We start from the raw sequence: 72,089 nt of genomic DNA, 5'->3' as shown, positions 1-72,089 counted from the left end.
AGCATACAACCATATTAGGCACTAATTCCAACAAGCATGAAATAGTTTCCCTATCACTTGCACTCAATCATCAAGTTAGTCTCATATCAATACATCATGTCATTAGTCTTAGATGAGCTCATCAATTCAATATTTCCATTTCTATTTCTCCTATTAATCCCGCTGAATTTCTTGGAAATCTCGATGGATAGCCCAATTACCGTCAAGTTATACAAGTGATCATCTCTAGTACGCACACCCGTGAACCTTATATCTTACAGCGGGATTACCAGTCCAGGCTAAATCCCCTGTAGTATTAACTCATAGAGCAATGTCGGGATTACCAGTCCAGGCTAAATCCCTTTCTACGGCAATTGCTCTCATAAGCTCGAATCTGAATTGCTAGTCCAGGCTAAATTCAGTCCTCAATCGGATCCTTAATGCACCCATATTCGACGGGAGGCTCGATCACTCAAGGAACACCCGTTCGGGCTAGATCCTTTCTATTTTGAGATCATCAAATTACCCGTCCAGGCTAAATCCTTTTCTGCAACACATGCAGGATCTCATGCCAGGTAAGCCATAATTTATCCGTCGGATTTCCCTTTCTATTTCAACCGGGACATTTAACATCTTTCATTCACACAAGCACATTCATAAATTACCATGCAATAAATATCTAAATTTGCATACATTCAAGAACACGCATGTTTAAGTGTATTAAGAGTTTACTTCGGGTTATACGAACTTACCTGGTAATTACTTCAGTTTCGTATTTCGGTTATTCTGAAACGCTTCGTTTTCCATGGTCGACCTCTGGAATTGGTTCCTCAGGGTTTATATCAATAAAATTTGATTTTTAATACATCACATTTTTCATTTTAGGATTTAAAACTCACCCGTGGGCAAAACAACCAATTTGCCCCTAACCTTTTACACTTTTACAATTTAGTCCTAAGGCTCGTATAATGAAATGCATGAAATTTCTAAGTTACCCAAGCCTAGCCAAATATTTTTCTTGAACAGCCCACATTTTCTTTCATTTCACATTTTTCTACCCATTTTCACAGCTTTTACAAAATGGTCCCTTAAGCCATTTCCATGAAAAACTACTTAGTAAAAGTTGTTTACTATCCTTTAAACTCTCATATTCCTCTATAAATAATCAAAATACAAATATCTCATGCATGGGTAAATTTTTTAACATGAACCCTAGCTTGAAATGTAGGTAGAAATAGAGAGAGTATGTTACGAGGATCTCAAAAATACGAAGAGCGTTAAAAACGGGGCTAGAAAGCACTTACTATTAAACTAAAAATGTTGAAAACCTAGCTATGGAGACCCTAGAATTTCGGTAGCATGGAGAAGAAAATGAGCTAATTTTAGCTTGATTTTTCCCTTTTTATTTAGTTTACTACCAAATGACCAAAATGCCCTTCCTTACTAACCTTCCAAAATTTTCCATGCTTGCCCATTTTTGTCCAAAAACTTAGAAATTGGGTAAATTACTCTTTAAGGACCTCTAATTAATAATCCATAGTAATTTCATACTAATTTCTTCTAGAACTCAAGTTTTGCAATTCATTCAATTTGGTCCTTAATTACCAATTGGACACCTTACACATAGAATTTCTTCATGAAACTTTAACACATGCTTATTTTCATATCCTAGACCTCATAATGATCATAAAATAATTATTTTAATATTGAATTTGTGGTCCTAAAATCACTATTCTGACTAGGCCCTAATTTAGGATGTTACACCTGTTCATACCAAAAATTTTCTAAGTTCTGTAAAAATTTCCTAAGTGCTCAATTTAGTCCCAAACCACTTTCAAAACATGTTTTAGGCCTCGTAGGCTCGTATTAGGGACTTTATGATTGAATGCGAATGGTTTTAATTTGGATGAAAATTTATGACCCAGAATTGTATGTTTGCTCGCTTTGTAAGTTTGATAATGCCTCGTATCCTGTTTCGGCATTGAATATGAGTAAAGGGTGTTACATTTAGTGGTATCAGAGCTATGGTTTAGTCAATTCTTAGACTAACATAGCGTGTGTAAGAGTGTAGCTATACATGCTATACATGCAAAGGTTGGGCTTGAGAACTCTATCAGGGTATTTGATGAGCTCTCTTGCACACTAGATGAGTGCTTCAAATGTGCTATATCACTTTTGAGAGGCACAGCATATCAGTGGTGGAATATTCTTGTATCCGTGGTGTCGAGGGAAAGAGTTACATGGAAATTCTTTCAAGATGAGTTCAGAAAGAAATATATCAGTCAGCGGTTCATTTATCAGAAATGCAAAGAGTTCTTAAAACTGAAACAGGGCCATATGTCTGTGACTAAATATGAGCGAGAGTTTGTTAGGCTTAGTAAGTATTCTCGGGAATGTGTTTCTACTGAGGCTATCATGTGCAAGAGATTTGAAGATGGGATGAATGTGGATATCAGACTGTTAGTTGGGATTTTAAAGTTGAAGGAATTTGCCGTGCTGGTTGATCGAGCTTGCAAAGCCGAAGAGTTGAGTAAAGAAAAGAAAAAGGCTGAGTTTGAGGCTAGAGACTTAAGAAAAAGACCGATAACTAAGTCATTTCAATCTCTGTCAAAGAATTCAAGGGATTTATATACTCGTTCTAATGCTTTAGTTGGGCATCCCAACAGAGATCGTAGGAAGTAATATTTGGGTTCCAAGGCTCAAACTATGTCAATAACGAGCGTTGGTAATGCTAGGTTTAATAGACCTGAATGTCAACACTGTGGTAGACAAAATCCCGGTGAATGTAGGATGAATAACCGGGCTTGCTTTAAATATGGCTCCCAAGATCACTTTATTCAAGATTGTCCTGAAATAACTGAGAAAGATAATTTTTAGAATGCAAGACCGAGCAACACTGCCACTAAAAAGGAGCCCATTGAGAAATACTGGGAGTGGGAACAATAGTAGAGGTGTGACGACAGAGTTAACTGCAAGATCAGAGGTCAGAGCACCTACTAGAACTTACACTATTTGTGCTCGTGAAGATGCGTCATCCCCTGGTGTTATACTAGTACATTTTCTCTCTATGATACTAATGTAGTTGCATTAATTGATCCTGGATCGACTCATTCTTATATTTGCATGAATTTGGTATCTAATAAGAATTTTTTTGTTGAGTCTACTGAGTATGTGATTAAAGAGCTGAACCCTTTAGGAAAATATGTTCTAGTTGATAAAGTTTGCGAGAGTTATCCTTTAATGATTCGAGGTCACTATTTTTAGATTGACTTAATGCTTTGACCATTTGATGAATTTGATGTAATTCTTGGAATGGATTGGTTGGCTCTACATGATATCATAGTGAATTGTAGACGAAAGATTATTGAATTGAAACGTTAAAATAATGAAATTCTTTGGATGGAATTGAAGGAGTCGGGTGAGTTGCCTATTGTAATTTTGTCAATGTCGGCTCAAATGTGTGTAAGAAAAGGTTGTGAAGCTTATCTTACGATGTACTGAATACGAAAGAGTCTTAATTGAAGATTGAATTTGTGCCAGTAGTTTGTGAATATTCGAATGTGTTCCCAGAGGAGTTGCCTAGATTACCACCGATTAGAGAAATTGAGTTTACTATTGATTTGGTACCTGGAACTTCACCTATATCGATAGCTCCGTATAGATTGGCTCCAACTGAATTGAAAGAATTAAAATCTCAGTTGCAAGAGTTGATAGATAAGGGTTTTGTTAGACCTAGTTTTTCGCCATGAGGTGCACCTGTGTTATTCGTCAAGAAGAAAGACGGATCCATGAGACTTTGTATTGATTATCGTCAACTTAATAAGGTTATGATAAAGAATAAGTGTCCCCTACCGAGAATTGATAATTTTCTTAACCAGTTGAATTCTTGAAGATAGATTTGAGATCTGGCTATTATCAGCTAAGAGTTAAAGACTCGAATGTGTCGAAAATCGCGTTTAGAACAAGGTATGGGCATTATGAATTTCTTGTTATGCCTTTTGGATTAACTAATGCTCCTACCATTTTTATGGATTTGATGAATCAGATCTTCAGATCATATTTGGACTATTTTGTAGTCGTGTTTATTGATGACATCCCACAAGATAAGTCTGAGCATGCCGAACATTTAAGAATTGTATTGTAGACTTTGAGAGATAATAAATTATTTGCTAAATTCAGGAAAAGTGAGTTTTGGCTCTGAGAGGTCGGCTTTTTGGGACACATTGTTTCAGCGGAAGGTATATGGGTTGATCAGAGTAAGATTTTGGCAATTATCAATTGGAAACCTCCATGAAGTGTATCCGAAGTTAGAAGTTTTTTGGGTTTGGCTAGTTCTTATTGACATTTTGTTAACGAATTTTTTATTATTGTTGCACCTATTATTAGATTGTTACAAAAAGATATAAAATTCGAGTGGTTTGAGAAATGTCAAAAGAGTTTTGATCAGTTGAAAGTGTTGTTGACTGAGGCACCAGTGTTAGTGCAACCTGAGTTGGGAAAAGAGTTTGTGATTTTCAGTGTCGCCTCATTGAATGGTCTTAGTTGTGTGTTGATGCAAGAGGGTAAAGTGATAGCTTATGCCTCGAGACAGTTGAAATCGTACAAAAGGAATTATCCAATGTACAACTTGGAATTGGCTGCGATTGTGTTTGCTTTAAAAATTTAGCGACACCATTTATTCGGTGAGAAGTGTCACATCTTTACTGATCACAAGAGTTTAAAGTATTTGATAAATCAGAAAGATTTGAATCTATAACAATGAATATGGCTCGAGTTGTTGAAAGACTATGAGTTGGTAATCGATTATCATCCTGGGAAGGCAAATGTAGTCGCCGATGCTTTGAGTAGGAAATCTTTGTTTGCTTTGAGAGAAATAAAAATGTGACTGACTTTGTCTGATGATGGATCGATTATAGTCGAGTTAAAAGCTAGACTGATATTTCTTCAGCAAATTTGCGAAGCTCAAAAATGTGACAGTGAATTGCAAGCTAAGAGAGTTCAATGCGAACCAAATAGAGATTCAGACTTTCAGATTGGGGCCGATAATTGTTTGATGTTCCAAGGTAGGACTTGTGTACCGAAAGATACTGAGTTGATTGAGAAAATTCTTAATGAGGCACACAGTGGTTGCCTATCTGTTCATTTAGGAAGTACGAAGATGTATAATTATTTAAAGAAATTGTATTGGTGGTCGGGTATGAAAAGTGATATTTTTGAATTCGTATCAAGATGTTTGATTTGTCAACAAGTAAAGGCTGAACATCAAGTACCTTCAGGTTTACTTTAGCCTATGATGATTCTCGAGTGGAAATGGGACAAAATCACGATGGTTTTCGTAGCTAGATTACCTCTGACTCCGAAGAAGAAAGATATTGTTTGGGTCCTTCTTAATATATTGATGAAATCGGCTCATTTTATTCCAGTATGTATTGATTATTCATTTGATAAACTGGCTGAATTGTACATTGCTAAGATTGTTAGATTACACGGGGTGCCTGCTTCTATTATTTTGGATAGAAATCCGAGGTTTACGTTGCGATTTTGGAAGAAATTGCAAGAACCGTTGGGTACAAAGTTGAATTTTAGTACTGCATTCCATCCGCAAATAGACCGTCAATCTCAGAGAGTGATTCAAATTCTTGAAGATATGCTTGGCTATTGTGTTTTGGAGTTCGAAGGTAGTTGGGGGAAATACCTACCGTTGGTCGAATTTGCTTATAACAACAGTTATCAGTCGAGTATAAGGATGGCACCATTTGAAGCATTGTATGGTTGCAAATGTTGAACACCATTGTACTGGATCGAGCTTAATGAGAAACAGATTCACAGGGTTCAATTGGTCAGAGAAACCGAAGAAAAGGTGAAAGTAATTTGTGATTATTTGCTCAATTGATAGCTGTTGTTATACACAAATTCAACCAACGGCAAATATTTTTTCCAGTTACCTTCAAACTCTAAAACACAACATCTGAGCATATCTTCAAGAACCTGAATTACTAGTTCAAACTGTCCATCAGTTTGCGAATGAAAAACTGTACTAAAATTCAACTTCGTACCTAGAGCTTCTTACAAATTCTTCCAAAATCGTGACGTAAACCTCAGATCTCTATCCAAAATAATCGAAACTGGTACCTCGTGCAATCTAACAATCTCAAGAATGTACAACTCAGCCAATTTATCAAGCGAATAGTCAGTACGTACAGGGATAAAATATGCTGATTTCATTACTCGATCAACGACAACCCAAATAGTATCTTTCTTGTTCGGAGACAAAGGCAATCCTGAGATGAAATCCATCGTAACTCTGTCCCATTTCCACTCTGGTATCATCACAGGCTGAAGTAAACTTGAAGGCACTTGATGTTAAACTTTAACTTGCTGACACACTAAACATCTCGCTACAAATTTAGAAATGTCTCGTTTCATACCTGACCACCAATATAGTTGTTTCAAATCATTGTGCATTTTAGTACTTCCAGGATGAACGGATAAACAACCACTATGTGCCTCATGTAAAATTTTTTGAATCAACTCTGGATTTTTCGGTACGTAGATTCTATCTCGAAACATTAAGCAATCATCAAATCTAATTTGGTACTTTGAATCACTAGTCAACTTGCATTGCACTCTTTTAGCTTGCAATTTACTATCACATTTCTGAGCTTTGCAAATTTGCTGAAGAAATATTGGTTTAGCTTGTAACTAAGCTAAAATCGAACCATCATCAGATGTGTATTCATTGCTCTCAAGACAAACAACGATTTTCTACTCAAAGCATCCGCGACTACATTCGCTTTCCCCGGGTAATAATATCAATCACTAACTCATAATCTTTCAATATCTCGAGCAATCTTCATTGTCATAAATTCAAATCCTTTTGAGTCATTATATACTTTCAGTTTTTATGATCAGTAAAGATGTGGCATTTTTCACTGTACAAATGATGATGCCAAATTTTCAATGCAAAAACTATAGTGGCCAACTCTAAATCGTCGTCGGATAGTTCTTTTCATGCAGCTTCAACTGTCTGGAAGCATAAGCTATCACTTTTCCCTCTTGCATCAACACGTAACCCAAACTGTTCAACAACTCGTCATCGTAAATCAAAAATTCTTTACCCGACTCAGGTTGAACCAAAACTGGAGCTTCAGTTAGCAATGCTTTCAACTGGTCGAAACTCTGTTGACATTTCATGGACCACTCGAATTTCACATCTTTCTATAATAGTCTAGTCATCGGTGTAGCAATCATCGAGAATCCTTTGACAAATCGTCTATAATAACCAGCTAACCCTAGAAAACTTCTGACTTTGGATACATTTCTCGGTGGTTTCCAATCAACTACCGAAATCTTACTTGGATCAACTCTTATACCTTTTACTGAAACAATATGTCCCAAAAATCTGACTTCTCGAAGCCAAAACTCACATTTACTGAATTTAACATATAGTTTCTTATCTCTCAAGGACTGCAACATAATTCTCAAATGCTCAGCATGCTCAAACTCATCACGTGAATAGATCAGAATGTCATCAATGAACACAACAACAAATCTGTCTAAATATGGTCTAAATATCCGATTCATCAAATCGGTAAAAATTGTAGGAGCATTAGTTAATCCAAAAGGCATAACAAAGAATTCATAATGTTCATACCTCGTTCTAATTGCATTTTCAGCACATCTAAGTCTTTAACCCTCAATTGATAATAACTCGATCTCAAATCAATCTTTGAAAACACTGTTGCCCCTTTTAACAGATCAAACAAATCATTAATTCTCGGTAAAGGATATTTGTTCTTTATCGTAACCTTATTGAGCTATTGATAGTCAATACACACATTCTTATTGACCTGTCTTTCTTCTTTACAAACAATACTGGCGTACCCTAGGGTGAAAAACTAGGTCGTGAAAAATCCCTATCTGTTAGCTCTTCTAACTGAGATTTCAACTCTTTCAATTCTATCGGGGTCATTCTGTATGGAGCTGTAGATATCAGCGGTGTTCTCGGTACCAATTTAATAGCAAACTCAATCTCCCTAACCAGTGGCAACCCTATTAGTTCTTCTAAAAAACATCCGAAAACTCACATACTATCGACACTAATTCAATCTTTGATTCAGACACTTTTGTATCCAGTATATAAGCAAGATAAGTTTCACAACCTTTTCTCACATATCTCTGAGCAGGCATAGATGAAATCACAGCAAATAATCCACTCGACTCATCAGATTCAATTCGAAGGATTTCACCATTCTGACATATCAATTCAATAGTCTTTCATCTATAATTTACAAAGGCATCATGCAAAGTCAACCAATCCATACCCAGAATCACATCGAACTCATCAAATGGTAAAAGCATCATGTCAGTCGAAAAATAGTAACCCCGAATCATCAAAGAATAATCCTTGCAAACTTTATCAACTAAAACTTACTTGCCTAAGGTGTAACACCCCGAACCCGAGACCATCGCCGGTGTCGGACACGAGGGGTTAACAAACCAAGTTCACTTGTTTTGCCCACCAATTTGACATTTCCAGTCAGGCTGGAAAACTGCGTCACCGTCGCCTTAAAAATCATATCTCGAGTTTCAAAACTCGGAAACTGGTTTTGTAAATTTTCCCTGAATTTAGACTCATGTATCCATCCATGGATTTATTTCTAGAATTTTTGGTCGGGCCAATTGGTACAGTTTATTAGTTAAAGTCACCCATGTTACAGGGATTGACTGCTCTGACCTTCGCGCGTTACAACTTGAATATCTCACTGTACAGAACTTTAATACTGCTGCCGTTTGATTCTAATGAAACTAGACTCAAAATGGAATCTGTACATATAAGGCATGACTCCTAATTCTTTCTGGATAATTTATAGAAAATTTTTAAAGTTGCGACAGGGGACCCAGAAACTGTTCTGGCCCTGTCTCACAATAGCTTTAATATCTCTTAACATGTAACTCCTATGACCATTTCGTTTCTTCCATATGAAAATAGACTCACCAAGGTTCATTTACATAGCTTATTCACTATTTAATACCATTCCTACAAATTTTGGTGATTTTTCACATTCACGTCACTGCAGCTGGCAGCATCTGTTTTTAAGGTAGGTCTTACCTATTTGGTAGTTTCCATGAACCAACTAGTCTTGCCATACATAGGTTCATATATGATCATTTTAACCATGCCAATGGCTGATCATGTGACCAACATTCCCATTTCCAATCCATGGTCACATCATGACACCAAATATATACATATACAAACCGCAAATAGTCTAAGTCGATACTTCACTTTTACGAGCCATTTTCGCATGGCCGTACACAAATACACAAATACATCACAAAAATTTATACCAAAATAGAGACGTTGATAGTGTGGATGACTTCGACTTTATTGATCCCGAATCCGATTGCTATCGAGCGAAATCTATAAAACAGAGAGCCAAAGCAACGGGGTAAGCATTTTTATGCTTAGTAAGTCTCAAGGAATATAATCAACTCTAATTACAGCAATACATTCACATAGCCAAATGCATCATTTCATTAATACACATTCTTACTTCACACTTCATCATTATATACTTTCACAAAGTATCAATCAATTCAATAACTGAAATTCATTAGTCGATTGAGCGAATGTTGCTCAAACATGTCGACTTTCCAATGCACATATAAACGTACCTTATTCTTTGGGCTTCTCGAGTGTACTAATTAAATTTATTACAGCAACCAACACTCACCTCCAGCCCAAGATTCTTGAATATAACCGGATATAACCACGCACAAATGCCTTGGTCTTAGCCCGGATAGAATGTCTCGCACGAATGCCTTGGTCTTAGCCGGATGTAGCCACTAGCACAATTGCCTTGGTCTTAACCGGATATAATTTCAGCATAATTGTCTTGGGGCTTAGCCGGATATCATTCAATTTCTCATGCACACATACATCAATAATCATTGGACATACATATTTCATTTTCGTTACTAAGGCTCAAACACAATTATAATCACTAGCATAATCGCCTTGGGACTTAGCCCGGTATTATTCAATACTCATACACATATACATCAATAATCAATACATCCATATTTCATTCCACATAATTCAAGTAAGGTCACTTCTTGAGGACTTACCTCGGATGTTGTCGAACGGCTTTTACGGCTATTCGATCACTTTTTCCTTCCCTTGTCCAATTGTGGCCCTCTTAGCTCTTGAGCTAATTCAAACAAATTCAATTTATTAAAACCTCATTGTGCTAGCTTATGGCCGAATATGACAAGGAGTTTAAATGGTCATATGGCCACTCTTTAGCTTGAATACACAATGGTCATGCACATTTTATACTACATCAAGCAATTCAATACAATTTATTCGAGCATCAAGGAAAAGCTAAGGCCTTCAATAGGCTACCCAAGGCCGAATATTCATGTACATGTTGAGGCCAATTATGCACTTAATACCTCACAAAACAGCATGCATTTTACTAGTTAATGCTTTGCATATTGTAGCTCAAAACTTATAATATAGCATCAAGCACTCATATGTGTGCTAGCCGAATGTGCTTGCAATTTCACAATCATTCTTCAACATCTTCTTCTTTAAACAACCATATTCATCACTTAGTTCATAACCAAAACATCATGTGCAAACATATATATACATATATGAGCATGGCGAATTTCAAGGTGTCCATAGCCATCCAAAACACAAATTTTAACTAACATGCAAGAAGCATGAACCATGCTCATGAATGCATCATGGACTGAATATGACAATCATGCCCTTTTCAACTTCAATCATGATTAAACAAAAGAAAACTCAAAATCTTACTCAAAAGTAGACAATCCATCATTGCATGCATCATCATCGAGCTTCACACTTAGCATGCAATGGCTTTATCACCATAACAACTTTGGCCAAATACCATTTCCATGGCATAACAAAGATTTGAGCCATGGCTAACATGCACATCAAGTTAGCAACCAAAACATGCATGAAACTCCTAACACAACCTCATACCTTAATCTTGATGCAAACTTAGCCAAATCTCCTTCTAGATCTCTTCCAAACCAAGTATGAAGCAAAAATCCTCCTTCTTCCTTAGTTTTGGCTCAAAGAAAGGATGAACAAAATTTTTCTTTCTTTCTACAACTCACGGCAATAGGGGGGAATACCACACTCACACACATTTTTTTTTCATTCTTTTCTTACCCATACACCTTTGTTTATTATTTCTCCCTAATGCACCAACAAAACATGTTTCATGACATGTTTTGCCCATCCTCTCTTGCCATGGCCGGCCACTTCATGTTGGGGGAAATTTGACATGCAAATCCTTATTTTTGCATGCATGAGCAACTAGTCATCACACATTTCCCATCATACTTTCAAAGTTCACTACTAGGTCCTTTCTAGTGAAATTCGCATTTATAACACTAAATCGAAACATCAAAATGTCACACACAAATTAACACATATCATAGGCATCAAAATAAATTTTAAATTATTTTTATGCCTCGGTTTTGTGGTCCCGAAACCACATCCCGACTAGGGTCAATTTTGGCTGTCACAACTCTCCCCACTTAAGAAATTTTCGTCCCGAAAATCTTACCAAGAATAGGTTTGGATATCGCTCTTTCATAGAGTTCTCGGTCTCCCAAGTAGCTTCTTCTATCCCGTGCTTGAGCCATAACACTTTCACCAATGGAACCCGCTTGTTTCGCAACTCTTTCACTTCTCGTGATAGGATACGAATCGGTTCTTCCTCATAACTCATATTAGCTTGAATTTCAATTTCGATGGACTAATCACGTGCGATGGATCGGATCTATAGCGTCAAGCATCAAACGTGAAAGACATCGTGAACCTTTTGAGTTCAGGGGCAAAATCAAACGATATGCCACTGGACCGACTCGCTCAGATATCTCATATGGCCCAATGAACCTCGGGCTCAGCTTGCCCTTACTAGAATCGAGTATCTTTTTCCAAGGCGATACCTTGAGAAACACTTTATCACCCACGATACTCGATATCCTTACGCTTCAGATCCGCGTGACGACTTTCGACGATCGGAGGCTATCTTGAGACTTTGACGGATTACTTTCACTTTCGCTCAGCATCTCTAATCAAATCCACCCGAAAATCTTGCTTTCACCGAGCTCAGTCCAAAACAATGGTGTACGGCATTTACGACCGTACAAGGCCTCGTAGGGTGCCATCTTAATACTTGATTGAAAGCTGTTGTTGTAAGCGAATTCAATCAACGGCAAATACCGTTCCCATGAACCACTAAACTCGAGGACGCAACATCTTAACATATCCTCAAGTATCTGAATTATCCGCTTGGATTGACCATTGGTTTGGGGGTGAAAGGCGGTGCTGAAATGTAACTTGGTACCCAAAGCTTCTTGCAACTTTTTCCAAAATCGTGAGGTAAATCTCGGATCTCTATCTGACACGATGGAAATAGGCACCCCGTGTAATCTCACAATCTAAGAAACGTACAATTCGACTAATTTGTCCATTGAAAAATTCGTACGTACGGGGACAAAGTGGGCCGACTTAGTCAATCTATCTACCACGACCCAAACCGCATCCTTCTTACTTGCTGACAATGGCAGTCCGGATACAAGGTCCATTGTGACTCGATCCCATTTCCACTCGGGTATCGTGATTGGCTGAAGTAATCCTGAAGGCACTTGATGTTCTGCTTTCACTTGTTGACATATTAAACATCTCGAAACAAAGTCGGAGATGTCTCGCTTCATACCATGCCACCAAAACCGACGTTTTAAATCATTGTACATCTTCGCACTCCGGGTGGATTGCCATTCGCTACAATGGGCTTCATTCGAATTATCGAAATGAGTTCAATTCTTTGGAACACACAGACGACTTTTGAACCTCAAACAATCGTCATCGTCGATTTGAAATTCGAGTCCTTGTTCGAACACACTCAAACCCGCTTTTGCACCAACTCGTCGTCGACTTTTCGAGCTTCTCGAATTTGATGTATCAATAGTGGTTTGGCTTTCAATTCAGCTACTAACACACTATCGGATCGAATGACAAGTGCACGCTCATCGTCAGAAGCGAATAATGATTTACGACTCAAGGCATTCGCAACCACATTCGCCTTTCCGGGTGATAGTCAATGACCAGCTCATAATCCTTTAACAACTCGAGCCAACGTCTTTGTCGCAGATTTAAGTCTCTTTGGGTCATCAAATATTTGAGACTTTTGTGATCCGAGTACACATGGCACCTTTCACCAAATAAGTAATGTCGCCAAATCTTTAAGGCGAATACGATGGCGGCCAATTCAAGATCATGGGTCGGATAATTTTTCTCGTGTGGCTTTAATTGCCTCAACGATAGGCCACAACTCGACCTTCTTGCATCAATACACAACCTAACCCAAGTAGGGAGGCGCCGCTATAGATGACAAACTCTTTGCGGACTCGGGTTGCACTAGAATTGGGGCTTCAGTCAAATAAGTTTTCATTGATCGAAACTTTTTGGCATTTCTCATCCATTCGAACTTAACATCCTTTTGGAGAAGCCGTCATCGGCGTGGCTATCGTTGAGAAGCCTTTACAAATCGTCGGTAATAATCGGCAAGCCCCAAAAGCTCGAACCTCAAGAATATTTCTGAGGCTTCCAATTAAGTATGGCTGAAATTTTATTCGGTCGACTCGAATACCCGATGCGATACCACATGACCCAAGAAGCTAACCTCTCTTAACCGTAACTCACACTTGTGAACTTAGCATATAATTGCTTATCCCGTAAGATTTGCAAAGACTAACCGTAGGTGTTCAAAGATGTTCGGTCTCATTTCTTGAATAGACCAAGATGTCATCAATGAACACGACTACGAATCGATCCAAATATGGTCCAAGATCCGATTCATTAAATCCATAAATACCGCGAGGGCATTAGTGAGCCCAAACGGCATCACTAGGAACTCATAGTGACCATATCTCGCTCAAGGCGGTCTTGGGTACGTCCAATCTCGGATTCGCAATTGATAATAGTCCGATCTCAAATCTATTTTGAGAACACCGAGGCTCCTTCAGTTGATCGAACAAGTCATCGATACGTGGTAACGGATATTTGTTCTTTATTGTCGCTTTATTAAGTCGACGATAGTCGATGCACGTACCGCATGGTTCCATCCTTCTTTTCACAAACAACACCGGCGCACCTAAGGCGAACAACTCGGGCGAGCAAAACCTCTATCCACCAATTCTTGCAACCGAGCTTTCAACTCCTTTAATTCGTTGGTGCCATACGATACGGAGCTATCGAAATTGGAGTGGTACCGGTACCAATTCGATGCCAAATTCTATTTCCGAACAGTGGTAAACCCGCAATTCTTCGTGGAAAACATCCGGTATTCACAAACCAACGACATGATTCGGGTTTCTTTTCCGATTCCTTGTCATCGAGCACGTATGCAAGGTACGCCGCACCCTTTTCTTACATATTTTTGGGCCAACATCGCGATATTACAAATGGCAACCCTTTAAGTCCGTAGACTCAACTGAATTATTTCATTATTCGCGCACCTCAAATCGATAGTCTTGCTCTTGCAATTTACAACCGCATCGTGCATGGTCAACCAATCCAAACCAAGAATAACGTCGAACTCATCGAACGGCAAAAGCATCAAGTCCGCCGGAAAACAAGAACCTCGGAACACTAGGGACTTTTCTTGCACACTTTGTTGACAAGCACGTAATGACCCAAGGGTTTGACACCCAATTACAAACTCGAGAGACTCAATAGGCAAAGTCTTACTAGATGCTAAGGTTTCACATATATATGAATGAGTAGAACCGTGGTCAATCAAAGCAATCACATTTGTATTGAAAAGAGTGAAAGTACGGTAATGACATCCGGAGAGGCAAGATCCTCACGCGCAGATGGCATAAGTCCTTGCAGAGCACGAGCCTCAGATCTGATGGTAGCATCTCTAGATCCTCTCTGACCGCCACTGACATTGCCCATATTTCTAGGTGGCCTACCTCGAGCAGTGGTAGCACCCGGGTTTCCACTCTGACTTACATTCTGTTCATGCATCCTCGGGCAATCCTTCATAAAGTGGTCGGCCGACCCACACTTATAGCAGGAGCGATCACGAAACCAACAGCTCCCCGAATGCCATTTGCCACAATGTGGACACTCCGCCCTCTCTCGGCGATCATTTCCACCACTGGCGATCGAAGTGACTCGTGTGGTCACAGGGGGTCGATCGCGTCCTCGTCTAGAAAAGCCCGAAATGCCTCTAGACCGGCTCGCATCATCTCGAAATCTCTTCGATGCTTGTTGAAGAGACTTTCTCGAGGACCTCTTTCGGAATTCTCCAGTTCCCACATCAGCTTTTTGTTTCTCCTTTCTAAGCTCTTTGGCTTTACAAGCTCGCTCAACAAGTACTACGAACTCTCGTATCTCGAGAATGCCAACGAACATCCTTATATCATCATTCAGCCCATCCTCAAGCGTTTATACATAATGGCTTGGACGAAATGCATTCTCGCGTCTCGCTAAGCCTCACAAATTTTCGTTCAGAGTCAGAATCGACATAGAACCTTGCTTAAGGTCAAGGAATTCCCTTCGATTTTGGTCGATGAATCTCGATCGATATACTTTTTCGAACTCGGTTTGAAAGAATTCCCAAGTCACTTGCTCTCTAGGTACCACAAGTCGAGTACTCCACCAATAGTAGGCGGACTCACGTAGCAAGGAGATGGTACACTTTAAGCACTCATCGGTGTACTGGATAGCTCATCGAGCACCGGATAGTGTTATCCAACCAAAATTCAGCTCGATCGGCATCATCATCATCCGTAGCCTTAAATTCAAGTGGCCCCATGTTTTGAATCTCGTCGATCTGGGGCTTACTTGACCTTATTTGGTCACCACCGGAGGTATTGTAGGTCTTGGGGTTGCATTTGTCGGGAATGGAGGTTGTGGAATGTAGTGTTAGTTCGAATGTATTGATTAAACCATTCGCTCATCACACTATAAAAGGCTTGCCTAGCCTCGTCATTCGGATTGTTGGCCATAGGTTGAGAGTCCGGCGCTGTCCCCTTGCGCGGAGCAGCGCCACACTCTCCACATCATCAGCTATCGCTCGGTTGGGATCGGGATCCATTGCTATAAACAAACACAAAGTCAAATTGTCGTAAATCACCACACTATCGAGTCATCATTTAATGGCATGTATAGCTAGACCCCAAACACATCACGGTAGTCCTAGAATTGACTAAACCGTGGCTCGATACCAATAAAATTGTAACACCCGAACCCGAGACCATCGCCGTGTTGGGACACGAGGGGTTAACAAACCAAGTTCACTTGTTTTGCCCACCAATTTGACATTTCGGTCAGTCGGAAAACCGCATCACCGTCGCTTAAAATCATATCTCGAGTTTCAAAACTCGGAAACTGGTTTCAGTAAATTTTCCTTGAATTTAACTCATGTATCCATCCATGGATTTATTTCTAGAATTTTGGTCGGGCCAATTGGTACAGTTTATTAGTTAAAGTCACCCATGTTACGTGGATCGATTGCTCGACCTTTGCGCGTTACAACTTGAATATCTCACTGTACAGAACTTTAATACTGGTGCCGTTTGATTCTAATGAAACTAGACTCAAAATGGAATCTGTACATATAAGGAATGACTCCTAATTCTTTCTGGATAATTTATAGAAAATTTTTAAAGTTGCGAAAGGGGACCCAGAAACCGTTCTGGCCCTGTCTCACAATAGCTTTAATATCTCTTAACATGTAACTCCTATGACCATTTCGTTTCTTCCATATGAAAATAGACTCACCAAGGTTCATTTACATACTTATTCACTATTTAATACCATTCCTACAAATTTTGGTGATTTTTCACATTCACGTCACTGCAGCTGGCAGCATCTGTTTTAAGGTAGGTCTTACCTATTTGGTAGTCTCCATGAACCAACTAGTCTTGCCATACATAGGTTCATATATGATCATTTTAACCATGCCAATGGCTGATCATGTGACCAACATTCCCATTTCCAATCCATGGTCACATCATGACACCAAATATATACATATACAAACCGCAAATAGTCTAAGTCGATACTTCACTTTTACGAGCCATTTTCGCATGGCCGTACACAAATACATCACAACATATTTAACCAACAAGGGGTAGTCCTATACATGCCATTTCAAAGTTCAACCAAAAATTTATACCAAAATAGAGACGTTGATAGTGTGGATGACTTTGACTTTATTGATCCCGAATCCGATTGCTATCGAGCGAAATCTATAAAACAGAGAGCCAAAGCAACGGGGTAAGCATTTTTATGCTTAGTAAGTCTCAAGGAATATAATCAACTCTAATTACAGCAATACATTCACATAGCCAAATGCATCATTTCATTAATACACATTCTTACCTCACACTTCATCATTATATACTTTCACAAAGTATCAATCAATTCAATAACTGAAATTCATTAGTCGATTGAGCGAATGTTGCTCAAACATGTCGACTTTCCAATGCACATATAAACGTACCTTATTCTTTGGGCTTCTCGAGTGTACTAATTAAATTTATTACAGCAACCAACACTCACCTCCAGCCCAAGATTCTTCGGAATATAACCGGATATAACCACGTGCACAAATGCCTTCGGGTCTTAGCCCGGATAGAATGTCTCGCACGAATGCCTTCGGGTCTTAGCCCGGATGTAGCCACTAGCACAATTGCCTTCGGGTCTTAACCCGGATATAATTTCCAGCATAATTGTCTTCGGGGCTTAGCCCGGATATCATTCAATTTCTCATGCACACATACATCAATAATCATTGGACATACATATTTCATTTTCGTTACTAAGGCTCAAACACAATTATAATCACTAGCATAATCGCCTTGGGACTTAGCCCGGTATTATTCGAATACTCATACACACATACATCAATAATCAATACATCCATATTTCATTCCACATAATTCAAGTAAGGTCACTTCTTGAGGACTTACCTCGGATGTTGTCGAACGGCTTTTACGGCTATTCGATCACTTTTTCCTTCCCTTGTCCAATTGTGGCCCTCTTAGCTCTTGAGCTAATTCAAACAAATTCAATTTATTAAAACCTCATTGTGCTAGCTTATGGCCGAATATGACAAGGAGTTTAAATGGTCATATGGCCACTCTTTAGCTTGAATACACAATGGTCATGCACATTTTATACTACATCAAGCAATTCAATACAATTTATTCGAGCATCAAGGAAAAGCTAAGGCCTTCAATAGGCTACCCAAGGCCGAATATTCATGTACATGTTGAGGCCAATTATGCACTTAATACCTCACAAAAACAGCATGCATTTTACTAGTTAATGCTTTGCATATTGTAGCTCAAAACTTATAATATAGCATCAAGCACTCATATGTGTGCTAGGCGAATGTGCTTGCAATTTCACAATCATTCTTCAACATCTTCTTCTTTAAACAACCATATTCATCACTTAGTTCATAACCAAAACATCATGTGCAAACATATATATACATATATGAGCATGGCGAATTTCAAGGTGTCCATAGCCATCCAAAACACAAATTTTAACTAACATGCAAGAAGAATGAACCATGCTCATGAATGCATCATGGCGAATATGACAATCATGCCCTTTTCAACTTCAATCATGATTAAACAAAAGAAAACTCAAAATCTTACTCAAAAGTAGACAATCCATCATTGCATGCATCATCATCGAGCTTCACACTTAGCATGCAATGGCTTTATCACCATAACAACTTTGGCCAAATACCATTTCCATGGCATAACAAAGATTTGAGCCATGGCTAACATGCACATCAAGTTAGCAACCAAAACATGCATGAAACTCCTAACACAACCTCATACATACCTTAATCTTGATGCAAACTTAGCCAAATCTCCTTCTAGATCTCTTCCAAACCAAGCATGAAGCAAAAATCCTCCTTCTTCCTTAGTTTTGGCTCAAAGAAAGGATGAACAAAATTTTTCTTTCTTTCTCTACAACTCACGGCAATAGGGGGAATACCACACTCACACACATTTTTTTTCATTCTTTTCTTACCCATACACCTTTGTTTATTATTTCTCCCTAATGCACCAACAAAACATGTTTCATGACATGTTTTGCCCATCCTCTTGCCATGGCGGCCACTTCATGTTGGGGGAAATTTGACATGCAAATCCTTATTTTTGCATGCATGAGCAACTAGTCATCACACATTTCCCCATCATACTTTCAAAGTTCACTACTAAGTCCTTTCTAGTGAAATTCGCATTTATAACACTAAATCGAAACATCAAAAATGTCACACACAAATTAACACATATCATAGGCATCAAAATAAATTTTAAATTATTTTTATGCCTCGGTTTTGTGGTCCCGAAACCACATCCCGACTAGGGTCAATTTTGGGTTGTCACATAAGGGGTTCAATACTTTAATTACAAAATCTGTAGACTCAATAGGAAAATTTTTACTAGACACTAAATTCACACAGATATACGAATGAGTCAATCCAGGATCAATTAATGCAATCACATTAGTGTCATAAAGAGAAAATGTACCGATGATAACATCAGGTGATGACACTTCTTCGTGAGTGCGAATAGCGTAAGCTCTAGCTGGTACTCTAGCGTCAAATCTTATAGCTAAATCCCTAGTCACACCTTTGCCACTAGACATATTCCCCGTATTTCGAAGTGGTCTCTCTCTCACAGTCGTATTGCTCGATCTTGGATTCTAAAATTTATCTTTCTCATATAACTCTGGGCAATCTCGAATAAAATGATCTGGCGAACCACATTTGAAACAAGCTTTATTACTCTTATTCCAGCACTCTCCAAAATGTTGTCTCCCACACTGTTGACACTCGAGTTTATTGTTTCTCACACTGCCAACGCTTGATACAGAAGTTGCCTATGCTTTAGGATTCAAAAGTTGATTTCCACGATCTCTAGTTTGGTATCCCATTGATGCATTTGATCGACTATACGAATCTTGGGATTTCTTTGATGAAGAATGATAAGGTTTATTCATTGGTCTTTTCCTCGAATCTCTAGCCTCTGAATCAACTTTCCTCTTTTCTCGGCTAAAGTCTTCGGCTTTACAAGCCCTGTCAACTAATACAACAAATTCTTTCAAATCTAAAATTCCAAATAAAAGTTTAATGTCTTCATTCAAACCATTAACAAACCGCTTGCACATGATCTCTTCAGTAGAAACATACTCTCAAGCATATTTACTCAACCGCACAAATTTTGTCTCGTACTCGGTTACAGTCATACGACCCTATTTCAATTCTAAAAACTCTTTGTGCTTTTGATCCAAAAACCATTCGCTTATATATTTCTTCCTAAACTTGATTTGAAAGAATTCCCAGGTGACCCGTTCTCTAGGTACAACAGATACTAGAGTATTCCACCATTGATATGCGGAGTCCCTTAGAAGTGATATAGCACATTTTAAACACTTCACTGGTGTGCAAGAAAGCTCATCAAATACTCTTATAGTGTTTTCAAGCCAAAACTAGGCTCACTTAGGTCAACATTAGCTCTGAACTGTTCATCCCCGTGTTTATGGATCTTATCAACTGGAGGCTTATTTAGTCTTAAAAGTTCTACACCTTGAGGAATTATGGGAACCAGTTGTGGATTAGGAGGGGGTGAAGGTTGTTGAGCAGCCAGATTTGTCTGGACATACTGCGTGAACCATTCGTTCATCATTTGGAAGAAGGCTTCTCTAACCTCTCCTCCCTAGCTACTCGATACGGGTCTAGATTTAGAAGGCACTGTCCCTTGAGTGGGAGCTGGCGTATTACTTTCAACTTCATCAGCTGCAACTCGATTGGGGATCCATTTACTATATGAAAACACATTTTAAAATGTCAAGAGTCATCACACTATCACAGTTTATATATGACATGTATAGCTAAACTTTCACATACGTTATGTTAGTTCTAGAATCAACTAAATTGTAGCTCTGATACCAATAAATGTAACACCCCTTACCCGTATTCGATGCCAGAATAGGGTTACAAAGCATTACCGGATTTACAACACATTTATACATACATTTCACATACATTTAGTCAATTCATACAATCATTATTCAATCTCAATCAATTTGTCCCTAATACGAGCCTACAAGGCCCTAAACATACATTGGGAGTGGTTCAGGACTAAACTGATAACTTTGGAAACATTTGGAACACTTATAAAATTTTTCTCAAAATAGGGGATACACGCCCGTGTGGCCAGACACACGGCCACCAAACACGCCCATGTCACAGGCCATGTGGACATTCGAAACGGGAGCACATGGTCGTGTCCTACCCCGTGTCCAAACAAGTGAGCATGCTGACTTGGGTCACACGGCCAACCACATGCCCGTGTGTCTAGCTCGTGTGCCCTTCAAAGTGGCCACACACATCCGTGTGCTAGGCCGTGTGCTAGGCCGTGCCAAACTGTAGGCTATACTGACTTATGCCACATGGCCAAGTCACACGCCCATGTGTGAGGTTGTGTGGAGCATACTGACTTGATTTTAATTTCAACACCAGAGGACACACGGCCATGTAACATGACCGTGTGTCACACACGGCTGAGACACATGCCCATGTCTCTTCCTATGTGGACAAAAATAGGCTATTTACCAAGCCATTTTGCCACCCAAAATTCACATCACTTCACCTATACATATGGCACCCAAACAAAGCATAACTAAGCAATTAATATCTACTCAAAACAAGCTCAATTCATATCATTTATTGCCAACTAATACAACCACAACCAAGACTAAAATATATACCATATTTTACCTACTCAAATCATGCCAATTCATATCTCCAAGCATTCAATTGTACCATTTCAACTAAGCATTTCTTAACCTATAAAACCACAAGCACAACCATTCTCAATTCATCAACCATTCTCAAGAAATCATGAACCATATCACTAAGAGGCATTAATGCATATATATGAACATCACATAATTGCCAAAATAAGCCAATTTACATGGCTAACACAAAACCAATCACTAAATATTTACAAGCCAACACAAATGGCCAAAATCATGCTACAAATACCAAAATGACTCAAAGTCTGTAACACCCCGTACCCGAGACCGTTGCCGGAGTCGGACACGAGGGGTTAACGGGCTTAATCCACTTATTTTCACAGTCCATTTGAAAATTTTCCAGACAAGCTGGTTACTGCATCACTGTCGCCTTAAAAATCATATCTTGAGTTTCAAAACTCGAAAACCAGTTTCGTAAATTTTTCCTGAAACTAGACTCATATGTTCATCTACAATTTGTTTTCTAGAATTTTTGGTCGATCTAATTAGTAGAGTTTATTAGTTAAAGTCTCCCCTATTTCAGGGTTCGACTACACTGACCTTTGCGCATTACAACTTGGATATCTCCCTGTACAGGGTTTCAATACTGATACCGTTTGTTTCTATAGAAACTAGACTCGAAAAGGAATCTATACATATATGGAATGACTTCTAATTATCTCTGGTTAATTTATAATGAATTTCCAAAGTCGGAACAGGGAATCCAGAAACCGTTCTGGCCCTGTCTCACGAAAACTTAAATATCTCATAATATACTGTTCATATGATAGTTCTGTTACTTTCCTATGAAAATAGATTCATCAAGGTTCGATTACATAATTTATTCACTATTTAATTCCATTCCTAATATTTTTAGTGATTTTTCACATTCACATCACTGCTGCTATCAGCATCTATTTTTAAGGTAGACTTTACCTATTACATAGTTTCCATGATTCAACTAGCCCTTTTGCATAAATAGCACAAAATATGATCATGATTAACCATTCCAATGGCTAATCATTCCCAAACATTTCCATACCTCTTAATGAACATCATACAAGACGATTATAATACTAAGCTCAAAGTGTATATAAGCCATTTTCGCATGGCTATCCAAATTTATACAAAACCAAAGGGTCCATGACCAACAACAAAACGGGTAGTCCTATACATGCCATTTCAAAGTTCAACCAAAAGTCTACTAAAAGGGGCTTTGATAGTGTGGGCGACTTCGACTTCGACACTCCGAGTCGATAGGTGATTTAACCAAAATCTATAAAACAGAGATTCAAAGAAACGGAGTAAGCATTTAATGCTTAGTAAGTTTTGAGCAACGAAATTAGGCTCCACTGAAGTATAGCATTCATATAACTAAACGGATAATTTCATATACAATTATATTCTCAAAAATCAGTCCTACTTCACATTTCCAACCCTTATATTCATACATAAGGGATCAACTTAACCAAAACCGAAGCTCCTTAATCGATCGAGCGAATGCTATTTAAGAGGAATCAATTAATCCAATGCATGTACAACACATACCTCGTTGTTGAGATTTTACGAGCGTATTAATTGAAATTATTACAGCAGATCGCTCATTCCCAAACTCAAGTAATCTTCGGATTTAGCGAATATAACTACTTGCACAAGGCCTTGGTCTTAGCCGAGATATGGTCACTAGCACAGATGCCTTCGGGACTTAGCCCGGATATAGTCGCTAGCACAAATGCCTTGGTCTTAGCCCGGATATAGCAACTTCGCATACGAATGCCTTCGGATCTTAGTCCGATTATAGTCACCTAGCACAAAAGCCTTGGGACTTAGCCGGATATCATTGAATAACCATGCACATATATCAATAAATCATGACACATCCATATTTCATTTTCATTACCAAAGCTCAAACACAAAACACTTATCACACTTACAAATTTTGGCTCAATAGCCACATACAAAGAGCATGATTTTGATTTACTTAAGACATAATCTAATCGAATCATAACCTAAGCTCCATTACTCGAAAACTTACCTCGGATGTTGTCGAACGATTTCTGCAGCTATTCGATCACTTTTTCCTTTCCCTTATCCAACTTTGGTCCTCTAAGCTCTTGAGCTAATTCAAACAAATTTAACTTATTAAAGTCTCATTATGCTAGCTTATGGCCAAACATGACAATGAATTTGATGGGTCATATGGCCACCTTTAGCTCAAATACAAAATGGTCATACGCATTTTTAATCACATTAAGCAATTTAATACAATTCATTCGAACATCAAAAGAGAAGCTCAAGGTACTTAGCCCATATATACATTAGACATTAGAGTCACATATGTACGAAATCACGAATCGAGTTCAACATATTAGCTAATATTCCCCTTAGCCGAATTTTCTAAGTCAAGATAAAGGCATCAATATGCTTGCCTCTAACCGAATACATGCAACACTAATCTTCTCATGTGGCCGAGCATGCATGTATATGTTGAGGCCAATTATATACTTAATACCACACATAAATGGCATACCAATACATCATGTGCAAACATATATATATATGTGTGCAAGAGCCGAATCATAAGGTTGATTATAACCATTTCACATATTTTCATCATGTACCCGAATGCACAAATACATTACAATAACTTCCAACTCAAATCATGTTACAAATTTATACTTCATAAGGATAAATCATTAACCTAATATCACTTAACTAAGCACTTTAACAAGTTTTCTTTAACTATACACACATTCGGCAATGACAAAGACAACTTAACAAACCTCAAATTCAACTTATAACAATATATACTCAATATTCAAAGCATTTAACATCACTTCATCATAATCTTACATCATGGCCGAATGCTCCTTTTAAACCATATACCCTCACAAAGCATAAATTTCATCATCAAGCTTACAAGCTTATAATCCCATGAATTATAACCTCCTAATATTCATCCAACTCTCACTCATTAGCTTCTAACATAAATCTCAAAATCTATAGTTCCCTTTTTTTCTACCCATGACCGAAATCTCCAACAACACCAAATGAAAATATACTTCATGGATCTAAGGTAGAACCAAGAAAGGAACTTATAAATATCAAGGTGTAAGCATCTACCATTGTTCATCTAGATTTAGCATGAAACATAACCATCACCCTTATTAATCTCCATAGCCGAAAACCTTACTCAATCCAAAATCAAAATTTCAACATGGGTTACCAAAAATAACTTGATAACTCACTCAATATCAACTAAAATTTCAAGGACTAGCATAAACTTTCTTACCTTAATATTCACCTAAGATGGCCGATTGCTTCATCCCCTTCTTCCTCTTTTCAATTCGGCCAAGAAGAACCTGTAATATCCTGATTTTGGGCCTAATCGGAATAGTGGTTTCGTGACCACAAAATCCGAGATATAAATAATTATTTTATGATTATTTTAAGGTCTATGATATGATTGCATGATTGTGTGAAAATTTCGTGAAGAAATTTTATGCATAAAGTGCTTAATTTGAAATTTGGGACTAAATTGAATAAATTGCAAAACTTGTGTTCTAGAAGTATTTTGCATAAAATTGAATTAGATTATTAATTAGAGGTCCTTAAAGAGTAATTTTACCAATTTCTAAGTCTATGGACAAAAATTGGACATGGATGGAATTTTGGAAAGTTTAGTAGTAAGGGCATTTTGGTCATTTAGGGTAAAATGAATTAAAATACAAAATTAAAAGCCAATTTTGCTCATCTTCAACCCCATGGCCGAATATAGCAAGGAGAAACCATGGCTAGGGTTTTCAAGCTTCCAAGCTCGATTGTAAGTTCGTTCTAGCCTCGCTTTTAATGATTTTACGCTTTTGGAGTCCCTAGAGCTCGATTTAGCTTATGCTAGCAATAATTTAACCTAGGGTTTATATTTGGAAAAATACCCATAGGTGAAATTTGTGTATTTTGGTGTTTTATGATAGAATATGAGGTTTTAAATTATGTTAGACAACTTATGCTACTCGGTTTTAAGTGAAAACGAGCAAAAGGGCTTAATCGGTAAAAATACCTAATAGTCATAAGTACATGTTAGAGTGAGAATTTGATGTTGCCATAGAAGGGAAAAATGATCAGCATGTCATAAAACATAAGAAAATAGGCTGAATTTTAATTTACGAGCTTTGGGGAAAAAGTGTAAATATGCAAAAGTTTAGGGCAAAATTGTAATTTTTCCAAAATATGATTTTGGGTCAATTTGAATAATGTGAGTCCTAATTAGACTATATTTTAAATGATAGAGCAAGGAAAACTGAAATTGGGCTAAAATGGGGAAAATACCAAGTTGTGGACGAAATGGTAAAAATAGCCATTTTCATACGAGGTAAGTTCATATGTAAATGTTGGTAACATAGTTATTATTTTAAATGTTTTAATGTTTTTTAAATGATATGATAATTATTATGAAATATTATACTTGTGATAATTGTTTGATAATATGTCAAATTATGTGATATACTTGGAAAATGTGAAATACTACCGAGTATCAGTATCGGCATTCCGTAGAAGATGGTTGAGACACATGATTGGGAAAAGGTCCGTTGAACCTCGTGAATGGATTAGGATACAAGTGACATGTCCTTTGGGATATTTGGGCATCCGAACTCGTTGAGTTGAGTCCGAGTTCACTTATGGATGCGAATGTCCGAACTCGTTGAGTTGAGTCCGAGTTCGTGAGATGTAACTAGGCATCCGAACTCGTTGAGTTGAGTCCGAGTTCACTTATGGATGCGAACGCCCGAGCTCGTTGAGTTGAGTCCGAGTTCGCTATGGGCGGGTTACATGATTGCTTGATTGAATATGTGGCACTTATGTGCAAGTTATCCATGTATCCGAATTATATTCCGATGTGTTCAACGGGTAAAGTTCTACTCAAATAGAGGAATACTCAAGATGAAAGGGACGATTGGTAAGTGTTGTGAAATGGATACTTTGAACAGGTATGTACTTAACCCTCGGGTTGAAAACTCGATATAACAACAATATGGTAAGATGATAAATGAAAAGGTGATATGAATGTCTTGGTGATGATTATGCAAATGATGTTTTATGTTTGCTTATATGGTTATGTTACTTGCTATTTGCATGTGAGCTTACTAAGCATTTATGCTTACTCCCTCCTTTTCATTCCTTGTAGTGTTGACAAGCCAGCTCGGAAATCGGAAACGGTCGGAGGCACACTCACACTATCCGTATACCATCTTGGCATAATGGCTTGTATATTTTGAGTATGGCATGTATAGCATTATAATCATTTTGTATATATGGTCTTATGATATGGTTATTGAGTGGTATGGAAATAGAAATGCTTGGTAATGATTAGCCATTGGAATGGCTAATCATGATCATATTTGGTATTATGTATGTCAAATTGCTAGCTAATCCATGGAAACCATGAAATAGGTAAAATTTACCATAAAATAGATTCAGACAGCAGCAGTGATGTGAGTTTAAAAAATCACTAAAAATAGTAGAAATGGAATTAAATAATGAATAAGTTATGGAATCGAAGTTTGATGAGTCTATTTTCATATGGAATAAGCGAAACAGGTATATGAGCTATATTTTATGAGATGTTTAAATTTTTGTGAAACAGGGCCAGAGCGATTTCTGGATCCCTGTTCTGAATTTGGAAATTCACCATAAATTTTACAAAGATAATTAGAAGTCACGCTTTATATTTACAGATTCCTTATTGAGTCTAGTTTTATTAGAGATAAACGACATAGTCATTGAAGCTCTGTACAGGGAGATATCTGATTCGTAATACACCGAGGTTAGAGTAGTTGAACCCTGAAACAGGGAGACTTTAACTAATAAACTGTACTAATTGGCCCAACCAAAATTCTAGAAAAAATTAGTAGATATATATATGAGTCTAGTTTCAGGAAAAATTTACAGAATTGGATTTGAGTTTCGTAACTCGAGATATGATTTTAAAGCGACTGTGATGCAGTTAGCCAGCTTGTCTGGAAATTTTAAAATGAATTGTATGAGCTGTTTAATTAATGAATTAAGTCCGTTAACACCTTGTGTTCGACTCGAAACGGTCTCGTGCACGGGTGTTACATTTAGTGGTATCGAGCAGGTTTAGTCGGTTCTCGGACTAACCTAGCATGTGTAAAAGTTTAGCTATACATGCCAGCGATCGTGATAGTGTGATGTCTTCCGTCACGTATAAGTACCGTCTTATTTAGACAGGTACTCTCCAACCGAAATGTGCCGACCATGTTCAATGTTATGTGAAGATATTTGAGTAAAATTATGATTATGATAAGTCTCGGTTCAAAAAGTATGAATAAAAGTTTATGATACATATGTGATAATATGTGAGATGAAAGTTCATGTTGTGATAAATATCTATATTTGCTTAATGCTCATACGATGTAGTGTATGTAGCTTACTTGATAAGATGAACGGAATAAATAAAAAGTAGTAGAGGTATGAATAAAGGTCATAATATCATAATACTGAATGAAAATGTCCTTGTCTTGATTGGACGTTGAATGTTGATGAATGTTAATGATATACAATTTTTTATGAGATAAAGGATTATAATGAAATGAACTTATCTATGTTAAATTGTTGGACCTGAATTGTATGATTGTAATGATATGTACATGATGATGCACGAAATGAAAGTTGTGATTGTGATGCAAATATTTATGTTTGTTTGGCCTTATATAATGTCATGAGCATGAATTAATTTAATTAAATGAATGGATAAGTAAAGCTATCTAGAAAACATAGAATGTATGCATAAGTATATTGTCTAAATGGGACAATAGGAAAATTGGTGTAAGCCAACATGAATGAATGACATGATTTTGATGATGTTACTATGATGATGGAAGTTGTGTCATATGTGTATGTATAAGAAAGTCGAGTCGAGGTCCTACAACCCTCCCCTTACCAAAGTGGTACTTATAATGGAATTTCATGAGATTTGTATTGAATAAGTTTTGGTTGAGAACCCAAAGAGTTCAAAGGATAGAATAATTATAAGTATGATCCGAGATTGAAAATGAGCTGATAAGTAAAGTCGAGCGTAAAGTATCGGATTGACGTAAAAATTATTGGAGTTATGCATCGTCCTAGTTAGAAAAGGAATTCTCCTTGGTAAATCGAATTACTCAAGTGCAAGGTCGAGAAAAGTGTAAATCGAAATTTATTCGAATTGGCCTTTTTAGTGAATGGTTTAATATAAATTTGTGACGGCAGAACTAGTTGGGGAAATGATATTTCAAATGTGAATTATCCGAGTGTGACAAATTATGACCGGACAGATTTAGATCTCTTTTGAGATGTTCTATGTGTTCACCCGTTTCGTAAATATTTCTATGGCTATTGATCTTCAAGAAATTCTTGTTATATGGGAATGTCTTCTAATTTGGTGTTGGATGAAAGCATTGGTAGTCTGACTGGTTTATAATTTATATTGCTCTATTTTATCGGGTATTCTATTTCATTTAAATCGATAAGAATTGATGAGAGAATTCATATGATATTATGATTCTGTTTCTTCTACTTGATGCTTCATCGATATATATGTATGGGAAGATATATTGATCTTGTTATATTTGATTTCATGGGATTAAATGATGTTTTCTTTTGGACTTTCTTTCTTTGAAGAATTATCGTGGTATTCTCGTATTTTCTCTATGAATTTGGTTTTCGATTCTCGGCATAGTATCGTATCTTGGGTTTCTTTATCCCGGATCTCTTTATTCGGATTTCTTTATTCTGGGTTTCTCTATCTTGGATTTCTTTATTCGGTTTTCTTGTTATCTTTGTTCCATAATTTGTCAATTATGACTCATGTTCGAAGTACGTTCTTCAGCTCGTGATAATCATGTCAAATATGACTATACTTCTAATTTGATCTTGGTAATGTGGTGATTTTAGTATTGGGATTTTTCTAATTTTCGTAAGGATTTGACATCAATAAAGGCATAGGTGATAAAAGCGCGAGTTTTAGTCGGTATGGTAAATTATTTATTTGAAAGATTTCATGTGACAATTATGTCAGGATTATTTTTCCCAAGTTTGATAATAGAATTTCATTTTGTACAGATCAAAGAGTAAATAGTTTGAACGAGAAGTCTATATTTATTAGAAAGAGTTGAATATTAGTTTAAGTCACTACGAATGATAAGGTTTCCATCTTGTGAAAGCTGAAAAGTTTATTACATGTTGACAGAGTTCGGATAGATGAGAATATTGGTAACCGAAGCGTCTGAACTAGACTAGTCTACATTGAGCAATGACTTCCTGACTTTCAGTAATGTATTGTTGTATGAATTGTGATGTGTTTCAAGACAGTGAGGTAATGTGATAGTTTAGAGCATCCATCGGAGTTGTTAAAGGGGTTAAAGCCGAGCATTGGGATCTATCAAAATTATCCTTGTCAATGTTGATATTGGGATGGAAATGAGAAGGATTATTCTTGAGGCCATATCAGAATTATTTCTATGGCGGAAAGAGGAAAATGTGATGTATCTTATTGTTAAATGTTTGGCGAGATCTATAAATCACATATGTATTGAATGAATTCCTACTCATCGATTCATGGAATTTCGTGTCTCTTTGATTGTCGGATTTCTTGGAATTCCGGTCTCCATTAAATCAAGTTGAGATCCGTGTTTTATGTCATGATATCATGGGAAATTGAGAAGGGTTGAAAATTTAAGAACAGCTTGAGAGTTGAGACTGTAAGCTTTTAGATCATATGAGAAATTGAAGAGATGTATTGGAGGTACAGTCTAAGTGCAAGTTCTTGACACCAAATATGAGATTAAAAGTGAAGACCACTTTTTCGGTAAGATTTTCGGGACGAAAATCCTCGAGGGGGAGAGTTGTAATATCCTCGATTTTGGGCCTAATCGAATAGTGGTTTCGTGACCACAAAATCTGAGATATAAATAATTATTTTATGATTATTTTAAGGTCTATGATATGATTGCATGATTGTGTGAAAATTTCGTGAAGAAATTTTATGCATAAAGTGCTTAATTTGAAATTTGGGACTAAATTGAATAAATTGCAAAACTTGTGTTCTAGAAGTATTTTGCATAAAATTGAATTAGATTATTAATTAGAGGTCCTTAAAGAGTAATTTTACCAATTTCTAAGTCTATGGACAAAAATTGGACATGGATGGAATTTTTGGAAAGTTTAGTAGTAAGGGCATTTTGGTCATTTAGGGGTAAAATGAATTAAAATACAAAATTAAAAGCCAATTTTGCTCATCTTCAACCCCATGGCCGAATATAGCAAGGAGAAACCATGGCTAGGGTTTTCAAGCTTCCAAGCTCGATTGTAAGTTCGTTCTAGCCTCGCTTTTAATGATTTTTACGCTTTTGGAGTCCCTAGCTCGATTTAGCTTATGCTAGCAATAATTTAACCTAGGGTTTATATTTGGAAAAATACCCATAGGTGAAATTTGTGTATTTTGGTGTTTTATGATAGAATATGAGGTTTTAAATTATGTTAGACAACTTATGCTACTCGGTTTTAAGTGAAAACGAGCAAAAGGGCTTAATCGGTAAAAATACCTAATAGTCATAAGTACATGTTAGAGTGAGAATTTGATGTTGCCATAGAAGGTAAAAATGATCAGCATGTCATAAAACATAAGAAAATAGGCTGAATTTTAATTTACGAGCTTTGGGGCAAAAGTGTAAATATGCAAAAGTTTAGGGCAAAATTGTAATTTTTCCAAAATATGATTTTGGGTCAATTTGAATAATGTGAGTCCTAATTAGACTATATTTTAAATGATAGAGCAAGGAAAACTGAAATTGGGCTAAAATGGGGAAAATACCAAGTTGTGGACGAAATGGTAAAATAGCCATTTTAAGCATACGAGGTAAGTTCATATGTAAATGTTGGTAACATAGTTATTATTTTAAATGTTTTAATGTTTTTAAATGATATGATAATTATTATGAAATATTATACTTGTGATAATTGTTTGATAATATGTCAAATTATGTGATATACTTGGAAAATGTGAAATACTACCGAGTATCAGATCGGCATTCCGTAGAAGATGGTTGAGACACATGATTGGGAAAAGGTCCGTTGAACCTCGTGAATGGATTAGGATACAAGTGACATGTCACTGGGATATTTGGGCATCCGAACTCGTTGAGTTGAGTCCGAGTTCACTTATGGATACGAATGTCCGAACTCGTTGAGTTGAGTCCGAGTTCGTGAGATGTAACTAGGCATCCGAACTCGTTGAGTTGAGTCCGAGTTCACTTATGGATGCGAACGCCCGAGCTCGTTGATTTGAGTCCGAGTTCGCTATGGGCGGGTTACATGATTGCTTGATTGAATATGTGGCACTTATGTGCAAGTTATCCATGTATCCGAATTATATTCGATGTGTTCAACGGGTAAAGTTCTACTCAAATGGAGGAATACTCAAGATGAAAGGGACGATTGGTAAGTGTTGTGAAATGGATACTTTGAACAGGTATGTACTTAACCCTCGGGTTGAAAACTCAATATAACAACAATATGGTAAGATGATAAATGAAAAGGTGATATGAATGTCTTGGTGATGATTATGCAAATGATGTTTTATGTTTGCTTATATGGTTATGTTACTTGCTATTTGCATGTGAGCTTACTAAGCATTTATGCTTACTCCTCCTTTTCATTCCTTGTAGTGTTGACAAGCCAGCTCGGAAATCGGAAACGGTCGGAGGCACGCTCACACTATCCGTATACCATCTTGGCATAATGGCTTGTATATTTTGAGTATGGCATGTATAGCATTATAATCATTTTGTATATATGGTCTTATGATATGGTTATTGAGTGGTATGGAAATAGAAATGCTTGGTAATGATTAGCCATTGGAATGGCTAATCATGATCATATTTGGTATTATGTATGTCAAATTGCTAGCTAATCCATGGAAACCATGAAATAGGTAAAATTTACCATAAAATAGATTCAGACAGCAGCAGTGACGTGAGTTTAAAAAATCACTAAAAACAGTAGAAATGGAATTAAATAATGAATAAGTTATGGAATCGAAGTTTGATGAGTCTATTTTCATATGGAATAAGCGAAACAGGTATATGAGCTATATTTTATGAGATGTTTAAATTTTTGTGAAACAGGGCCAGAGCGATTTCTGGATCCCCTGTTCTGAATTTGGAAATTCACCATAAATTTTACAAAGATAATTAGAAGTCACGCTTTATATTTACAGATTCCTTATTGAGTCTAGTTTTATTAGAGATAAACGGCATAGTCATTGAAGCTTTGTACAGGGAGATATCTGATTCGTAATACACTGAGGTTAGAGTAGTTGAACCCTGAAACAGGGGAGACTTTAACTAATAAACTGTACTAATTGGCCCAACCAAAAATTCTAGAAAAAAATTAGTAGATATATATATGAGTCTAGTTTCAGGAAAAATTTACGGAATTGGATTTTGAGTTTCGTAACTCGAGATATGATTTTTAAAGCGACTGTGATGCAGTTAGCCAGCTTGTCTAGAAATTTTTAAAATGAATTGTATGAGCTGTTTAATTAATGAATTAAGTCCGTTAACACCTTGTGTTCGACTCCGGAAACGGTCTCGGGTACGGGGTGTTACAGAACCAAAGAATGAAGCCTTTTTTTTCTCTTCTAGTTTCGGCAAAATGGGGGAGCAAGGATGAAACAACTTTGGTCTCTCCTCCCACTCCCCACATATTTTATTGTTCTTAACACAACATGTTGTCATAAACTTTTCATAATATGTTTTACCCATCACAATTTGTCTATCCACCTTGTCATGGCCGGCCACTACTATTTAAGGGGGAAAATTGACATGCAAGTCCACCTTTATGATTATATGCACTAATAGATCCTTATAGATTAACCTATCACATTTCAAAAGTGTCACACATAAGTCCTATTAACTAAATTCACATGCAATTAACTAAATCGAAGCTTAAAACTTTCACACATTCATATTCACATATTTTAGACAATAAATATCATATTCAAATAATTTGGTGACTCGGCCACTATTGTTCCCACTCCCAGTATTTCTCAATGGCCTCCTTTTTAGTGGCAGTGTTGCTCGGTCTTGCATTCTAAAAATTATCTTTCTCAGTTATTTCAGGACAATCTTGAATAAAGTGATCTTGGGAGCCATATTTAAAGCAAGCCCGGTTATTCATCCTACATTCACCGGGATTTTGTCTACCACAGTGTTGACATTCAGATCTATTAAACCTAGCATTACCAACGCTCGTTATTTACGTAGTTTGAGCCTTGGAACCCAAATATTACTTCCTACGATCTCTGTTGGGATGCCCAACTAAAGCATTAGAATGAGTATATAAATCCCTTGAATTCTTTGACGGAGATTGAAATGACTTAGTTATCGGTCTTTTTCTTAAGTCTCTAGCCTCAAACTCAGCCTTTTTCTTTTCTTTACTCAACTCTTCGGCTTTGCAAGCTCGATCAACCAGCACGGCAAATTCCTTCAACTTTAAAATCCCAACTAACAGTCTGATATCCACATTCATCCCATCTTCAAATCTCTTGCACATGATAGCCTCAGTAGAAACACATTCCCGAGAATACTTACTAAGCCTAACAAACTCTCGCTCATATTTAGTCACAGACATATGGCCCTGTTTCAGTTTTAAGAACTCTTTGTGTTTCTGATAAATGAACCGCTGACTGATATATTTCTTTCTGAACTCATCTTGAAAGAATTTCCATGTAACTCTTTCCCTCGACACCACGGATACAAGAATATTCCACCACTGATATGTTGTGCCTCTCAAAAGTGATATAGCACATTTGAAGCACTCATCTAGTGTGCAAGAGAGCTCATCAAATACCCTAATAGAGTTCTCAAGCCCAAACTTTGCATGTATAGCATGTATAGCTACACTCTTACACACGCTATGTTAGTCTAAAAATTGACTAAACCATAGCTCTGATACCACTAAATGTAACACCCTTTACTCATATTCAATGCCAAAATAGGATACGAGGCATTATCAAACTTACAAAGCGAGCAAACATACAATTCTGGGTCATAAATTTTCATCCAAATTAAAACCATTCGCATTCAATCATAAAGTCCCTAATACGAGCCTACGAGGCCTAAAACATGTTTTGAAAGTGGTTTGGGACTAAACTGAGCACTTAGGAAATTTTTACAGAACTTAGAAAATTTTTGGTATGAACAGGTGTAACATCCTAAATTAGGGCCTAGTCAGAATAGTGATTTTAGGACCACAAATTCAATATTAAAATAATTATTTTATGATCATTATGAGGTCTAGGATATGAAAATAAGCATGTGTTAAAGTTTCATGAAGAAATTCTATGTGTAAGGTGTCCAATTGGTAATTAAGGACCAAATTGAATGAATTGCAAAACTTGAGTTCTAGAAGAAATTAGTATGAAATTACTATGGATTATTAATTAGAGGTCCTTAAAGAGTAATTTACCCAATTTCTAAGTTTTTGGACAAAAATGGGCAAGCATGGAAAATTTTGGAAGGTTAGTAAGGAAGGGCATTTTGGTCATTTGGTAGTAAACTAAATAAAAAGGGAAAAATCAAGCTAAAATTAGCTCATTTTCTTCTCCATGCTACCGAAATTCTAAGGGTCTCCATAGCTAGGTTTTCAACATTTTTAGTTTAATAGTAAGTGCTCTCTAGCCCCGTTTTTAACGCTCTTCGTATTTTTGAGATCCTCGTAACATACTCTCTCTATTTCTACCTACATTTCAAGCTAGGGTTCATGTTAAAAAATTTACCCGTGCATGAGATGTTTGTATTTTGATTATTTATAGAGGAATATGAGGTTTAAAGGATAGTAAACAACTTTTACTAAGTAGTTTTTCATGGAAATGGCTTAAAGGACCATTTTGTAAAAGTTGTGAAAATGGGTAGAAAAATGTGAAATGAAAGAAAATGTGGGCTGTTCAAGAAAAATATTTGGCTAGGCTTGGGTAACTTAGAAATTTCATGCATTTCATTATACGAGCCTTAGGACTAAATTGTAAAAGTGTAAAAGGTTAGGGACAAATTGGTTGTTTTGCCCACGGGTGAGTTTTAAATCCTAAAATGAAAAATGTGATGTATTAAAAATCAAATTTTATTGATATAAACCCTGAGGAACCAATTCCAGAGGTCGACCATGGAAAACGAAGCGTTTCGAATAACCAAAATACAAAACTGAAGTAATTACCAGGTAAGTTCGTATAACCTGAAGTAAACTCTTAATACACTTAAACATGCGTGTTCTTGAATGTATGCAAATTTAGATATTTATTGCATGGTAATTTATGAATGTGCTTGTGTGAATGAAAGATGTGAAATGTCCCGGTTGAAATAGAAAGGGAAATCTGACGGATAAATTATGGCTTACCTGACATGAGATCCTGCATGTGTTGCAGAAAAGGATTTAGCCTGGACGGGTAATTTGATGATCTCAAAATAGAAAGGATCTAGCCCGAACGGGTGTTCCTTGAGTGATCGAGCCTCCCGTCGAATACGGGTGCATTAAGGATCCGATTGAGGACTGAATTTAGCCTGGACTAGCAATTCAGATTCGAGCTTATGAGAGCAATTACCGTAGAAAGGGATTTAGCCTGGACTGGTAATCTCGACATTGCTCTATGAGTTAATACTACAGGGGATTTAGCCTGGACTGGTAATCCCGCTGTAAGATATAAGGTTCACGGGTGTGCGTACTAGAGATGATCACTTGTATAACTTGATGGTAATTAGGCTATCCATCGAGATTTCCAAGAAATTTAGCGAGATTAATAGGAGAAATAGAAATGGAAATATTGAATTGATGAGCTCATCTAAGACTAATGACATGATGTATTGATATGAGACTAACTTGATGATTGAGTGCAAGTGATAGGGAAACTATTTCATGCTTGTTGGAATTAGTGCCTAATATGGTTGTATGCTAATTAACCGGTAAGTTTACTTTCCAGTTATCCAGACTTACTAAGTATATAAATGCTTACCCCCTTCTCTTTTTCCTGTCTTATAGAGCTCATAGACTCTTGAAGATTGGAAGACCGTTGGAGAATAAACACACTATCGACTTGTCCTGCTTTGGTATATAGATACTTCCATTTTGTTTAATGCCATGTATAGGATTTTTGGTTATTTTTTTATATATATCATTTGGCTAGCCAATGTAAGGGCCTAAATGGTATACTTATTCTTTTGCATATGTCCATGAAATGGCTCATATTGATGTAGGTAGTAAACCTACCAATGATGCATGTCTATGTTTAAATGTTTCATAAGATATGATGATGAGGTTTATCATGACTGGATGATTGAAATAGAACCTAATAAATTGAGAGTGGACATAGCATATAATGGTATATGGTTATAATATGGCCTAAGTGTAATAAGTAAAATGTGCTATGTTAATCCCTAATACGAAAAGGATAATTTAGCATGTACTAAACCGATAAGATGAGGTTAACATGCAATGAGGTATGTCAAGGTTGTTTAAGGGTATAATTAGGCCATGTTAAATAGCATTGAAGTCTCTAAGTGTGTATGGATGATAGAGGGTGACTAAAGGCTTGGAAAATAGCCCTAAAAAGGTCCACACGGGTAGACATACGGGCATGTGTCTAGACCGTGTGTGACACATGGTCAACCCCCATGGGCATGTTGCTTGATCGTGTGTCCCCTGCACTTAAAATTTTAGGTTAGTTTTCATGGTAGTAAACACACAAATAGAGACACTTCTGTGTGTCTAAACCGTGTGGAGGACACGGCCTAGCACACGGTCGTGTGCCTCAAAATGAATGATGACGTCATAAACAGAATGTCTGGGTTTTTGGACACGGGCGTGTCTAGGCCTTGTGAGGGACATGGGCCAAGGACAAGGGCATGTGTTTGGCCATGTCAAAGTCCCTGTAGGTTTGAAATGATAAAAATAAATCTAAATAATTCAACATAGGTGGGACACACGGGCGTGTCCCTAAGCAGACGAGCGTGTGAGGCATAACCCTAGTAATTTTTCTAAAATTTTATATCGTTCTCGATTTAGTCCCAGATCGCTTTTAATGTATGTTTTGGACATTGTAGGTCCATAATCGGGACACTATGATGTTGTTTAGTCAGTTTTAAGTTAGAATGAAATTTTATAATGTAACACCCCATACTCGTGACAGTCGCCGGTGTCGGACACGAGGGGTTAACGGGCCAAATCCTCTCAAGGTACCAACCAATTTGGCATTTCCAGACAATTTGGAAAAGCTGCGTCCTTTGTCGCCTTAAAAATCATATCTCGAGTTCCAAAACTCGAAACTGATTCCATAAATTTTCCTGAATTTAGACTCATATATCCATCCATGGATTTATTTCTAGAATTTTGGTCGGCCAATTGGTACAGTTTATTAGTTAAAGTCACCCATGTTACTGGGGTTGACTACATCGACCTTTCGCATTACAACTTGAATATCATCTCGTACAAGCTCTAATGCTCATGCCGTTTGTTTCTAATGAAACTAGACTCAAAGGGAATCTATTCATATAAGGAATGACTTCTAATTGTTTCTGGATAATTTATGGAAAATTTTCAAAGTCATGACAGGGGACCCGAAACCGTTCTCGCCCTGTCTCACGAGAACTTTAATATTTCTCAATATACTGCTCATATGGTCGTTTCGTTTCGTCCATATAAAAATAGATTCATCAAGGTTCAATTTCATAATTTACTCACTATTTAATTCTACTTCTACTATTTTTAGTGATTTTTCAATCTCATCTCACTTCGCTGCTGTCCGCAATTCCATCGATGAGACTATGCCAATTTCATGAATCTTTCCTTGGCCTTAATCATCCATCATACATGACACAAATTATGGCCACCTTATCAAAATTTAAAGTTTCTAAGACTCGTGGCTATAGGTTCTAGCATCCCACTCGACGACCGCATAGGCCATTTTCATATGGCTTAAAGTTTGCAACCCACAGTTCAACAAAATATAATAGCCTATACATGCCAAATGTTCTTCAACAACGAAGACAATACCAAAAGATTTCAGCCGGTGTGATGACTTCAACGACGGTTCCGATCACGCAAACAATACGAGTCCGAGAGACCTAAAATGGGTGACAAGAAAACACCGAATGAGTTTATAACTCAGTAAGTCATAAGCATTCATCAATCCACTGATAAAGTTACTACAACATGAAGAATAAACGAGGCTAGGTACTTCATCCATATCGAAACTATACCATAATTCCTCGGACCTTTCAGTTCAATCTCATACCAGGTCATACATCCACATTTCATATTCTATACAATAAGATATTTGAGGCATTTTTACACACCAACTCATTCACACCACAATCATACAATTGCAATCATCACATAGATTTAAAGCTTACCAAGCTCAAACCCGAGCATGAACGTATTGCCTATTCGTCATGAGCTCAAGGTACTTACCCGATCCGCTGTCCGGGATTAACTCGATAATGTCGCACACTCAGTGCCAATTGTAATGCAAGAGCATATAGTGAATCCGCACACTTAGTGCTATATATTTTTAGCTCGCACACTTAGTGCTATATAATTTTCAGCTCGCACACTTAGTGCTATATAATCAAACTCGCACACTTAGTGCTGTACAATTTTAAACCCGCACACTTAGTGCCAATCTTGTCACCGTGTCCATTTATACTCGCACACTTAGTGCCGAGACCAAACGCTCTACGCAAGTTACTACTTTTATACATTCAGCAATGTCATCATTCCATACACATACATTTTATATACACACCATCTCATTAAACACAACTTGCATGGATATTATGACCATTTAAATCAATACCAAATACATGCTTAATGACTTACCTTGTGTTGGGCAAATAATTCCAAGTCGGCTACTCGTTGACCTTCGATTTCCCTTTGTTGGACGCCTCTCCTTTAGGATCTTGAGCTTAAACAAATAAATCAACTCATTCAATCGCTTGGGTACATATGTTGGTATCCACATTCTAATGATCATATAACATGCGGAACGACATGGTAAAATTTTTATCTTGCTACCTTATGTTCTTGGCTATTCGGCCAATAGCCTTATGCAATTTACTATTCTATCAATAATCCAATCGCACATACACGTATACATATTCGTATATTAGATAACCACCCTTACTAACCACCCATTTTAGTTGATTTCATACGATCAAAGGCAATATCATAATTGGGTATACTTATATAGCCGAATGTGCTAAAATTGATCTAACATCACCTATACCCTTGATTGAATGGCCGAATACTTATACTAGCAATTATAGTATCGATTTTATTCTTTCAAACACATAGTCCCATTTGGCCCTAACCATTTACTTAACGTATGTGTACAAATTCCATCTCAAGATTAGGAGTTGCAACTACAACTAGGTTACAACAATGCTCATCAATGACCGAATGCCTAAGCACAACTCTACTAAAATTTATCCAACATCATTAACTTTGCCTTTCACTATTTTTTTTCTAAACATCAAATACAAAGTAACTTACATGTATATATTAAACCAACCTTGCTAGCACAATATCCCTTAACCGAATATCATAAACCCAAGCCACATATATAGTTCATCAAGGCCTTTCATTGGCCACATTCGGCACCCCCTCCCCCATGAACAACCAAATTTCAACCTCCATTTAAAAGTATATGTACCAAGAGCTTCAACTACTTGGCCAAATACCAAGCCTCCAAACACCCAAATTTAATCCATGGAATGAATAGAACTTGAACTAATCACCTCGTTTATATCTAAATTTCCAAGGATTTCAAAGTGCTTACCTCTTCCTAAGCATCAACCAAGCCGTATCATGCACAAAAGAAATCCCTTCTTCTTCCTCCTTCAAGTCACGGCAATGGAGAATAGAATGAGCAAATTTTTTTTTTTTTTTTTGTTTTCCTTGTTCAATACACGGCAATGGGGAGGGGTAACCACACACACACATTTTTTTTGTTTCTCTTCCTATTAACACCAATATAATAACAATTCTAACATCAACCATTAGCAAAACATGTTGGAAACATGTTCCCTTGCCCATAACCTTGTCATGGCCGGCCACTCACCTTAGGAAGTGGGTTATTTGACATGCAAGGACAACCATTTTCCCACATGTATTAATAGGCCACCTTACATTTGCCTAGCACATTTTTAAATTTTCTCACATAAGTCCTATTTGATAAAATTCACTTACAATTAACAAAATCCAAACATTCAATTTTTACACAAGCATATGTACATATAATGAGCATCAACTATGACGGTTAATTATTTTTATAAATCGGTTTAGTGGTCCCGAAACCACTTTCCGACTAGGGTCAATTTAGGGCTGTCACATATAACCTGTATTTTTTAAAAGTGTCCGAGTATATATCTGGTAACTCCTTGTACCTTGTCCCGTTCTCAGGTACAGGTAAGGGGTGTTACATTTAGTGGTATTAGAGCTTCGATTTAGCCGATTCTTGGACTAACGTAGCATGTATTGAGTATAGCTATACATGCCATTATACAAGTTATGATAGTGTGACATCTCCTAACCATTTTTAATTGTATTTGAATATAGTATATGTCTTCCAATCAAGCTCAAGATGAATCCGAAGGAGCCGAGAGCCATGCTCCAGCTTCAGTACAATGAGCTATTTCTAGTAGTAGCAGAAGGCCTATGTTTGAAGGCTGGGAAGAGGCAAGAGCGCCTTCTTGAGATGATGGATGAATGGTTTGGGGATTATTTGAAAATCGCCTAATATACCACAACCTCCTCCACTCCCTGCTCAGCCTAAGGGAGAAGTGCCACAGGGTATGACACCAACGAGAATTGGTAAAGCCCGAGTGGACAAACTTAGAAAATATGGGGTTGAAGAGTTTAGAGCTAAGGTTGAGGATGATGCTGAACGAGTTGAGTTCTGACTCGAGAATAATGTACGAGTTTTGGATGAATTATCATGTACACCCAAGGAATGGTTGAAGTGTGCTGTATCTCTTCTGAAAGATACAACATATCATTGGTGGAAGATGGTATCCTTAGTGGTACCGAAGGAAGACATTACATTGGAGTTCTTCCAATCTAAGTTTAAAACAAAATACATCAGTCAAAGATTTTTAGACTCGAAGTGAAAGGAGTTCTTAGAACTCAAACAAGGAAATAAGGCTGTGTCAGAGTATGAGAGGGAATTCGTGAGGTTAAGTCAGTATGCAACGGAGTAGGTCCAATCAGAGAAAAAAATGTGTAAGCACTTCGAAGAGGCCTAAATGAGGAAATTAAATTGTTGATCGGAATCCTTGATATACGAGAATTTTCTGAATTAGCTAACTGGGACAAGAAGGCCGAAGAGCTAAATAATGAAAGTAAGTAAGCTAAGAGAGAAGCTCGAGTTTCGAGTAAGAGGTCTAGCGGCAGAGCACACTCCTTCCCCACAAAGAAATTGAGAAGTCACCAAGAACATTCCACTTCATCAGTAGGATATTCGGGTAGAGCAAGAAGCTCCAAGCGACATAACCTGAAGTCTTCTTCCCCTATGGTAACTAGTGTGGGAAGCGTAGATGATTAAAAGCAGAAGTGTAAAAGCTGTGACAAATTTCACTTTGGAGAGTGCCAAATGAAGAGTGGTGCGTGTTTTAGATGTGGGTCTCTTGACTATTTTCTCAGAGACTGCCCAGAGCAAGCTAATAAAGAGGTTGAATTAGCTCTACAGCTGAATGCTCTTATTTCTTGAGGCAGACATCCGAGACATACCATAAGTGCAATGGCAGTCAAACTATTACCAAGGATGCTACTACAAAATTAGAGGCTCGGGCCCCAGTAAGAACTTATGCAATACGTGTTCGAGAGGAAGCCTCTGCTCCCGATGTCATCACGGGTACATTTTCTATTTATAATACTCGTGTCATTACCTTAATTGACCCCGGGTTAACCCATTCGTACATTTGCATGAAATTGGTGTCTAGTATGAATATGCCTGTAGAACCTACAGAATTTGTGATTAAGGTGTCAAACCCTCTAGGCAAGTCAGTCCTAGTTGATAAAGTCTGTAAGAATTGTCCCTTGATGATTCAAGTTCATTGTTTTCTGACTGACTATATGTTATTGCCATTCGATGAGTTTGATGTAATACTTGGCATGGATTGGTTAGTTGTGCTTGATGTGATTGTAAATTGTGGTAGCAAGTATATTGAATTGAAATACTCAAATGGTGAGATTCTCTGGATTGATTCAAGCGAGTTGGATACTCCACCAGTTGTGATTACCTCAATGATGGCTCAAAGGTGCATGAGAAAAGGATCTGAAGCCTACCTTGCTTTTGTGTTAAATACTAAAGAATCTGAGTTGAAATTGGAATCAGTACCGATAGTATGTGAGTATCCGGATGTGTTTTCGGAAGAGCTACTCAGATTACCTCCAGTTAGAGAAGTAGAGTTTGGTATTGAACTGGTGCCTGGGACAACTCCTATTTCTATTGCTCCGTATAGGATGACACCAACCGAGCTGAAAGAGTCAAAAGCACAGTTGCAAGAACTGATGGATAAGGGTTTTACAAGACTGAGTTTTTTGCCTTGGGGTGCTCTGGTATTATTTGTAAAGAAGAAAGATGGTTCTATGACGCTATGCATAGACTACCGACAACTCAACAAGATAACTATCAAGAACAAGTATCCGTTGCCAAGGATTGATGATCTGTTTGATCAATTGAGGGGAGCCACTATGTTTTCTAAGATAGACCTGAGATCCGGCTACTACCAATTGCGAGTTAAAGAGTCGAACGTGCCGAAGACCACTTTTAGGATAAGGTATGGCCATTTTGAGTTCCTGGTCATGCCTTTTGGTCTGACAAACGCCCCAGCTGCATTTATAGACTTAATGAATCATTTTTTTCGACCATACTTAGACAAGTTTGTCATTGTGTTTATTGATGATATCCTGATTTATTCCAAGGACGAGACTAAGCATGCGGAACATTTGAGAACGATTTTACAAACCTTACGGGATAAACAATTGTATGCTAAATTTAGCAAGAGTGAGTTTTGGCTCCTAGAGATTGGATTACTCGGTCACATTGTGTCGGGTGATGGCATCCAAATAAGATATTTTCTATTGTTGAGTGGAAGCCATTGAAGAATGTAACTAAGGTTAGAAGCTTTTTGGGCTTAGCGGGTTACCATCGACGCTTTGTAAAAGGGTTTTCGATGATTGCAACTCCTTTGACGAGGTTGCTGCAAAAAGATGTTAAGTTTGAATGGTCGAGAAATGTCGGAGAGTTTTGAGAAATTGAAGACGATTATAATCGAAGCTCTAGTTTTAGTGCAACTCGAGTCAGGAATGGAATTCGTGGTCTTTAGTGATGCATCCTTAAATGGACTGGGTTGCATGCTTATGCAATAGGGCAAAGTAATAGCATATGCTTCGAGGCAACTAAATTCGCACGAGAAAAATTATCCAACACACGACTTGGAGCTAGCTACCATTGTATTTGCCTTGAAGATCTGGAGGCACCATTTGTATGGCGAAACTTGCCGTATATTCACAGAAACACAAGAGTTTGAAATATTTGATGACTCAAAAAGAATTGAGTTTGAGACAATGGAGACGGTAAGAGCTGATTAAAGATTATGAACTGATCATTGACTACCACCCGGGAAAGGCGAATGTGGTCACAGATGCACTAAGTAGAAAATCCTTGTTTGCTTTGAGAGCCTTGAACACGTAGTTGGCCTTGTTAGATGATGGTTCATTTTTGGCAGAGTTAAGAGCCAGACCAACGTTTCTACAAGAAATTTGTGCGGCTCAGATCAATTATAGTGATTTACAAGCCAAGATAACTCAATACGAGATAGGCACCGAACCAGATTTTTGGATTAGTCCCGACAGTTACTTGATGTTCAGAGATAGGATCTGTGTACCAAGAGACGATGAGCTTATTCAGAAAATTTTGCAAGAGGCACATGATAGCCATTTATCTATTCATCTGGGAGGTACCATGATGTACAATGATTTGAAGAATGGTGGAATGGCATGAAAAGAGACCTCTCTGAATTTGTATCGAAATGCTTGATATGTCTACAAGTCAAGGCTAAACACCAAGTACCTTCAGGTTTATTACAGTACATGATGGTTCCCGAATGAAAATGGGATAGGATTACTATGGATTTTGTGATAGGATGGCTGTTAACACTGAAGAAGAAAGATGCCATATGGTTATAGTTGATAGACTAACGAAGTCAGCTCATTTTATTCCTATTTGGATAGATTTTTCTCTAGACAGATTGGCCGACTTGTACATATCTGAGATTGTGAGATTACACAGGGTACCATTATGGATTATTTCAGATAGGGACCCGAGATTCACTTTGAGATTTTGGAAGAAGCTGCAAGAAGCCTTGGGTACAATGTTGAGTTTTAGTACGACATTTCACCCATAGACAGATAGTCAGTCTGAATGGATGATTCAGACTCTCGAGGAAATGTTAAGATGTTGTGTCCTTGAACTTCAAGGCAGTTGGAAAAAATATTTACCATTGGTGGAATTTGCCTACAACCATAGTTTCTAGACGAGTTTAAAATGGCACCTTATGAGGTGTTGTATGCCGAAAGTGTCGGACACCACTGTACTAGATAGAACTTAAAGAGCACCGATTCATGGAGTTGATTTGATTAAAAAATCAAGAAAATGATAAAGTGATACGTGATTGTTTGAAAGCGGCATCGGATAGGAAAAAGTCATATGCTGATTTTTAAAGAAAATAGATTGAATTTGAAGCTGGAGACAAAGTTTCCTTGAAATTATCTCCATGGAAAAAGGTTTTGAGATTTGGTCGAAAAGGCAAACTGAGTCCAAGGTTTATTGGACCCTACGAGATTACTGAGAAAGTTGGACCGTTAGCCTACCATTTAGCATTGCCACCCAAATTGGAAAAGATTCATGATGTATTCCATGTATCCATGTTGCGACGATATCGATCAAACCCCTCTCATGTGATTTCACCAACGGAAGTTGAAATTAGACTGGACATGACTTATGGTGAAGAACCAGTCAAGATTGTGGCTCGAGAAGTCAAACAATTGAGGAATAAGAATATAGCCTTGGTGAAAGTTTTATGGCATAGACACGGAGTAGAAGAGGCCACATGGGAACTTGAAGAAACCATGAGAAGTCAATACCTCAACCTGTTTACTGGTAAGACTTTCGAGGACGAAAGTCCCTAAGGGGGAGAAATGTAACATCTCATATTAGGGCCTAGTCACAATAGTGGTTTTGAGATCACAAATCTGACGTTAAAATAATTATTCTATGATCATTATGAGGTCTATGATATGAAAATAAGCATGGGTTAAAGTTTCATGAAAAAATTCTATGTGTAAAGTGTCAATTGGTAATTAAGGACCAAATTGAATAAATTGCAAAACTTGGGTTCTAGAAGCAATTAGTATGAAATTTCTATGGATTATTAATTAGAGGTCCTTAAAGATTAATTTTCCCAATTTCTAAGTTTTTGGACAAAAATGGGCAAGCATGGAAAATTTTAGAAGGTTAGTAAGGAAGGGCATTTTGGTCATTTGGTAATAAACTAAATAAAAAGGGAAAAATCAAGTTAAAATCAGCTCATTTTCTTCTCCATGGTGCCAAAATTCTAAGGGTCTCCATAGCTAGGGTTTTCAACATTTTCAAGCTCAATAGTAAGTGCTCCCTAGCCCAGCTTTTTACTTATTGTTTGTATTCTTGAGATCCTCGTAACATGCTCTCTATTTCTACCCATATTTCAAGCTAGGGTTCATGTTAAAAAATTTACCCATGCATGAGATTTTTGTATTTTGATGATTTATAGAGGAATATGAGAGTTTAAAGGATAGTAAACAACTTTTACTAAGTAGTTTTTCATGGAAATGGCTTAAAAGACCATTTTGTAAAAGTTGTGAAAATGGGTAGAAAAATGTGAAATGAAAGAAAATGTGGGTTGTTGAAGGAAATAAAAATATTTGGCTAGGCTTGGGATAGTTAGAAATTTCATGCATTTCATTATACGAGCCTTAGGACTAAATTGTAAAAGTGTGAAAGGTTAGGGGCAAATTGGTCATTTTTCTCGGGGGTGAGTTTTAAATCCTAAAATGAAAAATATGATGTATTAGCCTGAGGAACCAATTTCGGAGGTCGACCGTGGAAAACAAAACGTTTCGGAATAACCAAAATACGAAACCGAAGTAATTACCAGGTAAGTACGTATAACCCGAAGTAAACTCTTAATATACTTAAACATGTGTTTTCTTGAATGTATGAAAATTTAGATATTCATTGCATGATAATTTATGAATGTGCTTGTGTGAATGAAATATGTTAAATGTCCCGGTTGAAACAGAAAGGGAAATCCGACGGATAAATTTTGGCTTACATGACATGAGATCCTGCATGTGCTGCAGAAAAGGATTTAGCCTAGACGGGTAATCTGATGATCTCAAAATAGAAAAGATCTAGCCTGGATGGGTGTTCCTTGAGTGATCGAGTCTCCCGTAGAATATGGTTGCATTAAGGATTTAGCCCGGACAAGTAATCCGATTGAGGACTGAATTTAGCCTGGACTAGCAATTCAAATCTGAGCTTATGAGAGCATGTCGTAGAAAGGGATTTAGCCTGGACTGGTAATCCCAACATTGCTCTATGAGTTAATACTACGGGGGATTTAGCCTGGACTGGTAATCCCACTGTAAGATATAAGGTTCACGGGAGTGCGTACTAAAGATGATCACTTGTATAACTTGACAGTAATTGGGCTATCCATCGAGATTTCCAAGAAATTCAATAGGATTAACATGAGAAATAGAAATGGAAATATTGAATTGATGAGCTCATCTAAGACTAATGACATGATGTACTGATATGAGACTATGATGAGCTACATGATGTACTGATATAAGACTAACTTGATGATTGAGTGCATGTGATAGGAAAACTATTTCACGCTTGTTGGAATTAGTGCCTAATATGGTTGTATGCTAATTAACCGGTAAGTTTACTTTCCAATTATTTGGACTTTCTAAGTATATAAATGCTTACCCCTTTCTCTTTTCCCTTTCTTACAGAGCTCATGGACTTGTGAAGATTGGAAGATGGTTGGAGAATCAACACACTATCGGCTTGTCCTACTTTGGTATATAGATACTTCTATTTTGTTTAATGGCATGTATAGGATTTTTGGTTATTTTGTTATATTTGTCATTTGGCTAGCCAATGTAAGGGCCTAAATCGTATACTTATTCTTTTGTATATGGCCATGAGATATGGCTCATATTGATGTAGTTAGTAAACCTATCAATGATGCATGTCTATGTTTAAATGTTTCATGAGATATGATGATTAGGTTTATCATGGTGGATGATTAAAATGGAACCTAATAAATTGTGAGTGGACATAGCATATAATGGTATATGGTTATAATATGGCCTAAGTGTAATAAGTAAAATGTGCTATGTTAATCCCTAATACGAAAAGGATAATTTAGCATGTACTAAACCGATAAGATGGGTTAACATGCGATGAATTATGTCAAGGTTGTTTAAGGGTATAATTAGGCCATGTTAAATAGCATTGAAGTCTCTAAGTGTGTATGGATGATAGAAGGTGACTAAAGGCTTATAAAATAGCCCTAAAAAGGTCCACACGGGTAGACACATGGGTATGTGTCTAGGCCATGTGTGATACACGGTCAGCCCCCATCGGTGTGTTACCAGGCCGTGTGTCCCCTGCACTTAAAATTTTAGGTCAGTTTGTATGGTAGTAAACACACGGGTAGAGACAAGGTTGTGTGCCTCAAAATGAATGATGATATCATTAACAGAATGTCCTAGTTTTTGGACATGGGCGATGACACGGGCGTGTGCTTGGCCGTGTGAAATCCCTGTAGGTTTGAAATGAAAAAAATAAATCCAAATAATTCAACATGGGTGGGACACACGGGCATGTCCCTAAGCACACAGGCATGTGCTTTGCTTCCACACAGACGTGTGAGGCATAACCCTAGTAATTTTTCTAAAATTTTCTATAGTTCTCGGTTTAGTCTGGGATCACTTTTAATGTATGTTTTGGACCTTGTAGGTCCATAATCGGGACACTATGATGTTGTTTAGTCAGTTTTAAATTAGAATGAAATTTTATAACCTATATTTTTCGAAAGTGTCTGACTATGTATCTGGTAACGCCTCGTACCTTGTCCTATTCTTGGGTACGAGGAAGGGGTGTTACAACAGGGGTCACACGCCCGTGTGGTTTGGGACACACCCGTGTAGGCAGGTCGTGTGGTCACACGCGCCCATGTCCCTAACCCGTGTAACTCTCTATTTTACAATGCATGAACAAATTGATGTCACATGGCCAAGTCACACATCTGTGTGCCAGGCCATGTGGTAAGTTATATTTTCATAAAATAGGTGTAAACTTTACATGGTCGGGATGCACGCTCGTGTCTGAGGCTGTGTCCCTCACACGGTTGAGACACAAGCCAGTGTCTATACTCGTGTGCTCAATTCTGAGCATTCTATTTCACAAAATTAAGGTGCAGGGGGCACATGGCCAGAACACAAGCCCATGGGCCAGACTGTGTGTCACACACGGGCTAGACACATGCCCGGTGCCTACCTGTGTAGAAAATATAAAGGTTATCTACCAAGCCATTTGTCACCCTCATTTACACCTACACATACACAAGTTCAAACGCATAATCCATGTCATGTTTAAGCAACCAAACCATCCATAATCAAGGCAAAATCATATCACTCATTACCAACACTTAACATATTTACTTTAGCATAATTTACCAAATCAATTTATACCAAACTCACATTCACAAGTATCAACATGATTACTGATGCAATCTCGGCCTCGTTGAGATGTTCGAGTCATTTGTTCTGCCCGATCGTTAAATGGAGAAGTTTCGTTCAATTCAGAGTTTAAGGGAATGTAGCTAAATATAGGCTTAATTGAAAGGTTTTTAAAGAATTTTAGGATGGATTAAGGATAGGATTGGCTAGATGTTGAAACAAAGGGGAATAAAGAGAAGGGCTGAAATTGGCTAAGTGAAATGATGATGGAAATGGCTAGGTGAATGAGGATGAAGATTCGGCTAAGGTTTGAAGCAAACAAATCAAAATGTTGGATAGAACGAAAAGTTGAGCTTAAGGAAAAGAGTGAACCAATACTATGGAGAGTATTGACCCGAAACTTATAAATCAGTTAAGGTGCTGGAAATAACCTTGACCCGCTAACTATAAAGAGTTAGGAACCAAAGGTGTCAAATGGTTGAATGCCACACTCGGGATTGAGTGATAAGTTCAAAGAAACAAGAAAGACACCACTAGCAAGCTAGATAAGTCTACTTGAGCTTAAACAAATTTAGAGAGTTGAATAAACTCACAAATGAATTAAAATTCATAAAAATGTCAAGATATATTGTCTAACCTTCAAAATGTTTACAAAACAACTATTTATAGGCTAAACATGTTCCAGCTAAATGGACACAAAAGGAACTAAATGGTCAGCTTTTAATTCAGTTTAATTAAGCTGAAAGTAACTATTGAGCTCTTCAACACATCTCTTGAAGTATTCTACACCTTGGTGACACTAATGGACAGCCTCTTGGCGGTTTTTAATCAGCCGAATTATTATCAATAAATAAGGAGCTGAAATAAGCTGAATGGCCTTAATTAGGTTAGGCCAAAGTGATTGAATGAGCTGCCTTGAAGAATTGATTAGTCTTGGACTTTAAATAGCAGCTCAAGGCACTTCAATAGCCATGGAGTGTGAACCAACGAAATTGAGAAACCCTTTGAGTGTGAAAGCAAATGACCGAATGGTCACCCCGTGTGAAAAGAATTTCTAGCAATGTGAAAGCTCTTTAAGGATGCTTGGAGAGCTAAATGGCCAACTTGGGTGGAAGAAACAGCAGCTCTCCTTTGTCTTTTGCTGTTCACGAAAGGGTGTTTGGAGAAACTAAATCATTAGCTCACATTAATCAAGTCGTCTAATGCATGTAGCTGCAACATTCAATTCAGCAAATTTAATTAGTTTAAGACATGATAAATTTGGTTGAAGATAGGACATATTAAAAACATGTAATAGACTAAGACACAAATTAAATTCAGCAGCAGCTCATTAATTTGTCTCTACTTTAGACACATTTAAGTCATGCATTAAACTAAGACACATTTAACACTTTAATTAATTAGAATCAGATTAAAACATATTTATTAACACATATTTATAAGTTGAAACTAAATTAATTGACTTAGCTAAAGCATGAAATTATTCCAGCAACTAAAACGAATAAATTTAAAAGGATAAAATTGAGTTCAATGAGCTAGAATCAAGTTGAATTGAGCTCCATTGAGCTGGAATCGAACTAAGTCACTTGCAAGAGTTTTCAAGCCACACTTGGTGAAATTTGGTCTAAGGCGTTCTCAGGCGTGGCTGTAATATCCCGAATTATGGCCTAATCGAATAGTGGTTTCGTGACCACAAATCGAGATAGAAATAATTATTTTATAATTATTTTTATGTTTATGATATGATTTCATGATTGTGTGAAAATTTTGTGATGAAATCCTATGCCTAAAGTGCTTAAATTGAAATTAAGGAATAAATCGAATAATTTGCAAAATTTGCATTCTAGGAGTTTTTAGTATGAAATTGCTTTGGAATATTAATGAGGAGGTCTTAAATAGCAACTTGACCAATTTTTAAGTCTATGGACAAAAAATTGGACATGGATGGAATTTTTGGAAAGTTTAGTAGTAAGGGCATTTTGGTCATTTGTATATTAAATGAAATAAAATGGGAAAAATAACACAAAATGATCATCTTCTCCATATTGTTGCTGTCAATTTCACCTCTCCCCATAGCTAGGGTTTCTTCAACTTTCAAGCTTCATAGTAAGTGATTTCATGCCCGTTTTTAATGATTTTTATGTTTTTAAAATCCGGTAGCTCTAATTAACTTATGCTAGCAATAATTCAACCTAGGGTTCATATTTGGAAAAATACACGTAGGTGAAATTTGTGTATTTTGGTGTTTTATGATAGAATATGAGCTTTTAAATTATGTTAGACAACTTGTGCTATTCGGTTTTAAGCGAAAACGAGTAAAAGGGCTTAATCGGTAAAAAATACCTAATAGTCATAAGTACATGTTAGAGTGTGAATTTGATGTTTCCATAGAAGGGAAAAATGATCACCATGTCATAAAACATAAGAATAAGGGATGAAGTTTAATTCCCGAGCCTAGGGGCAAAAGTGTAATTATGCAAAAGTTTAGGGCCAAAAATGTAATTTTTCCAAAGTTCATATTAAATGCTGTTTTGATGAATGTATGTATTAAATAAGATCAATTTGGCATTATAGATCAAGAGAAATGAGATTCAAGTCACGATCGAGTAAAAAACAAAGTTTACGAAGAATAGGCTCGATTGCTAATATTTTGTATCGAGGTAAGTTCATGTGTAAATGTAGTAACATAATTGTCATTTTGAGCAATTTAATGTTGTTTATATGATATGATGCTTATTATTATCATGAAATGTTATGTTTTGTGGTTATTGTTGAATAGTATGTAATTATGTGAATTGGTTATTATTGAATAATATGTAATTATGTGAATTACTTGATGAGTATGAACTATCACCGAGTATCGATTCCGATATTTTGTGGAAGACGGCAAAAATGTGAGATCAAGGAAAAAGCCCGTTTGAACCTTAGGAATAGATTAGAATACAAGTGACATGTCACTAGGATACTTGAGTTCCAAACTCGTTCAGTTGAGTTCGAGTTCACTTATGGATGCGAACGCCTGAGCTCGTTGAGTTGAGTCCGAGTTCACTTATGGGGGGCTACATGGTAGCTTGGCTACATAAGTTTCTCAGGCTATTGAGTTTGTCTAGCTGCAGGTATGGCACTTACATTCATGAAATCCGCGTATTCGAATTATATTCCGATGTGTTCAACGGGTGAATCTTAAGTGAATGAGAAGAATACCTAAAACGAAGGTGACATATTGGTAAGTGTGATGAATGAGAAAATTTGGCGGGTATGTGCTTAAATCCTCGGGTTGAGAACTTGGTATGATGAAATCATAGAAAGATATTAAATGAAAATGAAACATGAATGTTTTGGTGTTGTTTATGCAAATGATGTTTTATGTGGAATTTCATGATTATGTTATTTGCTATTTGCATGTTAACTTACTAAGCATCTATGCTTACCCCCTTCTTTTCATTCATTGTAGTTTTTGACAAGCCGGCTTGAGAATCGGGATAGGTCGAAGATTCGTCCACACTGTCCGAAGGCCTAAATTGGTAAAATGGCTTGTGTGTTTTGAATGTGGCATGTATGGCAAAATACTCACTTTGTGTAAATGATCTTATGATATGGCTATGGTTTGGCAAGAAAAGGGTTTGTAAATGATTAGCCATTGGAATGGCAAATCTAAGTCATATTTGATGTTATGTATGTTTAAAATGCTATTTAGTCCATGAAAATATATAGTAAAGTAAAATTTGCAGTAAAACCGAATCTGACAGCAGCAGTGATGTAAATTTGAAAAATCACTAAAAATAGTAGAAATCGAATTAAATAATGTGTAAGTTATTAAATTGAAGCATGATGAGTCTATTTTCATATGGATGGAACAAAACAGGTATATGAGTTATATTTTGTGAGATATTTAAATTTTGGTGGAATAGGGTCAGAGTGATCTCTGTATCCCCTATTCTGACATTAAAAAATTCACTATAAATTGTAAAAAAACAATTATGAGTTTTATCTTACATGTATGAAATCCTTATTGAGTCTAGTTTTATGATAAACAAACAGCATAGTATTGGAACTCTATACAGGGAGATATCTGATTCGTAATACACATGGGTCAAAGTAGTCGAACCCTGAAATAGGGGAGACTTTAACAATAAACTGTACTAATTGGGTTGACCAAAAATTCTAGAAAAAAATTAGTAAACAGATATATGATTCTAGTTTTAGTAAAATTTATGGATCTTAATTTTTAGTTTCGGAACTCGAGATATGAATTTTTAGGCGACTGTGATGCAGTTGGCCAGCTTGTCTGGAAATTTTAAAAATAAATTGTTTGAGCTGTTAAATTAATGAATTAAGTTTAGTAACACTTCAAGCTCGACTCTAGTGACGGTCTCAGGCGTGAGGGCCTTACATTTGGTGGTATCAGAGTAGGTTGAGTCAGTTCTCGGACTACTGTGTTGTATCTACGGGTTTTGCTATACATGCCATATATATATATATTGTGATAGTGTGACGACTTCTGACCTTTTAAATGATTTTTTATAGTAAATGGATCCCGATCCGATTGCGGTGATGATGTAGAGAGTAATGCACCAGCTCATTTGAAGGGCAAGTGTTAACTGAAAATCCACCTCCCACTGTTGGTTAAGGAGGAGGAGAAGGGGCTCGAGAAGCCTTTCTCTAGATGATGAGTGCCTGGTATACTGAGTTCATTCGTACGAACCCGAATGCACAACCTCCCCCACCTCCCTCGATTCCTCAACTTGTACCCCCAATGCCTCAAGCTGTAGATCTGACGAACTATTCTTTGTAAACTTTGTTTTTACCTCGATCACGACTTGAATCTCATTTCTCTTGATCTATAATGCCAAATTAATCTTATTTAATACATACATTCATCAAAACAGAATTTAATACGAGCTTTGGCAAAATTACATTTTTGCCTCTAAACTATTGCATAATTACACTTTTGCCCCTAGGCTCGAGAATTAAACTTCACCCCTTATTATGTTTTATGACATGCTGATCATTTTTCCCTTCTATGGCAACATCAAATTCACACTCTAACATGTACTTATGACTATTAGGTATTTTTACCGATTAAGCCCTTTTACTCATTTTTGCTTAAAACCGAGTAGTACAAGTTGTCTAACATAATTTAAAATCTCATATTCCATCATAAAACACCAAAATACACAAATTTCACCTATGGGTATTTTTTTCAAATATGAACCCTAGGTTGAATTATTGCTAGCATAAGCTTAATCGAGCTACGGGGATTCCAAAAACGTAAAGAACATTAAAAACGGGGCTTAGAATCACTTACTATGGAGCTTGGAAGCTTGAAACAAACCCTAACTATGGAGAACCCTTGAAATTTTGGCCTAATGAAGAAGATGGACAAAAATTGGCTTTTAATTTTGTTTTTAATTCATTTTAATAACTAAATGACCAAAATGCCCTTACTACTAAACTTTCCAAAAATTCCATCCATGTCCAATTTTTGTCCATAGACTTAGAAATTGGTCAAATTTCTATTTAAGACCTCCTCATTAATATTCAAAAACAATTTCATACTAAAAACTCCTAGAATGCAAGTTTTGCAAATTATTCGATTTAGTCCCTAATTTCAATTTAAGCACTTTAGGCATAGGATTTCATCACGAAATTTTCACACAATCATGCAATCATATCATAAACATCAAAATAATTATAAAATAATTATTTCTATCTCAGATTTGTGGTCACGAAACCACTATTTCGATTAGGCCCTAATTCAGGATATTACAACTCTTCCCCCCTTTAAGGATTTTCGTCCTCGAAAAATCTTACCGGTAAACAGGTGTGGGTATTGGGTTCTCATAGTTTCTTCAGGTTCCCATGTAGTCTCTTCTACCCTGTGCTTTTGCCACAATACTTTCACGAGAGCGACACATTTATTTCTTAGTTTTTTGACTTCTCGAGCTAAAATCTTAATCGGTTCTTCTTCGCAAGTCATATCCAGTCGTAGTTCAATTTCTGTCGGTGAAATTATATGTGAAGGATCCGAACGATACCGACGTAACATAGATACGTGGAACACATCATGAATCTTCTCTAATTCAGGTGGTAATGCTAGCTGATATGCTACTGGTCTAACTTTTTCAATTATTTCATATGGTCCAATAAAACGCGGACTTAACTTGCCCTTCCGTCCAAATCTAAGGACTTTCTTCCATGGAGACACTTTAAAGAATACCTTATCACCAACTTGAAACTCGATTTCCCTTCGTTTCAAATCCGCATAAGATTTCTGTCTATCTGAAGCAGCTTTCAAACAATCTCGAATCACTTTCACCTTTTCTTCGGTTTCTTTGATTAGGTCAACTCCATAAATCTGATTTTCCTTGAGTTCAGTCTAATACAATGGCGTCTGACATTTACAACCATACAATGCTTCATAAGGTGCCATCTTCAAACTCGTCTGACAACTATTATTATAAGCAAATTCTACCAACGGTAAGTACCTTTCCCAACTACCTTGAAATTTCAATACGCAACATCTGAGCATGTCTTTAAGAATCTGAATTACTCTCTCTGATTGTCCATCAATTTGTGGATGAAAGGTAGTGCTGAAATTTAACTTTGTACCTAATGCCTCTTGCAACTTTTGCCAAAACTGTGAAGTAAATCTCGGATCTCTATCCGAAATGATTGACAAAGGTATTCCATGAAGTCTAACAATCTCATGGATATACAATTCAGCCAACTTACTAAGAGAATAATCCGTACGTACCGGAATAAAATGAGTCGATTTAGTCAGTCTGTCAACTATTACCCAGATGGCATTTTTCTTCCCCAGAGTTAACGGCAACCCTGATATAAAATCCATAGTAATCCGATCCTATTTCCATTCAGGAACCATGATAGGCTGGAGTAATCCCGAAGGTACTTGGTGTTTAGCTTTCACTTGTTGACAAACTAAACACTTTGATACAAACTTGGAAATATCTCTTTTCATTCCACTCCACCAGTACATTTTCTTCAAGTCATTATACATTTTCGTACTGCCCGGATGAACCACCAAACAACCATTATGTGCTTCATGCAAAATCTTTTGAAACGACTCATCATTTTTCGGTACACAAATCTGATTTTTAAACATCAAGCAACCATCAGAACCGATTCTGAAATCTAATCTCGTATCAGCTTCACACTGCTTTCTCTTGGCTTGCATATCTTGATCATTTTTCTGAGCTTCAGAAATATCTTGTAAAAACATCGGTCTTGCTCTTAACTCTGCTAGAATCAACCCATCATTTAATATCTTTAACCGAGTGTTCATAGCTCTCAAAGAAAATAGCAATTTTCTGCTTAAAGCATCGGCAACCACATTCTCTTTTCCCGGATGGTAATCAATAACAAGCTCGTAATCTTTCAATAATTCCAACCATCTTCGCTGTCTCAAATTCAAGTCTTTTTGTGACATCAAGTACTTAAGACTTTTGTGGTCGGTAGATACTCGGCACTTTTCACTATACAAATAATGTCGCCAAATCTTCAAAGTAAACACTATAGCAGCCAATTCCAAATCATGAGTTGGATAATTTCTTTCGTGAGATTTTAACTGCCTCAAAGCATAAGCCACCACTTTTCCTTCTTGCATAAGTACACATCCTAAGCCATTTCGAGAAGCATCACTATACACCACAAATTCTTTACCTGATTCGAGTTGTACTAACACTGGTGCTTCAGTTAATAACTTTTTCAATTCTTCAAAACTCTGTTGACATTCTTCCGTCCATTCAAATTTAACATTCTTTCAGAGTAGTCTAGTCATAAGAGCAGCAATTATAGAAAATCCATTTACAAACCACCGATAACACCCAGCTAGCCCCAAGAAACTTCTAACCTCGGTTACATTTTTCGGTGGTTTCCAATCAACAATGGCTAAAATCTTACTAGGATCAACCCGTATACCATCACGAAACAATATGACCCAAAATCCAACTTCCGAGCCAAAATTCACTTTTACTAAACTTAGCATACAGTTGCTTATCTCTCAAAGTTTGCAAAACTATCCTCAAATGCTCAGCATGCTCTGTCTCATCTTTTGAATAAATTAAAATATCATCTATAAACACCACAACAAATTTGTCCAAGTATGGCCGAAATATGCGATTCATTAAATCCATAAACACAGCAAGAGCATTTGTCAACCTGAATGGCATAACTAAAAATTCATAATGACCGTACCTTGTTCTAAAAGTAGTTTTAGGCACATCCGACTCTTTTACTCGTAGCTGGTAGTACCCAGATCTCAAGTCAATCTTTGAAAACCATGTCGCTCCTTTTAGCTGATCAAATAAATCATCAATTCTTGGCAACGGATACTTGTTTTTGATTGTCATCTTGTTTAACTACCGATAGTCAACACACAATCTCATAGAACCATCCTTCTTTTTCACAAATAACACGGGAGCACCCCAAGGTGAAAAACTTGGTCTCACAAAGCCTTTATCAGTCAACTCTTGCAACTGTGACTTTAATTCTTTCAACTCTGCTGGTGCCATTCTATATGGAGCAATCGAGATCAGAGCTGTTCCCGATATCAAATCAATACCAAATTCTACTTCCCTGACTGGAGGCAAATCCGACAATTCTTCTGGAAATACGTCCGCAAATTCACACACAACCGGCACTGATTCAACTTTCTTTTCAACTTATTTTGTATTAATTACATACGCCAAATAAGCTTCATAACCCTTTCTCAAATATCTCTGAGCCGACATCGAAGAAATCACAGTAGATAATGCCTCTGATTTGTTTGATTCAACCCGCAAAATTTTACCACTTTCACACTTTAATTTTAGAACCTTTTCTTTGCAATTTATTATAGCATCATGCAATGTCAACCAATCCATACCCAAAATAACATCAAATTCATCAAATGAAACAACATCAAGTCGGCCGAAAAGTAATGACCCCGAATCATTAAAGGGCATTTCTTGCATACTTTATCAACTATCACATATTTGCCTACCGGATTCGACACTCTAATCATAAATTCTGTGTTCTCAACAGGTATATTCATACTAGACATCAGTTTCATGCATACATATGAATGAGTAGAACCGAGATCAATCAAAGCAATAACATTAACATCATAAAGAGAAAATATACCAATAATCACATCGGGTGATGAAGCATCTTCACGTGCCTTTATAGCATAAGTTCTAGCTGGAGCCCTTGCTTCAGATTTAGTTGCTGAATCTCTGGCTACATTTTTGCTGCTTGCTTCATTTCTAGCTTTTCTCGAATATCTTCCCCTCGAGTCTGCACCACTAGCTTTTACATTCTGGAATTTTTCTTTCTCAGCTCTCTCTGGGCAGTCTCTAATAAAATGATCTGAAGAACCACACCGAAAACATTCATTCGCTTTACATGGGCCAAAATGATTTCTACCACACTGTTGGCACTCGAGCTTAACAAATCTCGTATTTCCTACACTAGCCGTAGAAGTACTCTGAGATTTAGGACCCACATTTTGCTTCTTAAAATTTCCATATGATTGTCCAGCCGAAACCTGTGAATGAGGATTCATATTTCTAGCTTTTTTGGATTGCTGTGAGAATGAACTGCTCGTCAGTCTTTTCTTCCAATTTCTAGTCTCAGCCTCTACCTTTTTCTTCTCTTTAAGTAGCTCTTCAGCCTTGCAAGCTCGATCAACCAGTACTACCGTTTCTTTTAACTCAAGAATCCCAACAAATACTTTGATATCTTCATTGAGTCCGTCTTCAAATCGTCTGCACATTTTAGCTTCTATAGGAATATATTCTCTAGCATACTTACTCAACCTGACAAACTCCCTTTCGTATTCGATGAATCGTCATGTTCCCCTGCTTTAATTCAAGAAACTCTTTACGCTTCTGATCAATAAATCTTTCACTGATATATTTCTTCCGAAATTCTTCTTAAAAGAACTCCCAAGTTACTTTCTCTTTCGGTACTACTGAAGTCAATGTCTTCCAGCAATGATAAGTTGAATCCCTCAAATGATATAGCACATTTCAAGCATTCCTCAGGTGTACAAGAAAATTCATCAAATATTTGAATAGAATTCTCGAGCCAAAACTCTGCTTTCTCGGCATCATCATCAATATTTGCCCTGAATTCTTCGGCCCCTTATTTACGGATTCTGTCAACTGGAGTTCTGTGAAATTTCATCAGATCTACACCTTGAGGCATCGGGGGTACGGGTTGAGGAATCGGGGGAGGTGGGGGAGGTTGTGCATTCAGGTTCGTATGAATGAGCTCAGTATACCAGGGATTCATTATCTGGAGAAAGGCTTCCCGAGCCCATTCTCCTCCTCCTTGACCAACAGTAGGAGGTGGATTTTCAGTTGACACCGCCCCTTCAGCCGGAGCTGGTGCATTACTCTTTACACCATCAGCCGTAACTGGATCGGGATCCATTTACTATAATAAAAATCATTTAAAAGGTCAAAAGTCGTCACACTATCACAATATATATATATGGCATGTATAGCAAAACACGTACACACAACACATTAGTCTGAGAACCGACTAAACCTACTCTGATACCACCAAATGTAATGCCCCATACCCGAGACAGTAGCCGGAGTCAAACACGAGGTGTTAACAGACTTAATTCATTACTTAAACAGCTCAAACAATTTATTTTTAAAATTTTCAGTCAAGCTAGCAATCTGCACCATAGTCGTTTAAAAATTTATATCTCGAGTTCTGAAACTCAAAATCCAATTCTGTAAATTTTCCCTGAAAATATACTCATATATATATGTACTAATTTTTTTCTAGAATTTTTTGTCAAGGCAGTTAGTACATTTTATTAGTTAAAGTCTCCCCTATTTCAGTGTTCGACTACTCTGACCTCTGTGTATTACGAATCAGATATCTCTCTGCACAGAATTTCAATGTCTATGACATTTTTTCTAATAAAACTAGACTCAAGAAGAAATCTGTACATATAAAGCATGACTTCTAATTATTTTTTTACAATTTATGATGAATTTTTAAAGTCAGAATAGTGGATCCAGAAATCGCTCTGGCCCTGTTTCACAAAAATAAAAACATCTCATAAAATATAACTCATTTACCTGTTTTGTTCCATCCTATGAAAATAGACTCATCAATATTCGATTTCATAACTTATTCATCATTTAATTCCATTTCCACTATTTTTAGTGATTTTTCAAATTCACATTATTGCTGCAGCAATATTCTGTTTTATAGTAAATTTTACTTTACCATAGGCTTTCATAGACTAAATAGCATTTTAAACATACAAGGTATCAAATATGATTTAGATTGGCCATTCCAATGGCTAATCATTTACAAACCCTTTTCTTACCAATCCGTAGCCATATCATAAGATCATTTGCACAAAGTGAGTATTTTGCCATACATGCCACATTTCAAATACACAACCCATTTTACCTATTTAGGCTTTCAGATAGTGTGAACGAGTCTTCGACCTATCCCAATTCTCAAGCCGGCTTGTCAAACTACAATGAAAGAAAAGGAGGGATAAGCACAAATGCTTAGTAAGTTCACATGCTAGTAAGTAACATAATCACACAATCCCACATAAAACATCATTTGCATAAACAACACCAAGACATTCATGTTTCATTTGTATTTAATATTTTTCTACGATTCATCATACCAAGTTTTCAACCCGAGGGTTTAAGCACATACCTGTCAAATTTTCTCATTTACCACACTTACCAACATGTCACCTTCGTTTTAGGCCTTCTTCTTATTCACTTAAGATTCACCCATTGAACACATCGGAATATAATTCGAATACACGGATTTCATGAACGTAAGTGTCATACCCGCAGCTAGACAAACTCAATAGCCCGCGAAAATTATGTAGCCAAGCTACCATGTAACCCGCCCATAAGTGAACTCGGACTCAACTCAACAAGCTCGGGCGTTCGCATCCATAAGTGAACTTGGACTCAACTCAACGAGCTCGGATGCCTAGTTACATCTCACGAACTCAGACTCAACTCAACGAGTTCGGAACTCAAATATCCTAGTGACATGCCACTTGTATTCTAATCTATTCCCAAGGTTCAAATGGGCTTTTTCCTCGATCACGCATCTTTACCGTCTTCCACAGAATATTGAAACCGATACTCGGTAGCAATTCATATTTAACAAGTAATAAACATAATTTGCATATTACTCAACAATAACCACAAAGCATAATATTTCATAATAATAATCATCATATCATATAAATATCATTAAGTTACTTAAAATGACAATTATGTTACTACATTTACACATGAACTTACCTCGGTATAAAATTATTAGCAATCGAGCCTATTCTTCGTAAACTTTGTTTTTCCCTCGATCGCGACTTGAATCTCGTTTCTCTTGATCTATAATGCCAAATTAATCTTATTTAATACATACATTCATCAAAACAGCATTTAATACGAACTTTGGCAAAATTATATTTTTGCTCCTAAACTTTTGCATAATTACACTTTTGCCCCTAGGCTCGAGAATTAAACTTCATCCCTTATTCTTATGTTTTATGACATGCTGATCATTTTTCTCTTCTATGGCAATGTCAAATTCACACTCTAACATGTACTTATGACTATTAGGTATTGTTACCGATTAAGCCCTTTTACTCGTTTTCGCTTAAAACTGAGTAGTACAAGTTGTCTAACATAATTTAAAATCTCATATTCTATCATAAAACACCAAAATACACAAATTTCACCTATGGGTATTTTTCCAAATATGAACCCTAGGTTGAATTATTGCTAGCATAAGCTTAATCGAGCTACCGGGATTCAAAAAACGTAAAGAACATTAAAAATGGGGCTTGGAATCACTTACTATGGAGCTTGGAAGCTTGAAACAAACCCTAACTATGGAGAACCCTTAAAATTTCGGCCTAATGAAGAAGATGGACAAAAATTGGCTTTTAATTTTGTTTTTAATTCATTTTAATAACTAAATGATCAAAATGCCCTTACTACTAAACTTTCCAAAAATTCCATCCATGTCCAATTTTTGTCCATAGACTTAGAAATTGGTCAAATTGCTATTTAAGACCTCCTCATTAATATTCCAAAACAATTTCATACTAAAAACTCCTAGAATGCAAGTTTTGCAAATTATTCGATTTAGTCCCTAATTTCAATTTAAGCACTTTAGGCATAGGATTTCATCATGAAATTTTCACACAATCATGCAATCATATCATAAACATCAAAATAATTATAAAATAATTATTTCTATCTCGTATTTGTGGTCACGAAACCACTATTCTGATTAGGCCCTAATTCGGGATATTACAACACGACAGGCCGTGTCCTCCACACGGTTGAGACACACGGCCTCTCTACCCATGTGTTTACTACCATGCATACTGACCTAAATTTTTTAGGTGCAAGGGACACACGCCCATGGGGACTGACCGTGTGTCACACATAGCCTAGACACATGTCCGTGTGTCTACCCGTGTGGACCTTTTTAGAGGGTATTTCCCAAGCCAATGGTCACCCTCAACATCCATACACATTCATAAACTTCAATGGTAGTTAACATGGCCTAATTATGTCCATAACCCACCTTGTCATAGTCTTTTGCATGTTAACCTCATCTCATTGGTTAAGCACATGCTAGGTTATCCTTTTTGTATTAAGGAATACCATGTCATCAAACACATTTAGACTTGGCTCATTTTATAACTCATTGCCAATTATGACCTAGCCATCTCCAAGTGATTTGTCCACATTCCACATGTCCATTCATGATATACCACATTTAACCATCTCATGAACATTTAAACACCAACATGCATAATTAGTAAGTTACAACCTACATCAAAATGAGCCATGTCTTATGGCCATATACAAAATGAATAGGTATATCATTCAAGCCCTTACATTGGCTAACCAATGACACATATAACAAAATAACCAAAACCTATACATGCCATTGAAACAAAGTAAAGGTATCTATATACCAAAGCAAGATAAGATGATAGGGTTGACACTCTCCAATCGTCTTCCAATCTTTACGAGTCCACGAGCTCTGTAAAATAGGGAAAGGAAAGGGGTAAGCATTAACATGATTAGAAAGTTCGGATAACAGGAATGTAAACTTACCTGTTAATTTGCATACAACCATAAAAGATATTCATGCCAAACATGCACAGTATAAATCCCCTATCACATACACTCAATAATCAATTTAGTTTCCTCTCAAGCAATATAGCATTAATCTTAAGTGAGCTCATCAATTCAAACATATCCATTCTCGTTTCTCATTATAGTCCCGTTGAGTTTCTCAGAAATCTCGATGGGTATCTCATTTACCGTCAAGTCATGCTAGTGACCATTTTAAATATACACTCCCGTGAACCTCACTCTTAGGGGGGATTACCAATCCAGGTTTAAATCCCTCATAACATAAAATCAAGGAGTATTATCGGGATTACCATTCCAGGATAAATCCCTTACAACGACAATTACTCCAATACGCTCAGATCTGAAATGCCAGTCCAAGCTAATTTCTATCCTTAATCGTATTACCCATCCGGGCTAAATCCATAATGCACATATATTCATTGGGAGGTTCGATCACTTAAGGAACACCCATCTGGGCTGGATCATTACTATACTAAGATCATTGGATTACCCGTCCAGGCTAAATCCCTTTCTGCAACACATGCAGAATCTCATGTCATGTAAACAAGAATTTACCCATCGAATCTCCCCTTTTCATTCAACCAGGACAATTGTCATCTTTTTCATTTTACACTATCAAAATTTCATGGATTGTCATGCAATCAATATCTAAATTAACATATATTTAAGAATATGCATTTTTAATTATATTTAAAGTTTACTTCGAGTTACACGAACTTACCTGGTAATTGCTTCGATTTCATATTTTGGTTATTCTGAAACCTTTCATTTTCCATGATCGACCTCCAAAATTGGTTCCTCGGGGACTATATCAGTAAAAATGAATTATTAATCCTCACATTGTTCTTTTCCGGCCTAAAACTCATCCTAGGGAAAATTGACCATTTTGCCCCTAACCTTTCATACTTTTACAAATTATTCTGTAGGCTCGTATAATGAAATGCATGAAATTTCTTGAAAACTCAAAGCTGTATGTTTCCATTCAACCATTAAATTGGTATGTAATTCAAGTCCTTTTCTTGTAATTTTTATAGATTTAAAGTCATGGAAGTTTGATTTAGCTAGCCCATGTACCAATTTGTAAAATAGTAAAGCTTAAAATATAAGGACTAGATTGTATCAATTTTTATACATTAGAGACCAAATTGAATAAATGTAGAATTAGTCACAAAATTCTGTTGGAAATATGAAATATAGAGCCCTTAATGAGAAAACATGGAATCAGATTCTAATCCTAAGTTAGGATTTGAAAGTTATGTTTATCTTGAGTTTAGAGACTAAATTGAATAAAATATAAAATTTTGGGGGACATCAAAAGGTGAATTTTTATAGGATCATGTATAACATAACATTGTATAAAAGTAATTGGTATTTATTTGTATTTAAAATAATTGTATAGATCAAGAAATGGAGTGAAGTGAAGTTAATCGAGGAAAAGCTAAAATTACAGATTAGTCCCTAAAGTATCCTCTTTTCATTTTTTAGCAAGTAAGTTCCTATGGAACTTACTATCTTATTTTATTTTATGTGTGATTTAATTTCATCTATATGCTCAATTTGAACATGTGGCTTATGTGGACTAAATTGAAAAATTATATGAATATTAGCTATTATGAAATAGTACAAGGTGAAAATGTGAATGTTGATTGATTACAAGATTTGTAAATGAAATGTGTAATATGGTGCAAGGATTGGTAATGATTTATATACGAAAATGGTGCCCATGTGAACTTAGTAAAAAGGTAAGGATATGCATGGTTAATCAGGGATTTTACATGTTATAACAAGGTCGAACAGTTAATCAGGGATTTTACATGTTATGACAAGGTCAAACATTTGTTGTAGATTCTCAAGTTATAGATATCATAGGTTTAGCTCGTATGGGTGACCCTAATATAATGTTAGCTTATGTGAGCAATCCTGATGCGATCTCGTACTCGTTGATGAATGGAGCCGCTTGTGTTCCGATCGTAAAATTAATTAGTATGTGCTGAGTTCTTGAAAAAAAAAGTTGTAATCAAACAAGTTTGGTTTGAACAAAGTGTTGTCTAGTTGGTATGGAGGGTGGTTTATTTAAAGATGGGCTTAAGGGCTGAAGAACAAACCAATATTAAAGGGAATATTGACCCAATTCTTATGTTAGCTCTTAGGTGGAAATAGAATTGATAGCTTGATAACCATAACCCTCTATCTATAAGAGATAGGAACTAATCGGTATATGCTGAACGCCACACTTGTGAAAGTGATAAGTTAACAAAGGATCAATTGACGCCACTAGACTAGCTAGATAAGTCAATTTGAGTCACAAAAGAAAAAGGAGAGTTGAATAACTCACAAATAGATATAAAATTCATCTAAGGTTCAAAAGTTCCATGTCATAAGGAGTGTTGCCACGTTTCTAATGCTCAGATCAGCGCATACATTTCCTTGTCATAAGTTGGGTAGCTGAGGGTGGCACCATTCAGCTTCTCACTGGAATAGGCTATAGGACGCCCATTTTGAGTTAGCACGGCTCTGATCCCTATCCTTGAAGCATCACACTCAATCTTAAAAGTTTTGTTAAAATCAGGTAAGGAAAGTAAATGAGCATTTGTCAAACAGTCTTTAATTAATTTGAAGGCATTCTTTTATTCCTTACTTCATTGAAAATTAGAATTTTTCTTAATAATACCCGTCAATGGAGCAGCCAAAGTACTGAAGTTAGAAACAAACCATCTATAGAAGCTTGCCAAACCATGGAAACTTCTTACTTAGCTAATATTCATAAGTAGTGGCCATTCTTGAATCGCCTTCAGCTTCTTTTGGTCAACTTCAAGTCCTTTCGAGTGTTAGTTAAGCCGAAAGGCATAACCAACCACTCATACAAACTGTGCTTTGTCTTAAACGTTATTTTCCACTCATCTGATGGTAACCACTTTTGAGATCTATTTTGGAGAAGACTTGTGCTCCACTTAGTTCATCCAACATGTCATCAAGGTGCGAAATTGGATGCCTATATTTGATTGTGATCTTGTTGATTGCTCGGCAATCCACACACATGTGCCAAGAACCATCATTTTTTAGTGCCAAGAGCACAGACATGACACATGGACTTAGACTCTCTCGAACGTACCCCTTTTCCATCAACTCGGGAACTTGCCTTTGAAGTTCCTTGGTCTCTTCGGGGTTACTTTTAATAGGTAGGACGATTTAGAATTGTAGCTCCGGGTATGAATTTAATTTGATGCTCAATCCCTCGAATAGGCAGTAAACCACTTGGGACGTCTTCTGGAAATACATCTTCAAAATCCCGCAACAAAGACATGATCGAAGAAGGAAGGTTGCCATCTAAGTCGTTAGTATTAAATAAATTTTCCTTGTACATAAGTACAAGCATAGGCTATTTCAACAACAAAGACTTTCAAAATTCCCTCTCTTTTGCATATACACTTAATTTTTCAACCTTTTTTTCTTTCTTTTCCTATATCGTTTTTATTGCACTCTCTTTATTCTTTTCTCTCGTTTTCACCTCATTCTTTCCTTTCTTTTTTTTCTATTTTCTTTTCTTTTTCACTCTTTCCCTCTTGTTCTTTCACTCTAAACTTTTCAACAGAACCCTTCAACTTGAGTTGATCTTCATACACTTGCTTAGAGGTTAATGGCGCCAAGGACACATTCTTTCCAAGGTGCTTGAATATGTATCTTTTAGTGTAACCATCATGGATTACTCGCTGATCGAATTACCGTGGTCTTCCTAAAAGAAAATGGCCAACATGCATTGGAACCACGTCGCAACGACAACATCACTATATTTGCCAATGGAAAAGGCTACAACGGCTTGCTTGGTAACTTTAAGCTCTCCTCCATCGTTAAGCCATTGTAACTTGTAAAGGTACAGATGTTTGGTAGTCGCTAGTCAAAGCTTCTCCACCAATATGCTACTAGCAACATTCGTGCAGCTACCTCTGTCGATGATCATGCTACACACCGTGCCTTGAACATGGCATCGCTTGTGGAAAATATTTTCATGCTGCTATTCATTCTCCATGCTTTGGAGGCTCAAACTTCACTTGATGACCAATATTTCACCTTCTACAGCATATTTAAGATCTTCCTCCTCTTCGGTGAGTGCTTCGGGCTCATTCTTGTTCTTTTCTTCAGATTCAATCTCACCATTGGGTCACACAACCATCACACTCCTATTGGGGCATTGACTTGCAATACGGCCCCTCCTAAGGCACTTGAAGCATTTGATGTCACAGGTGTGGTTAGGCACAGCTTTTTTTTACCTTTGCTCGTTTCTCCACTTGGCTTGTTGGGCTTTGTGGATACAATGGGTTCCTTCACTCAAAAGGTGTAACTCCCCCGTATCCGAGAGCATCATCGGAGTCGAGTACGAGGTGTTACTAAACTTAATTTATTAATTAAACAGTTTAAACCATTTATTTTAGAATTTCCAGACAAGCTGGCTAACTGTATCACAATCGCTTAAAAATTCATATCTCGAGTTCAAAAATTCAAAATTAAGATCCATAAATTTTCCCTGAAACTAGACTCATATATATATCTACTAATTTTTTTCTAGAATTTTTGGTCAAGCTAATTAGTACAGTTTATTGATTAAATTCTCCCATGTTTCATGGTTCGACTACTCTGACCCCTGTGTATTACGAATCAGATATCTCCCTGTACAAAGTTTCAATGATTATGCCGTTTATTTCTCATAAAACTAGACTCAATAAGAAATCTATACATATAAAACATGACTTTTAATTATTTTTTTACAATTTATGGTAGATTTTCAAATTCGGAACAGGGGATTTAGAGACCACTATGACCCTGTTCCACAAAAACTTAAATATCTCATAAATTATAACTCATTTACCTGTTTTGTTCCATCCATATGAAAATAGACTCACCAAGATTCGATTTCATAACTTATTCATCATTTAATTCCATTTCTACTATTTTTAGTGATTTAACAAATTCACATCACTGCTACTGTATGACTCTGTTTTATGGCCAATTTTACCATTACAAGGATATTCATGGTTTAGTTAAGACATAAAGCATACATGCTATCATATATAAACTTGACTAGCCATTCCAATAGCTAATCATTTACAAACCCTTTTCTTACCAAACCATACCCATATCATATGATCATTTATACAAAGTGAGTATATTGCTATACATGCCACACTTATAACATACTAGCCATTTTACCAATTTAGGTCTTCGGATAGTGTGAGCGAGCCTTCGACCTATCCCAATTCTCAAGCCGGCTTGTCAAAACTATAATGAATGAAAAGGAGGGAGTAAGCATAAATGCTTAGTAAGTTCACATGCAAATAACAAGTAACATAATCATACCATTCAACATAAACATTATTTGCATAAACAATACCAAGACATTCATGTTACATTTGCATTTAATAGCTTACTACAATTTCATCACACTAAGTTCTCAACCCGTGGGTTTAAAGACATACCTGTCAAATTTTCTTATTCATCACACTTACCAACATGTCACCTTCGTATTAGGCATTATCCTTATTCTATTAGAGATCTCTCGTTGAACACATCGGAATATGATTTTGGATACACGGATAATGTGTACATAAGTGCTATACTCATAGCTAAACAAGCTCAATAGCTTTTGAAATCTATGTAGCCAAGCTACCATGTAACCCGCCCATAAACGAACTCGGACTCAACTCAACGAGCTCGGATGCCTAGTTACATCTCACGAACTCGGACTCAACTCAACGAGTTCGGAACTCAACCATCCTAGTGACATGTCACTTGTACCCTAATCTATTCCCAAGGTTCAAACGGGATTCTTTTCAATTACACATTTTGATCACCTTCTTCGGAATATAGAAATCGATATTTGCTAACATCTCATACTTATTAAATTATTCACATAATTTGCGTATTACCAAATAATAATTCACAAAGCACAATATTTCATGATAATAAATATCATATCATACAAATATCATTAAATCACTTAAAATAAAAATTATGTTACCTTATTTACACATGAACTTACCTCAATACAAAATATTAGCAATCGAGCCTATTCCTCGTAAACTTTATTTTTCCCTCGATCGCGACTTGAATCACGTTTCTCTTGATCTATAATGCCAAATTAATTTTATTTAATACATACATTCATCAAAACAGCCCTTAGTACGAACTTTGGAAAAATTACCATTTTGCCCTAAACTTTCACATATTTGCACTTTTGCCCCAATGCTCGTAAATTAAACCTCATCCTATTTTCTTATGTTTTATGACATGCTGATCATTTTTCCCTTCTATGGAAACATCAAATTCACACTCTAACATGTACTTATGACTATTAGGCATTTTTACTGATTAAGCCCTTTTACTCGTTTTCACTTAAAATCGAGTAGCACAAGTTGTCTAACATAAATTAAAACCTCATATTCTATCATAAAACACCAAAATACACAAATTTCACCTATGGGTATTTTTCCAAATATGAATCCTAGGTTGACTTATTGTTAGCATAAGCTAAATCGAGCTACCGGGATTCCAAAAACGTAAAGAACATTAAAAACAGGGCTTGGAATCACTTACTATGGAGCTTGGAAGCTTGAAACAAACCCTAGCTATGGAGAACCCTTGAAATTTTGGCCTAATGAAGAATATGGACAAAAATTGGCTTTTAATTTTATTTTTAATTCGTTTTAATAACTAAATGACCAAAATGCCCTTAATTAAAAACTATGGTGTTTTATCTTCCTTTAGGTATTTTTGTCCAAACTAGTATAATGGTCTAATTACTATCCAAGGACCTCCACTTTAAAAACCCATTACTCACAAGTACTTAATACCTTTGTGAACTATAGAACACACATTTTACAACTTTTGCAATTTAGTTCTAAATATCAAATTGGACCCTCTATCTATAAAATTTCTCAACGAAATTTTCACAAAATCATGAAATCATGCCATAGACCTTAAAATGATAATAAAAAAAATTTTTCTACCTTGGATTTGTGGTCACGAAACCACTATTCCGATTAGGCCCTAATTCAGGATATTACAACTCTCCCCCTTTGAAGGATTTTCATCCTCGAAAATCTTACCAGTAAACAGGTGTGGGTATTGATTTCTCATAGTTTCCTCAGGTTCCCATGTAGTCTCTTCTACCCTGTGCTTTTTCCACAGTACTTTTACGAGAGCGACATTTTTATTTCTTAGTTGTTTGACCTCTCGAGCTAAAATCTTAATCGGTTCTTCTTCGTAAGTCATATCTGGTCGTAGCTCAATTTCTGTCGGTGAAATTATACGTGAAGGGTCTGAACGATACTGACGTAGCATAGATACGTGGAACACATCATGGATCTTCTGTAATTCAGATGGCAATGCTAACCGATAAGCTACTGGTCCAACTTTTTCAATTATTTCATACGGTCCAATAAAACGCGGACTTAACTTGCCCTTCCGTCCAAATCTAAGAACTTTCTTCCATGGAGACACTTTTAAAAATACCTTATCACCAACTTGAAACTCGATTTCCTTTCGTTTCAAATCCGCATAAGATTTCTGTCTATCCGATGTAGCTTTCAAACAATCTCGAATCACTTTCACTTTTTCTTCAGTTTCTTTTATTAGATCAACTCCATAAATCTGATTTTCCTTGAGTTCAATCCAATACAATGGCGTCAGACATTTACGACTATACAATGCTTCATAAGGTGCCATCTTCAAACTCGTCTGATAACTATTATTATAAGCAAATTCTACCAATGGTAAATACCTTTCCCAACTACCTTGAAATTCCAATGCACAACATCTGAGCATGTCTTCAAGAATCTGAATCACTCTCTCTGATTGTCTATCGGTTTGTGGATGAAAGGCAGTGCTGAAATTTAACTTCGTACCTAATGACTCTTGCAACTTTTGCCAAAACCGCGAAGTAAATCTTGGATCTCTATCCAAAATGATTGACAAAGGTATTCCATGAAGTCTAACAATCTTACTGATATATAATTCAACCAACTTATTAAGAGAATAATCTGTATGTACCAGAATAAAATGAGCTGATTTAGTCAGTCTGTCAACTATTACCCAGATGGCATTTTTCTTCCCCAGAGTTAACGGCAACCCTGATACAAAAT

The sequence above is a fragment of the Gossypium arboreum genome, chromosome 3 (genome assembly GCF_025698485.1).
Source record: "Gossypium arboreum isolate Shixiya-1 chromosome 3, ASM2569848v2, whole genome shotgun sequence".
NCBI lineage: Eukaryota > Viridiplantae > Streptophyta > Magnoliopsida > Malvales > Malvaceae > Gossypium > Gossypium arboreum.
This window is presented reverse-complemented; position numbering follows the sequence as displayed.